Raw genomic sequence first — 72,089 nt, 5'->3', positions numbered from 1 at the left:
TCTTCAAGCGTTGAAACCACTCACGACACGTTCTTTCACTAATAGCCTCACCATAAGTATTTGAGAGCATTCGATGAACCTCAGCCGCAGATTTCTTCATATTGAAGCAAATTAAAACCTCCCGCAAATGACGAGAATTTGGCTCGTAAACTGACATTTTCAATCGAGAATAACTTTATGATGCAGACACAAATCGACTAATATTTCTATGGGGTTATGTTGACAGATGCCCAAGTTTATTATATGACGTCTATGATCTATTTATTTCGACCACCACTTACCGCTAAAGCCATCTATAGGAAAACGGCGGAAGCAAAGTTGTACACCTAATATCATCCCCCTCGCCTAGTGACGTCATCCCCCTGAGACGTTACTTTCCTTGCCTAGTGATGTCACTTTCTCCCCTCCTCGCGAATTCTCCCCACGCCGCAGGTACTCCCCTCACACCCCTCAGAGCTCCTGGATTAGTTAGGTTATTTATTATGACTCAATTTTGTCTGAAACATGTTGTGTAAATTCTTATTTTGTAATATAACGATTTGTAAAGTTTTTAAAATAATTGGACTTTTCTTCAATGCACGTAATTCTTATTTTTAATTTTATAATTTTTTACTCTGATTGCTCTGTCGATATATTAACTCCGTAAAATATATTACGTTTTTCGTCACAAGGGTCGGAAAACTCGACCGAATAGCGCAACTCTGGCGTTCTGAGTCCTTCCACGTTTTAGAAGGCGGACTCTTGTAGCGTTATTTCATCGATTTCGTGTTTGCTCCGTGTTATTATTACGTCTCGCAGATTTTCTCATCGATTTGTCGTTTTTTTTAATAGTACTGCGAGTTTTGCAGGCTAATTGGCGACCTCCTTACGATCTTAAGAATTCTGCGTCGTCTCATCGAACCATAGAAGAGAGAAGACGAGGACCAGGATCGAGAGAGTCGGAAGAGGAGATGAAGGATGGATTGGCCGGGGTGCCCAACATCCTACAAAACGGGTAGGGCAAGACGCAAGTGCTCTGCATTTCGATGCAATTTGCTTTGGTTCGAAACATGTTCTACATATTACATGTTCGCCACATATTACAGACACATAGCGGCGGGACCGCAAGGACAGCAGCCGGGGATGGCCATCTTACGCCAAAGTGTCGGCGAGAGACCCCATGACGGAGCTTGTGGAGTTCTTCTAAAAGGTTGACTCTCAAGGTCGAAAGCGGAGGCACCGATTACCGGAGGGAACGCCGACATCGAGATGCGAATCTCCCGCAAAACCGAGATCCAGGAGAGTCTCCGAGGCGGCCGAAGGAAATGCTGCAACTCAATTGAATTCCGTGCGCTAGGATGCGTGGATGATGCATGATTGATGGCTCCCCTGCCATTCCCGAGGCTGAGCTATCGGTTACGAGAGCCATCGATATTCGCAGTTTTGCAGAATATAATATTGCGTGGAGAATATCCCGATAAAGAGTGGCACACTCACTCGAGCCTGGCGTTCAACTATGGTTTTCGATCTTACATCGCCCCTAGAAGTGGTCGCGTAAAGACACACTTTCTGTCGCGTTTCTTTTAAGGTCAGACGAATCCTCGTTACAAAAAAAGAAACTCTACCGAGTCCAGAGAAAATTAACTGCGAACGCGCGACAATGTTGCACTAGGCTCTTGAGTGCGGTTGCAATGTTTAATCATTAACAGAGAATAAAAAGCATTAATGAAAATTTTATTTAAGCAGTTTAGAAGGTTAGTTATGGGATATTGGGTTCAATAGGCCCGGTGTTGACTGAAATATTTTTACAATTGAAAAATCATAAATAAAATAACAATTTGAACATTAAAATTAAAAAAATACGTTAATAACTTGTATCTAAAAAATACATTTGTTTGTTATTAATCATTTTAATTATCACGTACACTAAACAAAATACTCACTTAATAATTTTCCATTTGATGTACGAAAACAAATCAGCGCACGTGTTTGGCTGTTAAGCCAAACAGCTGGACACTTATTATTTAAGTGCGCAATAATCTCTGTTTTTGTGCTACCTTACATAGAACATAAAAATATCTATATATATTTTGTTCATTTAGATATTTGTCCAACTTGCGCAACTAGTTCTGCTCTACCCTATTATCTTCGTTGTTTACTTATTATAATATATGATATAGTTGCAATATACATGATGAATATTTTTATTTTCATGAGAATTTTTCTCATTCTAAATATTACATTCCTGTTTTTAGTACTATATTATACTGTGATTTCTAGCAGCGCCAAATGTTTACTTCTTCAATTTTTTGTGGTAACATTTAAATGGATAACTCAACTAACTAACTTTTGTCATCGTTTTGGATAATGTTTTGAAGGAGAATTAAATAACTACTATTTTGTTGATTGGAAGGAAAAACGTCTTTGAATGAGCGATATAAAAATTACAATTATAAGAAATATTAAAGTCATTTGGATCGGAATAGAAAAATTGAATAAACAAAATTTATGTCATAAATATGTTCAAAATACAAAAAGTAACGGTAAAAGTAACTGTAGAATTTGTTGCCGTTACCATAAAAATGTATCTATATTACAAAAAAAAGATAGTAATGTATTCTAGTATGTTACTAAAACTGTAACTAGTATGTTACTAAAAAAGTAATAGTAACTTTGTTGTAACAAATATTTCCATTCCCTAATATACTGAAATATGACATGTATAATATTTTTGATGCTTCCATAAAAACTTTCTTATATAGAAATTACAAGTTTCTTGGATTGCTTATGTCCATTCTTAGAATTCTTAGAATGTTTCGTAAAGTGGTTCAGCAATCTGTTACTGAGCTTTTTTGAATGATTCCCTGTATATACGCTGTGTTTTGAAGTAGGGATGAAGCGTGAAAAGAAAGAGAATGGGGTAGATAACAGGAGTGAAGAATGGAGAGGTGATTAATCTTTGAACGATTTTCTATATAACGATTTTCTATTTTTTACTTATGTTGTAGCCATTATTTCTATTTAGATTATTAGGATATTTAGATTATTAGATTATTAGGATTTGTATCTCTTTATATTTTCTTGGAGTATGATCTAATGTTGACTATTGTAGTCGCTTTATCGAGCATGTGATGTCCTGTCTCAATGTTGTGTTATGACAATGCATTGGATGACGTGTTTAACTTAATTGGATAACTAAATATGTTCTCATTCGCTCACTCGATTCTACAGGATCAAAGATTCAAAAGTAGCCAGAGGAGAAGTCGCAATGCAACTTACAATAATGGCAATGGATAAAACATCACAGCAACAAATTAGACACGTCTGTATCGCCTTCGCAGAGCGAACCACAAGACGAGAGTTCTCATTCACAGATGAGTTTGCGATGCATGACAACGACACACCAGCTACTTAGCATACAGCGAATACCCAGAGCGAGACAAGCTAATCGCTCATGATAATTCACAGTTAGCCCAGATAGTTACTATTATTACAGAGGATGTGGCGTTGCCAGACACAACCTGGCTAAACTGAACATTTAACTAAATGCCTATACATATCATATTTATGTGCTAATTCATTTACTCTATTATTTCCTTTCATATATTCTTTATAACATGCTAATATTTTATATGATACATTTAAATTTCTATATAACCACATATTTAGTATACTAAATACAGTTTATTCATGTGATAGAGTCCGTTCAATATATTTTTTGCATTTTGATAACGTATTCATTTATAATTTTATATGATAATCATTTAGATTTTTATAATTTATGATAACCAGATAATAAGGCAAAGATAAGTTCACTATGTTTGTGATAATCGTTCAACTACGAGTTTATGTAATAATAAAGTTTATTTTATGAATACATGTAATCACATTACCGTTAAAATTTATTTATTTAATTTAAAACTAAAGGTAAGAGGTATCTCTTTGATAGATGAGATTATGTTCCCCATGATAAGAACTTAAGATCACTATACAAATAATCTGTTCACAATTTGAATAAATTAATAAAGTAAAAACAAGATATTTTCTTCAAATATCCTATCCTTAAAATATAAACAGAGCAAGTTAAGGCAGTTTTACAATCTTTCTAGAAGTTATGTAAACATTGGAAATTAGAGAAAGTCATTCTCTAAAAGTGCATGTCATAACATATCTAATTTTGAAAAAAATTACAAAGATTACGTTTCATTTCATATAACTACTTATTTCTTTCATATAGATTGATTTCACTAAAGATTGTCTTAATAGAAAGGGAAAGAGTAAACGTAATGTTAATTTGTGATGTATAATGTGATGTATTTCCTTTATGCAAAAAATATATCAGATTTCTGATAATTTGGGCTAGATCGCAGATCGAACAACCATTTGTACAGCAGTAAGAAGATTTAGACCAGAGCGCTGGCAGACCGAGCAGTCGTCTGCACAGTGGTCTGGATATCTCAATGGCGCTGCAAGATACGTGGACACGCCGCAGCCAATTCCAGCAATGAAAGAGACGGGAAAACGGACCATTATAATGAATCGACGAATCTCTCACCAACAATCGTTCGGGACACATCGTTGCGCATAAAAAGAGAGGATTGCGAATTAAAATTTTCGCAATTATCGAGTCCCACATTAACGAATAAAGCGCTATTAAAATGCGAGTACGCAAAACGCGTGTGTAAGCGAATATTAGCTTACGAGCCGGAAATTAAATATAACATCACAACGATGATTGCGTCATCATGTGTAATCGAATCGCGTGCGCGCGGATACACGCCGAGCCCAGTTTATTAGTTAGTGTAACTCATAAACAATTGTACGACGGAAGCATATTATAGGATGTTATAAAACGAGTAATTACTGCGAGCCCTTAAAGTCAATCGACAGCCTCTATCGCGAACATGAACGCAGAATTGTAACGTGCAATCCAATTCTTCGTAGGATTCTTCGTAGAATATGAGTGATTATTCGTATCTTAATCACATTTTTGTAATTTTGAAGTGCTATAATAAACACATATCTCTATTCTTGTAATCTAGTTCAACATTTTCCAGTTTTCAATCTCCTTAAAGACAAAATATCTGGGAATTCCTTACGAAGTTTGATTCAGTACTTGAGTGCCATATCATGTGGGTGGACGAGAGGCCAGTTTGATCCGTTTCTGATAAATCTGGACCAACATCAGGATTTAAGCAGTACCTTAATTTTTGCAGTACTTTAAACCACATCTGATCTGGCGGACGGCAATTTCCTCTGGACGAAGAATCTTCCCAAGACACACGGAGTTTACAACCTTTCGGAGCTTAGGTTAAACGAGGTGGCAACTGTTACTATCCAGCCAAGCTGATATAGTAAAATTTAGACTCAAAGTTCAGCTACAACGTCACGTTGATGTTCTTTTATACATAGGTTGATCATTCTTTCAGTCTTTCCAATATTTACTTCTCTATAATGGTAAGGTAATTTTATATATTCCTGTGGAATTGAATGGAGATCTTTGATCTTTAGAATTTCTTTAGATTTGCCCTATATTTTTGAGCAATTTAAAGATAGTTCGGATATTGTACTTATTTGATATCTTGCCGATCCAATCTGTTCCTTTTAATATATGAGAAAATGGATAGAAGTCTTTTGGTTGTGTCAGGAACCATTGTCTTACTTGTATGTTTATTGATTATTTCTTTTTTGTCGTGACTGTTTTGCTATAAGGCTCATTTTCCATGATTGAGTTCAGTCTATTGGTTCATTGTCAGAGATGATAAATGCACAAATGAGTTGATTGCTGACTATTTTTGTGCTGGATGGCGATATGACTTAGAATATCTACATATTTGTGCTGATTTTCTGTACTTAATGATCTAAAGTACCAACCTTTTAGTAAATATTTAACAAGAGGAGTCGTCCATTTTTCTCTATTTTCATAGTAAAGCGGATATTGGGATATTGATTGTTAAGGAAAATAAGGAATTTGAATTTGGGAGAGACTTATGATTGATCAACTTACGATTGATAAAGAAACACCAACATAATTAAGAGGACGTATATAAAGGGATTCATTTGGAACAACTCAATATCAGGTTACTCCATTCTGAACTATTAATGTTCACGAAACTTTGATATTCTAAGAATAGATTTAGACATGGAAATAATTTCGCGCGGAAATTTCTGTATAATATTATATGTATAAATTAAAAGTAACCAATGAGGCGTAATCTTTTCGCAATAATTATCTTCCAAATAGATACATAGTGCAATATTCATATCTATTCAAACACTAGTATATCTAAACATTCTTAAAAAATATTTCCCTTAAAACACTTTTTTATATAAAGACTTAAGTCGATAAAGGAAAAAAATCGATGATTAAATTGCTTACCTTAATATTTCAACATGAAGTTTGATGCATGAATCTAATTCATTCTCGTTTCTGACATTGCGGATTTTCTGGTCTAACAATTCTAATCTTGCTACAGAATAAAATAAAAGAATTGCAATATTGCAATCAGTACACATTCCAGCAGCAGCTTGTAAACCAACTAATGATTGATGTAAATAAATAATATATTTTATTGGCTGTATAGAAAATGGATATTTTGCATTAGTTGGAAACTCTTGTGGAAGGAATAATGGCCCGCAAATAACACCAATAGCAGTTATATAGACCCATAAAATATAAATACTGTAAATACGCTTGTAATTGTCAACATAATATTGTAATATAATATTTGTCTTTTCATTTGCTTGTTTACAGAACGTTTCCACTTCATGATAAAGCATCTGCAACAATTATTCTATAATGCCTAATCAATGATTTGAAAATCATTTCTTTCTTAGTGAATTTTCATAAATATAAGAACTTGATTCAAACAAGACATAAAACAATTTTGCTATTTATATAAGTTGACATGTTTATGTTCACATTTTTTTATTGTTCCGTATTCATATTATTTTATAATAAAATTAGTGATTAAATAAAATTAACACCATTAAAATATTCCTATTTTTGTGAATGCAATGATGATGTAATAAGTATATTATAATACATGTTATAATACATGTTATAATACAAATATTAATAAGTATTAAGAATGCAACGGATAATGATTTGTCGGATAATGATAACCGAATACTTATCCAGCAAATCGGATAATCGGATTTTATCCAGAAATTGTACAGAGATTGAAAAATTAGAAACGTTTCGATATCGTTTAATTAATTATGACTGTTAAATTTTATTGTTTTTTTTTCTATTCTTTGTGAGATTTCTTTTTGTAAAATCGGGTAATAGTGTTGTTGATAGGACATATCACAGAATCGCTACGTGAAAAAGAAGAGCTCCGTGCGAAGATTGGATAGTGAGCGACAGCTCATTAAAAGCGCCTATCCTAGAAGATATAAGGAAAATTAATCGCGTTCAGTAAACTTAATTGTTGCGGAACAGATCCGTGAGCGGTTGCTGCTATTGGATGATAAAAAGAATATATTAATTGTAGCGAGCGTACACGAATCTGCTCCGCAATAGTTAAGTTTGCTGAACGCAACCATTATAAGTACTCCGCAAACCGCATTTACGGGGAATAATGAGATGAGGAAGAGTGAGGCTTGCTTCTTGAAGCGCCAGAGCTCGCAAGGTGCGAAATGAGTCCTTGACTATAAATAATGAATTTAGAAAGATAAATTTATATTTAAACTACTAATACGATTTATTCAGAAGAAAACTATATGAACTAGTAACAATGTGAAATTTATAATTAGAATTAAAATTTTAAGATAGCAGATCTTTAATATTGATCGGATACAATATATCGATAAGAGAAATTAATTATCGTGATTTAGCAAGAACTTATCAAAAAATAAACGTTATCATAAAATAAATAAAAATCAAAATGTTTCAAGTACCTTTAATCGAATTCTAAAAAATATAATACGCGGACTGATAGTGATTCTATATATTATTAGCTAAAGACAGCACTTAATATTGGGATCTGACATGAGAGCGGAGCCAATATATATAGCTAACAAAGTGACTTATCATTTACATTATATACTTATAGGGAAATAACTTGTTTTTAATTATAACTTTTTAATTATAACTTGTTAACTATATTAGTCAAATTTGTGAAGGAGCAAGTACAAATCATGCAGAAAGGAAGTTTATAGAAAAAGAAAGAATTTAAAGGACATATAATTAAATATGGAATCAGATAAGAAGATCTCACTTACAGAGCACTGTGTTGACAAACATCAAATATAAAACTTATTCCGCATGAAATTAAAGTTGTTAAATTCTAAACAATAAGATTTTATTAAGACTGATATAAAATTAAATATTAAGTATAAGCATATTCAAGCCTAAAACGGTCAAAACTACATGTTCTCAACTAACTTATTTGTTCCTAATCATAATTTCTAATTTCTAATTTCATTAGAAACTGTAACTATTTTTATTACAATCTTATTATTATATTATTTATGCGTTCATATGAATAACAGCAACGATGACGATAATAATAAATATTCCATAAATGTTTAATTATCTACAATAATAATATTAGGTGTACAACTTTGCTTCCGCCGTTTTCCTATAGATGGCTTTAGCGGTAAGTGGTGGTCGAAATAAATAGATCATAGACGTCATACAATAAACTTGGGCATCTGTCAACATAACCCCATAGAAACATTAGTCGATTTGTGTCTGCATCATAAAGTTATTCTCGATTGAAAATGTCAGTTTACGAGCCAAATTCTCATCATTTGCGGGAGGTTTTAATTTTTTGCTTCAATATGAAGAAATCTGCGGCTGAGGCTCATCGAATGCTCTCAAATACTTATGGTGAGGCCGCTATTAGTGAAAGAATGTGTCGTGAGTGGTTTCAACGCTTCAAGAACGGTGATTTTGACGTCGAAGACCAGCATAGCGGTGGAAGAGAGAAGGTTTTCGAAGATGCAGAATTGGAGGATTACTTGAGCAAGTGTCAAAATCAAGAAGAATTGGCACGATCATTGGGAGTGACTCAACAAGTCATTTCAAAACGCCTCAAAGCCATGGGAATGATTCAGAAGCAAGGAAATTGGGTGCCGTACGAATTGAAGCCGAGAGATGTTGAACGGCGTTTGTTTGCTTGTGAACAGCTGCTTGAAAGGCAAAGACGGAAGAGATTTCTGCATCGCATTGTGACTGGGGACGAAAAATGGGTTCATTACGATAATCCCAAGCGCAGAAAATCATGGGGAGTTCCCGGCCATGCTTCCACGTCGACGGCCAAACCGAATATTCACGGCTCCAAGGTCATGCTCTGTATTTGGTGGGACCAGCTCGGCGTAGTGTATTATGAACTGTTAAAACCGACTGAAACAATCACAGGCGATCGGTATCGAACGCAATTGATGCGTTTGAGCCGAGCATTGAAAGACAAACGGCCGCAATACAACGAGAGACACGATAAAGTGATTTTGCAGCATGACAATGCTCGACCCCATGTTGCGAAAGTGGTCAAGACATACTTGGAAACGTTGAAATAGGAAGTCCTACCCCACCCGCCGTATTTTCCAGACGTTGCTCCCTCTGACTATCACTTGTTTCGATCAATGGCACACGACCTGGCTGATCAGCACTTCCGATCTTATGAAGAAGTAAAAAATTGGATCGATTCGTGGATAGCCTCAAAAGATGACCAGTTTTTTCGACGCGGGATTCGTACGCTACCCGAAAGATGGGAGAAAGTAGTGGCTAGCGATGGACAATACTTTGAATCATAAATGTGTAACCAGTTTTTTAGAATAAAGCCTCGAATTTCGGAAAAAAACGGCGGAAGCAAAGTTGTACACCTAATATGTTACTATTATGTATTACTTATTGTAATTTACACTTTTTTCACATTTATACAAGTATTATTAATATGTTTTTATGTAATAGCATTTATTATTAATATTATGATTATTATACTTTCATATAATATATATCGTATGTTTTTAACATTTATATACTACTAGTTTGTTTGTAACTTAATATTTAACAAAAGGAGATCAAATAAAAATGAAATTATACACTATATTTGTTAACTAAGCCAGAAGATAGTGACAGAACGATTTATTCGATCTCAATCTCCATTTGGTTATAACTTATTTATAATGTTTATAATGTTTATAATGTTTAACAAAAGAAAATCAAATGAAAACAAAATTATTCGTTGGTAATTGTAAACTAAGCTAGGAAATAATAATGAAAAAAACGATTTATCTCTATTTATTTATAATTATTATTTAAAAAAAAAGATCAAACGGAAATGGAATTACCCAAATAGAATAATAAGTCATTATGATATCAAAATGATATCAAAATGATTCCAAAAGGATCATTAAAAATAATTTTTCAATCATTTTCGATTCATTTTGATGTCATTTTGATGTTATTTTGAAGCTATTTGACTTGCTTCTTGAGTATACACTAGTATTTATTAACTAAGTTAGGAAATGACAACAATTAATAAATGTATAATTTTCTTTTCGTTCTTCTTTTGTTAAATAATAAGTTATGAATAAATAGAGATCGAATAAATCGAGATCGAATAAATCGCTTTGTCATTATCATTTCCTAACTTATGTAACAATATAGTATTTATTGCGTTGGTGATATATTTTTATTTATTATATATTGGTTACTGGCACTGACATTGTTTTTAATTTCTATATTCAAAATTTATTTAATTTAAGACATAAATTGTCTTCTATATCTCTGCACTTTATAAACCCTTTCCTCCTGAATAATCATTTTCTTGATACTCTACCTTTTTTCTTTTATTCCTCTAACTCTTATATTCACCTTCTTTTCTTCTCTTCTCATGTTTCCTCGACCTTCAATTTTATTCCAATCACTTCCAGCAATCTCTACAATATTTTTAAACGCATTCGCCTGGACCTCTCGATCTCTCCGGTCGCATGCTCTTATTGTGCCTTCTTCAATGTCTTGATCCCCTTCTTTATATGTTAAATTTCTCCCTTTCTCACAATACCTTTCCCTCTTCCTGAAAACACTTAATTATTCTTCCCATTCCTAAAACTAACTCCTAATAACTCTTCTTCTCCTTCATCTTTTCGCCCTATCTCGCTCCCCCCTTTCTTCTCAAAACTACTTGAGTGTATCAGCTTTTCATATCTTAATGCGTTTGTCTCACATTTTAATATCCTTCCCTCCTGTCAGTCTGATTTTCATCAATCTCACAAATTTTAATATCCTTCCCTCCTGTCAGTCTAATTTTCGTCAATCTCACAGTATGACGACAGAATTGCTTCACATCTCTAACTCGTATTTTATAATTTCGACAATTGTCGCCTTCCATCGTTGCGTTCACAAAGGCTTTCAATATCGTCAATCATGACCCTACTTTTAGTCAGACTCAAGTTATGCGGTCTTCCTCCTGCTCTCTCGCTAATCTGCTCGTTCCTTACAACCGCACAAGTCCTCGTATTTAATCTTTTTTTCTTTTCTCCTCTACTCATGCTCTCTGTTCCCCAGGATTCCAATCTCGGACCTTTACTCTTTAATATTTTTATCTCTGATTTGTCTAATGTTTCTCTGTCCTCCGAGCTCTTCATGTATGTAGATGATGTAATTCTTCTCAAATCCTTTCACTTTCGATGCTTTACCAACCTGTTCTGCTTTAAATACAGACTTAAAATCTATTACCGAATGGTCCACTAATAATGCCTGCATCTAAATCCTTTTTTAAATCATTCTTGTCTGATTGTCGGTTCCTCAACATTGTTATCCCGTATTCAGTCCTTCGACATTTCTCGTAATTCCAATTCCTCGCTCTTCCTCTATTCTCTATCCTCTAAGATTCTTGATGTCCATGTTGATTCTTCATGATCATTCGAGTCATACGTGGCCGTGTTGGGCTGCTTGTGCTCGTTTATGTCTTGTTTATCCTCTTCACCACATCTTTTCCTGCTCTCCAAAATTTCTCACTTCTCAATTACTTGTTATTTCTTTATTTGATTACGTTGATGTCATCTACATTTCGGCTCTTAACCAACATTTGCTAAATCGTGTAAAGCGTATCCAAAATTCTTATCTCCACTTCTCCTATTGTGTTCATAAATGCAATCATATATCTCCGTATTACTAGAGATCTAGCTGGCTTAAGATTTGGCAATGTTTTATTCTCCTGTGCTGTCTTGTATTTTCTCTCCTTCATTCCAATACTCTTCTATATCTACGACGTCTCCTTCAGTTAAACTCTGAATATTATTCCTCTTTTAATCCTCTTGACATCAGATACCAAAATTATTTATCCTTCTCTATATATCAGTCCACTTTTATGCCGCTTTTTTCTACACCTTTGTCAAATAGTTTTAATTCCCCTCCTGATTCAATAAAAACCTCTCCCTCTCTATCCTCTTTTCATTTCACTGCCTCGCATTTCATCGTATCACTCACAATATTTAAACGAGATTGATGTAATTGGTGTGTATGCGCATATGCGTATGCGTGTGTGTGCGCATGATTTCAGCTATTAGTACCTCTTATTGTTGTTTTATTCTAGTTTTGTTACTGGTAGTCTTTGTAACAGCAATTTTGTTAACGCCTAACCATTTGTAAGCTACTATTGTCTATTTATGTTTATGTTAACTATAGTCTATTGTATTATACTTTATGTATTGTATATTGCTCTTAATATATAGTCTTTTTCATAGCTTTACAATAAACTAAATTAAATTAAATTAAATTAAATTATGAAAGTTAGAAAGAAAAAGATACATTATAAAGTATATCAGACAAAGAAAGATTGAGCCAATTTCTCGACACGAAATATATCTCGCGTTTCACAGTTAGCAGTCTTTGTTTCTTATGTGACATTTATAAAAATTTATCTTTTCATGCTGTCACGTGATCAAAATTGACGGTTGATTCGTCAATTTTCATTACGTGACTTACCATATTTTGATGCCGAAAATGAGCGTTGAACATTGACATGAAAAGACCTCAAGCCCGATGTCTATGATGCTAAAAATCGGTCCGAGATCTCGGACAGAGAAAGAATTAACAAATCACATTTGAATAATTTGATCATCTGACCATTGTGATTGGTCAAGTCTTTCTTCGCATCAATTATCGCGTTTTAATTAAGGCTCTTAATTGCCCGTTTTTTACTCTATTTTTTATTTGTTTTAATTTTTCCAAAGCAATTATCCAATTTGAATTATCCAATTTGAATTATTTGCTTTTGTTTAAGTTTAATGTATTATGGTCTAATTCAAATAATATTAATACTAATAATGCAATATTAACAACAATATTGAAAAAACATAGAATTTATTCTTTCTAAGAATAAAATATCTTCTTATGATATCAATTCGTCTTTGAAGAAAAATTTAAATTAGAGAATATTAATAATGAATGGATTATTTAAGTAATATTGACATATCAGAAATTGTTAAAATTATTTTACAACTTGGACAAGGGTTTTACTTATCTAATAAAATTATTGATACAGAAAAAATGACCATAGAATTTGTTAAATTTCTTAAAAACAAAACATTAATAAATTATACGACAACATATAAAACTCCATTAGAAATGATTATATATAAGTTCTAGAAAAAATCGAACACAGTAATTAAGTCAATAATGTTGATTATAAATTATTGAAGAAAGGAATAAATATTGTAAAACAATTCATTTTAAAAAAACCATGATATTTTAATTACTCATACAGATAAAGACAATTCGATGGTAAAAATTAATTTATCGGACTATAACAAAAAAAGTGAACAAAATTTTATTCAGATAAAATTACATATTTATAAGTATTAATAAAAAAAAAAGATTCTACAAATAGAATGACAAACTACAAACGCGTACACTTTTAACTAGATGGAAGGACAAGAAGTACATAGATCATTCTACTTATGGGTTGCCAAAGATCCATAAAATAAATAATTATTTAAGGGGATGCTGAACGACGGCAGAACTTAATCAAGGTCGATATTACAGGTTTTCATTTTCAATATCGTATTATGATCTTCTTATTCTTATATGGAACTCATAGGAGATTGTGGCGTCATTACGGTCTCACACGAGACCATTATGACCCCACAAGAAACCATTATGGTCCCACACGAGAACATTATGGTCCCACAGGAGACTATTACGGTCCCACACGAGACCATTATGATCCTAAATAGGGGATCCTATTTGCTATAATTTGCCTATAATTTGCAGCAGGGTAGTATGTAAGAAGGTTATTATAAAGAAAAATCACCAATTTATTAAAATGACTAAGAGTTTTATCAAAAGCAATCAAAGAATATGGTATTATTACGAGAGCAGATAAGGTAATGTGACTGTTATATTATGGACCAGGACGAATACAAACAAAAATTGGTCAACATGTTAGAACAGTAGCACATACACGGCGATTAATAGGCATCCAATAAAAAAGATCACTAAATCAATAAGAATCTTATTGACGAAATGGAAGAATTTGGATTTTATCAATTCGATAATGTATGGTATAAAAACTATATTGCAGTGATATTCCAGATCCTATGAATTCCCAAAGAGTAAGGAAGGTTGAGAATGATAATTTCATCAATTGATAGCCCTTTGTATGCATTAGCTCCGTTTTTGCATAACATTATTAAAGATAACGTTCCGAAACCCGCATACTTACATTGATAATAACTTTAAATTAGTGGAAAAATTAGATGGTCGTTCTTTAAATAATAAATACTCAATAATAAATACGTCCACTTGATGCAATATCACTTTTTACAAACATTCCGCTGGATTTAGCTGTGAAAAATGTATCAGATAGATGGCCTTTCATTTCTTGCAAAGGATGAATTCATTAAAGCTTTATAGTTAATATTAGAGTCTAGTTTTTTTTTGACGATAAAAGTTACATTCAGAAATTTGGAACACCCATGGGATTGTCTCCCATCATTGCAGATTTGCTTATGAAAGAACTAGGGAACGAAACTTTGAGAAGGTTTGGAACTGAGCTATTATATATACCATTTTATTATATATATGGATGACATCGCGACTACTGTCTCTATTTAGTTGATGAATTTTTGGAGATATTTAACTCGTTATATCCAAAATTACAGTTCACGTAATTATTTAAATTATAATTATATATTTCTTGGATGTGACTATAATTAACGCGAGCGAAAAATTGAAATTCAATTTGTATGTACAAACCGAGCAGATACTTCAGCAGTTTCTCCATCCGTTCTCACAAAAGAGAGGTGTTCTAATGAGCATGATTGACAAAGTTCTTTACTTTCTCATCCGAGATATCATATGGAAAATTTCAATTTTATTATTAAACAATAGACAATATTTTTGGACAATATTTACGATCAAGTTTATCTTTGACACTATCAATTTAAAATTAAGATTTCTTTTAAAATGCAAGACGTTAAAATAAATAGATAAATCTGACAATAGTGAATGAAAACAAAATAATCTCTAGATTTATTATATCCTTTTTACGATATTTATGATAAATTTAAGAATATTACTAAGAATCTTAATGTCAGATTATCTTTTTTTAGTTTAAATAAACTTGAATCATCAAAACTCAGAAAGACATTTTACCACACGATTCTAAGAAAAATGTTGCATACAAGATTGTAAAAATTATAACGCTTCCTATGTGGATCGTAAATTAAAGACCAAAATTAATGAACACAAAAATTAATTAAAAAAGTGGTAATTTTTCTGTTGTTTCAGAACATAGATTTGAATTTGATTGGAATAACACAAAAATTTTAGATAATTTTTTGGTAAAAAGTTGATGTCAGAAATGCTCAATTAATATGCAAGAGAATGGATTAAATTTGAAAAATCAGAATTCTTGTACCATGCTTATACAATCATAATAAATTTTAACTCAGTTTTGGAATCATTTGACTATACTTAATTTTCTATTTATGTATTTTCTTTTATTCGACGACATTTACTTTCTTGATATTGTTGTTTATGTAATACTTAATCTTTCATGTTAATTCATATACGTGACTTTGCTTTGATACTGTGAATATATCGCTAAAGATGCTTGGCGTTGTGATATTCTTTTTACCCATCATTATTTAATTTATAATATTTTATTGTACAGTTATGGAATGCAGTAAGTGAATTTTCATATAATAATAAATTGGTGATCTTTCTTTATGGTAACTGTCCTTCTTATATATATTATTATTTTTTTTATTTCTCGCACTTAATCTAACAACTAAATGACGGTTACATACTTCTGATTTCGTAATCTGGGAGACTCCCTTGCACTCGATCACTTTGATTTGCGACAACTTGAATTGTATTAAGGAAGTTGTATTATACGAGACTACCAAGATGTTTGGAATTATTCATCAAAAGATTTTATTATACTAGACTGCTGAAGATGGCGTGAATTAAGCCGAAACGTTCGATATTTGCTATATACAGTACTGAGAATATGTTGATATAATCGCTTGAATTATTGCGAATTTAGGCTCTTAATTGCTCGTTTTTCATTTATTGTTTAATTTTTATCTTAAAAGCCCAACTTTAATTATTCTTTGTAAAATACAAAAAAGTAAAAAATACAAATAAAAAGTAAAATACAAATGGTACCATCTTTTGTTATTTACTTAACTCTAATGATATGTACCATTCGTATAAAAGATTTAATATGAAAATTGATGCCAAGTTAAATTTCTCAAAATTTTATGTATTATTCGTAAAAAAAGATATGATACAATATCAACAATTGGCGCCAAGTTAAATTTTATGTAATTCGAATACCAAAATAAATAAATAATATTAATTTTAATGATATGTATTATTCCAATAAAGAATTTGATATCAAGAACTGGCATCAAGTTAAATCTCATATCAAATTAAGAAAGAATACAATCCGTAATTTCGTTATGACCATTCACAAAAAGTTAAAAATTGTAAACACTTGACGCTGCTAGACCACGGTATAACATAGGGCTAAAAATATAAATGTAAAATAAGAAAAATGAGATTTTTCCATAACAGTAAAAGTATCCAGCGTAAGTAGATATATTGGGTGTGGAAAAAAGTTCGTGGCGTTTTTCTCGCTAGATGGCATTAAATGCTCGGCAACTAATCGCATCGGCAATACTAGACGGGCGTTTAAAAAAATGACATTTTAACCTTTGTTTTGAGCCGAAAAAAATTGAAATCGGTGAAGTGAATCAAAAGTTACTTTATTTTGAAAATGGAAATAAATAAGGAAAAAATTCGCTACATTTTGCAGTATCACTACGATAAAGGCAAGAATGTTGCACAGACTTGTGAAAAAATTTGTGCTATTTACGGTGAAGATACTCTATCAAAATCAGTAGCACGGAAATGGTTCGCTCGCTTTCGTGCTGGAAATTTCGATGTGAAAGATGAACCTCGCTCCGGTCGATCAATCACTAAAAAGTCCGATGACTGGTAAAAGTCGAACGTGATAAGCATGTGAGCACTGTGGAGATTGTCAGGGAACTAGACATCGATCACAAAACAGTTTTAAATCATTTATACAAAGCTGAATACAAAAAGAAGCTTGATGTTTGAGTTCCTCATAAGTTGAGTGTTAGGAATATGATGGACCGAATTAACATTTGTAATACGCTATTAAAACGGAATGAAATTGAGTCATTTCTGAAGAGAATGATAACTGGTGATGAAAAATGGATCACCTACGACAATCCAACTAGAAAAAGATCGTGGATAAAGAAAGGAGAGAAGGCGCAAGCAATCTCAAAACCTGGATTGACGAGGAAGAAGATGATGTTGTGTGTGTGTGGTGGGACTGGAAGGGAATCGTTCACTATGAGCTATTATCGTTCAATTAAACAATTAATTCCGAACTCTACTGTGAACAACTACAGAGATTACAACAAGCAATTGAGAGGAAGCGGCCAGAATTAATCAATAGGAGAAGTGTCGTCTTCCATCATGACAACGCTCGACCACACACATCTTTGATAACTCGGCAAAAATTGCGAGAGCTTGGCTGGGAAGTTTTAATGCACCGTATAGTTCTGACATAGCACCCTCAGACTATCATTTGTTTAGGTCTCTGCAGAATTCTCTTAATGGTGTAAAGCTAGCTTCAAAAAAGGCCTGTGAAAATCACTTGAGTTTTTCGATCAGAAACCACAGAAGTTCTTCGCGATGAAATTATGGCTCTGCCCCAAAAATGGCAAAATATTATAGAAAATAATGGAGCATATTTGGTTTAAATAAATTGATTTTAATACTCTCAGAAAAACACTAATACTAAAAAATCGCCACGAACTTTTTCCCACATCCAATAATATATAGATAAATATATAGGTAGATAGTATATATAAGTTTAAGATAAATTTATAAGACTTATGTTATAAAAACTTATTGTTATAAGAAAAAAAGAAAAAAACAGTAAACTCTATTTTTATTTATTGTAACATTCAGATTAAGTTCATTATTACATTAAAATTGTAATAATCATTTATTATTTATTTTTTTAACTGCTATTATAATTTTTTAATTGCTTTTATAGTTTTTATTATTTGCTCTAGCAGCACCAAGTATTTACTTCTTTTATTTTTTGTAATAACACTTGAATGGACAAGGTCCGCAATTACAGATTGTATTTTTTACTTAATTTGATATTTGGGATTTGGCGCCAATTCTTGACATCAAATCTTTTATAGAAATAACATTTATCGTTAAAGTTATTTATTAATTTGGTATCCGAATTATATGGAATTTAACTTGGCACCAATTGACAGCAAATCTTTTATACGAATGATACATATTATTAAAATAAAGTAAATAACAAAGGATAGTACTGTTTGTGTCTTACTTTCTAATTTGATAGAATTTAACTTGATTAGTTAAGACTATAGCATCTGGGTTTTAATTTTTCATTTGATATATTAATTTTTTTTTGAAGAATAATAATTTTGGACAGAGAATTAAAATGTCATTACTTGGATTGAAATAAGAAGACCTTCAAAAAAAATATTCTTGAAGAAAAATTAGAACTACTATTAATTGGGTTGGATATTTAGGTCTTATTAGAGAAATATGTATTCTTAGCGTCTTCTTTACTTTTTTTAGGAAAGTAAGTAGGTTTAATATCATATTTTGTATTGAATATCTTCATAAACAATTTATTAGGTGTACAACTTTGCTTCCGCTGTTTTTTTTCCGAAATTCGCTTTATTAAAAAACTGGTTATACATTTATGATTCAAAGTATTGTCCATCGTTGGCCACTACTTTTTCCCATCTTTCGGGTAGCGTACGAATCCCGCGTCGAAAAAACTGGTCATCTTTTGAGGCTATCTACGAATCGATCCAATTTTTTACTTCTTCATAAGACCGGAAGTGCTGGTCAGCCAGGCCGTGTGCCATTGATCGAAACAAGTGATAGTCAGAGGGAGCAACGTCTGGAGAATACGGCGGGTGGGGTAGGACTTCCCATTTCAACGTTTCCAAGTATGTCTTGACCACTTTCGCAACATGGAGTCGAGCATTGTCATGCTGCAAAATCACTTTATGGTGTCTCTCGTTGTATTGCGGCCGTTTATCTTTCAATGCTCGGTTCAAACGCATCAATTGCGTTCGATACCGATCGCCTGTGTTTTGTTTCAATCGGTTTTAACAGTTCATAATACACTATGCCGAGCTGGTCCTACCAAATACAGAACATGACCTTGGAGCCGTGAATATTCGGTTTGGCCGTCAACGTGGAAGCATGGCCGGGAACTCCCCATGATTTTCTGCGCTTGGGATTATCGTAATGAACCCATTTTTCGTCCCCAGTCACAATGCGATGCAGAAATCCCTTCCGTCTTTGCCTTTCAAGCAGCTGTTCATAAGCAAACAAACGCCGTTCAACATCTCTCGGCTTCAATTCGTACGGCACCCAATTTCCTTGCTTCTGAATCATTCCCATGGCTTTGAGGCGTTTTGAAATGACTTGTTGAGTCACTCCCAATGATTGTGCCAATTCTTCTTGATTTTGACACGAGCATTGCTCAAGTAATGCCTCCAATTCTGCATCTTCGAAAACCTTCTCTCTTCCACCGCTATGCTGACGTCTTCGACGTCAAAATCACCGTTCTTCAAGCGTTGAAACCACTCACGACACGTTCTTTCACTAATAGCGGCCTCACCATAAGTATTTGAGAGCATTCGATGAGCCTCAGCCGCAGATTTCTTCATATTGAAGCAAAAAATTAAAACCTCCCGCAAATGACGAGAATTTGGCTCGTAAACTGACATTTTCAATCGAGAATAACTTTATGATGCAGACACAAATCGACTAATGTTTCTATGGGGTTATATTGACAGATGCCCAAGTTTATTGTATGATCTATTTATTTCGACCATCACTTACCGCTAAAGCCATCTATAGGAAAACGGCGGAAGCAAAGTTGTAGTTTTCATGTGTTTTTACGATAATTGGAGAAGACTAAAATTAACTCCTATTTAGTCTTTTCCTTTGTGAAATAATTTTTATATAATAAGCTTTAAAGAAGAATTAAAGATATTGTTACGTCCAAACTCCGCATGTATGAAGCTGAGGGGGTGAACGCAACAGGAATCGAATTATTAGACTGATTTGGTCGTGTCCAGATTCCGAACTGCAAGGGAACTGTGGGAAAGGACCGACGCGGAAATCGAGAGACATTTCGCTTCATCCGATCGAGGCTCCTAATGAACCGGAAGGGGGGGGGGTCGAATGGAGGATGAAGTACAAACTCATGCTCCGCTAAACGGACACACGGATCGGATGTACTTTTAATTTAAAAGGCCCAAATTGGGTCAGTGTGCCGCGAGGGCGCTTTTTAACGCCAGTATGTCTGTATGTCCTGGCTTTCGATCATGGAACTTAATCCAAATGATCGGGGAGAGGACGAAGCGCAACCGCGGAATAGCTTACAAGAATAGGTTTTTCAAATTAACAAACGAGGGTTAGATTTAATAGCATTATAATAAAAGAAATATTTAGGAATACATTTTTCTTAAATAAAATACAAAATTTTTCTTTGGTTCTTTATTTTGAAATATATTACCATACGGATGTGTATGTGGGAGTGTGTGTGTGTGTGTGTGTGTGTGTGTGTGTGTGTGTGTGTATGTGTGGTGTGTAGTGTGTGTGTGGAAAAAGAGTTGTGTGTAATACTGGCATTATTTTGATTACGGAGAATTTAAAAAGAAAGGGGAAAATTAAATTTATGTGAACTTATATGATTGGAGGGAAAAAGGACCAATGAGAATGAGGGATGGTATGGGGACTGAAAAAAGCAAATGGATCCAGCAACCATGCTGGCTACCATCCAATCGTTAATGAAAGAAATAAAGTAGGACATGTATTCCAACAATTGATGGGCGTTATGAAAGAGAAGAGGAAGGTGACTAGCGGGAGAATAAGCGTCAGGTTGAACAGGAGAAATTGAGGGGGCGGTTGCGAGACAGGAAATTCCTCAATTTCCTGTCTCGCAACCGCCCCCTCAATGGGGATAGTGATATCGGATGTAAAACAGGGGGACTGGACGGGAAGAGATCATCGAAGAAGTCTAGATTCTAGACAGGGAAGTAAGAAATTTCTAATAACGATGATAGAGTCGAGGCTGGAGACTGAAAGACCGAAGTTTGTTCTTGGGCCGATGCCTGAATTAGCGGAGATTGTTCTCGAGAGTTTTCCGACTGTTCGTGTCCGCGAGTTAGAGCGGACATAGACAATGAATCGGCGCACATTGTTAGTCCCCGCTAAGTGATGAGGGGTGGAAGAACGCACTAAAAATTTAATCGTCTTTAAAGAGGGAGTACACAAGAAGAAGAAGGACCACCTAGTGTTCTGCAGCGAAATCAAAGACTTACTACTTGGCGATAGCGATGTATAAGATAACCGTCGGAGAAGGTGCCGTCAGCTGTAGGATGCTGGGTGCCAGATCCACTTCGTCAATTTCTCCGATCAGCCAGCTGCTGTTGGTCTTAAATTGATGAAGTATAGTTTTACTAAGTTGCACTGACTCTACTGGAGAAAAAGGCTTCGAGAATCAGATGAAGCCTTTTTCAAAGATCCCGACACAACTATAGCTTCTAAAACTCAAAGAAAAATCACATTGAAGACTGCGGAACTGCAGTTTTTATACTAATCACTCCCGATTACTCAAGGATTGGTGGAATAGATTTCGTTAATTAGTATTAGGATTTTTCTTTGCTCTCGGATTGGTTAAGATTTTGGAAAAAGAAGGATGTTAACCGGAGTCTAGTGTGGGAAAGAATTAATCTTAATATTTATGAGAAAACGCATGTGCAGTGCGTCAAGAAAGTGCACGTGCAGCGTCGGCACAAGATTACCCAGAATCTATCTCTGAACGTTGCGTGTCGCTTCTTAGGTTTTATGATCACGGACTCGTGAGAATCGTTCGCAACTTGACCATTAAAAAGTATTTTGGCGGTCTTATGCTTCCAATGACATATTTATTGTTATTTTAGTCGTAGTGTTCGAGGGACACAAACTCGATGTCCTTTTGGTGTTCCGCTGCTCGTGCATGTGCCTCGATTTTTAGTTTATCTCGGAGGGACATTTATGAGAAGAACTGAATTCTTCGTTTTAATTTTTGGTGTAGGAAAAGAAAATTTTTGGTCTTCTCTAGGCTATAATGCTCAATTTATTCTTCTTTATTCGTTATTCTTAGTTGTTTCTTTATTTCAACGAATTCCAGATTTCCAGGAAAAAAAAGAGTCGTGGGAGTCCGCTGGATGTAACAATATAATAATATTGTTTCTATCTAATCTCTTTTTATACAATACTAAGTTAGAAATGAATGAAGATCCAGGTCGGAAAATTGCTTTGTCATTTTCTGGATTGGTAACAAATGTAATGTATAATTTCGTCTCTCTTCGATTTCCTTTCATTGTGTATTAATTTATAAACGAATATAGATTGATGACGAATAAATCACTTTTTCATTATTAGTTCCTATTATTTCCTTACAGTTAACAATTACCAGGGTGTAATTTTTTGTTTACATCCGATTTCATTTGTTAAATATTAAGTTATAAACAAATGGAGATCGAATAAATCGCTTTGTCATCATCTTCTGAATTAGATAATAAATATAGTGCATAATTTTGTTTTCATTTGATGTCTTTTTGTTAAATAATAAATTATAAATGGAATTCTCGAGATCAAATAAATTACTTTTTCATTATCATTTCCTAGTTTTTAACAATTACCAGCGTGTTTTATTATTACCGACTTTACCGATTTTATTGTTTTGACAAAACTGACCGAGACACTATCGTAGTACAGATCGCAGATTATGTATATCATTATCGTTCCCCAGCAAACACATTTGATATCACTTTGACATCAACTTCTGGTCATTGATACGAATGATATCAAGTGACCAAAAATTAACCAACCGATGTTTCCATCACGTCATTATTTTGGTACTGCTTTTCAGTTAGCAAATACATAATTTTGATTTTATGCTTTGATTTCTCATTGATTTATACTGATGCAAATCAAAATATCATTTGTATAATAGTTTTTTCTATGTCAATCATTCATAATTTTAATTAATACTAAGGTATTTAAAGCTTATGCTTCTGCTGACAATTTAATATTATTAATATTTGAAGAAATTACAAGGAAATGAAATAATATGCTGGTATTTATTATCTTAGTTAGATAATGACAAAGATATTATCCTCAATCTCGAGAGATCGTTCGATCCATGGTTGAAAGAATATAAGGTGAAACATTGCGCATAATGATAGCAATACTAGAAATAACCAATTAAATAAATATTCCCTATTATGCACTTTCCTGCGTATAATAACGCTGGTTGTACAGGAACAGCCAATCAAATCTAAATTCATTCTCCTACTGCGCATCCACGGGAGTATTTCACTTTATATTTTTTCCATTATGGTTTGATCGTGGCGGACGTGTTTCTCACTGCGATCTGAGTGTTGTGATATGAATGTTTTATTTTTAAGCGTAAATGTTTGACTGTGTTGTTTGTGTTCTAGTGTTTTCCTTTCCCAGTCTAACGCATTCTTGTTGCCATTCTTCTTTGAGAAGCAATTGTGCTCGACTGCGGCACAATACTTACCAGCACCCAGACAGTGACAGATTTTTTAACCTGAATAGTCGTAAGTTTAATATCTCAGGTTTGCGAAGCAGAATGATGCTTTTTCCTGCCAGATTCTAATTTTATTGATTTTTCGTGTAAAAATGAAGATTTCATAAGAAAAAAAGATAATAATTTAATTTGCCACTGCTCACAAATCAATAAAATTAGGCTTACTTGATCTGATTTTGTATAAAACGAAGGAATTTGGCAGAAAAAAGCGTTACTCTGCCCTGCGAACATGAGATATTAATCTTTAAAATTTACGACTATTCAGAATAGAAAATCACCGTCACAGCCACGAAATACTGTGATGCGAATAAACGCTGCGGTAATATTTTCATATGAGGCGCGAGCCAAGGTCCGGACATGGGCTACGTTAGATTATTTAATAAATTTTATTAAAATGCGAGTGCTAAGCTATTTCCATACCAGATCTGTATCAATCACAAGACTAGGCTTTGAACTATTAGGTATACAACTTTGCCTCTGCCGTTTTCCTATAGATGGCTTTAGCGGTGGTCGAAATAAATAGATCATAGACGTCATACAATAAACTTGGGCATCTGTCAACATAACCCCATAGAAACATTAGTCGATTTGTGTCTGCATCATAAAGTTTCGATTGAAAATATCAGTTTACGAGCCAAATTCTCGTCATTTGCGGGAGGTTTTAATTTTTTGCTTCAATATGAAAAAAATCTGCGGCTGAGGCTCATCGATTGCTCTCAAATACTTATGGTGAGGCCGCTATTAGTGAAAGAACGTGTCGTGAGTGGTTTCAACGCTTCAAGAACGGTGATTTTGACAGCCAAGGTCATGCTCTGTATTTGGTGGGACCAGCTCGGCGTAATGTATTATGAACTGTTAAAACCGACTGAAACAATCACAGGCGATCGGTATCGAACGCAATTGATGCGTTTGAGCCGAGCATTGAAAGACAAACGGCCGCAATACAACGAGAGACACGATAAAGTGATTTTGCAGCATGACAATGCTCGACCCCATGTTGCGAAAGTGGTCAAGACATACTTGGAAACGTTGAAATGGGAAGTCCTACCCCACCCGCCGTATTCTCCAGACGTTGCTCCCTCTGACTATCACTTGTTTCGATCAATGGCACACGGCCTGGCTGACCAGCACTTCCGGTCTTATGAAGAAGTAAAAAATTGGATCGATTCGTGGATAGTCTCAAAAGATGACCAGTTTTTTCGACGCGGGATTCGTACGCTACCCGAAAGATGGGAGAAAGTAGTGGCCAGCGATGGACAATACTTTGAATCATAAATGTATAACCAGTTTTTTACAATAAAGCCTTGAATTTCGGAAAAAAAACGGCGGAAGCAAAGTTGTACACCTATGTCAGATTTTTTTATGAGATTATGGCGTGGCAAAGCAGTGGCAAAGTATCGTTGGTCAGTATCATGGCATTTGTGGTACTGACGAGGAAGTTTCTACCAGGGCACACACATGCAATTTATGCATGTAACTGTTATAAAATCCTTCTGACTGTTATAAAGTTCTTCAATAAATTTCGGCTGTAAATTATTATTTTTATATATTTGTCTTAATTAATACGTTATATAATCACAGGTAGTGATAGCATTTATTATTTTTACGTTAAAATGATAATTAATAACATCAGCATAGCTATATTGATATTTGAGGCTAAGCTTCAATACAATGATAGGTCATAACTGAATCGTAAAACGCCAGTTATAAGGATCTTTTACATAGAAGTCGTAGATAGTCGTAAAGTCTTAAGTAGAAAACCAACCAATCACAATCAAATATAGGAAGAATACTCGATTAAAAATGAAAATTTCCTATGATTTAGACTTTACATCTATCTACGACTTCTATGTAAAGAACTCTTATAATTGGCATTTTATGATTCAGTTACCGTTATCTATGGTCAGTAAATGACCAAAATTTGACGTCAAAATAATATGTGTTTGATATCTGAGTCTTTGCGTAAAGAATGTCAGGACACTAAAGGAATGCATGGAATGTGGATCGACAATGACGACTGAGTCTGAAAAGATACAGATCTGGACTTTGCGTCGTAATATTTCTGCTTATAGGGTGCATAGAAAACAAATAAAAGCACGTACAATACAATCGAAGTGTAAGCTATCGATTAAGTGAATTTAAAATTCGGAACAGCCGTTATTGAGATCCGATAATCTTGATCCGGCGCAACTCACTAGCTCGTAAAGAAGGCACGGCAATATCTCACGCTATGCTTAGCGCCGAGACACGTGTCTCCAAATTACAAAATAAGAAACAGACATGATGGATCATTATTTAATGTCGTAATCGCAGTAATATTGGTTTATTGTAAAATAAATGGATTCTCCTGTGCGCCAATATTATCTACTGCACGAACTACAAACCGTATTTTGCGTATACTGTATACTGTAGGAAACAAGGCGTTACACGAGTCAATCAGCTGCAACAAGTATGACCCGCGTTCACAACGCGTTCGTTGCCGCGCAACAGTATTATTATTGTCAGTATAGTGTAGTTCTACATCCTCATGTATGTATACATATATACATATATACATATATACAAGGTGTCTCAATATAATCGCCAAATATTTCATGAGCAGGTAGAGCAAATTAAACTGAATTGAAAAGTTCTGTATCATTTTACAAGTTTTCTCAATAGTTAATGAGATATTAATCCTTAAAGAGAGCCGAATATGCGCGCCCGCCCAATCTATTACTGTGAAATGTATACGCCTAGCAATCACTTGGCTCTCTGTGGGGAGCGGGGATTGCCTGCCAAAAGCCCCGCGCCGCGCACATCGCCGTCGTGAAGTTAGCCCCTAACATTAAAAAAATTAAGTTTTTATAGCTTATTCGATTGCTCATTGTATGCACATTTTGAATTTTCGTTTGCACACTTTCAATTTAAAAGTTATTCAAAAAACAATTTGAGGAGGCTTCACACTAGCCCCCCCCCCAACTTCGAACAATTTGGTTTAAAAAGGTCTTAATCGAAAGATTTTCGTTTGCACATTCCTAAATAAATCGATTTTTCATTTGCACACCTTTAAAAAAGTTATTAATAAATGAGAGTTGGAGATTACCTTTATATAACAAAAAGTATGTTCGGTTCCAATTTTAAAAATAGATCCAGAATAAAGTTTCTTCGATTCTATTTCTTTGAATCGGAATAAGTTGTGCATTGTTATTTCTGTGCTCAATGAAAAATTTCTTTGATTTAATCGTTATTTTTTGAAATCAAATATATTTTTATTTTTCTCTGAGATACTATTATTTCAGTTTAAAATAATTATTTCTTCAATTTAAATGTAACTTTTACACGAGTATAAATAGTTTCATTAAATTTATTTATCTACCTGAGCGACAGATTTTTATTCTTATATCTCTGATTAATATGCATTCTACAATATGAACAGAAATTAATATCAATCTTGGTTTCTAATTCTTAGAACTAGAAAAAAATGAAGAGTTGAATCAAGATTAAAATTAAACTGTATTGGTAGAAATAGGCATCAAAAGTTATAAATGAATTTTAATAATCAACTTCACAAGTGCTACATTTAGATAAAATCTTTTTATTACAAATTACAAAATAGTACCATATTGTATCAACTATTTAGAACAATATATTCAACTGTCATATGTGATCACAGAGTAAGTAAAAGAATGTTGAGACATAATGACAAATATTATTTTAGGAATTATCTATTGAGAAATAAATTGATTTTTAAATACATTTATCAAACCAAGCATCATAAGTTACGTTAAATTAACAGATTAGAGAGAATAATTTCCATTATATGAGATATATAATATAAGAATAAATATAGAAAACGAATAAAAAAGTTAATAACGAATTATTGTATCATGAAAATGATGATTCCTGATAAAAGATTGTTTCGCTAAGTTATTGCAAAAAGTGAGATTTGTACTTTTTAAATTTTTTGTTTTGAGATATCTCTATCGTACATAATGACAATTAATATCTATATTTATTCTTATATATCTCTTATATATATATATATATATATCTCTTATATATATCTTATATATCTCATATAATAGAAAATAGTTTCTACCAATCTGTTAATTTAATGTAACTTATGATGCTTGGTTTGACAAATGTATTTAAAGATTGCAATTTTATACATTTATTCTTGAGGCTATCATATTCTTCTCAATGCCTATAATTCTTTGACAATAAGCGATGTCTTATTTCTTGCTCTGCGCTGCCATTATATGAGATGACTCCTATTAGCCGATATTCCTCATTTTTAATTTGTAAATGTGTAGGTAGATTGTAAATAAATTTAATGAAACTATCTACACCCAGTGTAAAAGTGTACGTTTAAATTGAAGAAATAATTAGTTATTTTAAACCGAAATAAGAGTATCTTGGAGAAAAATAAAAATATATTTGATTTCAAAAAATAACGATCAAATCAAAGAAATTTTTCATTAAGTGCAGAAATAACAATGCACAACTTATTTTGATTCAAAGAAATAGTCTATGAATCGAAGAAACTTTATTTTGAATCTATCTTTAAAATTCGAACCGAATATGTATTTTGAATAAAGTTAACCCCCAACTTTCATTTGTTAATAACTTTTTAACTAAAGGTGTGCAAAGAAAAAATCGACTTGTTTAGGAATGTGCAAACGAAAATCTTTTGATTAAGATTTTTTTAACCAAATTGCTCGAAGTTGGGGAGCTAGTGTGTAGTTGGCCTTCCCAAATTTGTTTTTTGAATAACTTTTAAACTGAAAGTGTGCAAACGAAAATTTAAAATGTGCATACATGTGCAAACGATGAGCAATTGAATGAGTTATAGAAATTTTATTTTTTTTAATGTTGAGGGGTTAATTGTCGATTATTTTGGGATATGATATATGTACTATATGTGTACATACAGGGTGTCTGGAAATAATCGCCAAATATTTCATGAGCAGGTAGAGCGGATTAAACTGAGTCGAAAAGTCCTCTACTAATTTGTAAATTCCCAATAGTTAATGAGATATTAATCCTTAAAGATAGCCGAACGCGCTCTTGCCTGGCCTACTACTGCAAAGTGTATATGCCTCGATCGTTTGGCGCGCGGGCCTTGGGAGTTGGGGATTGGCTGACAAGCACCCCGCGCCGCGCACACCGCCGCAAACCATCATAGCTCGGACAGCGCGCTTGCCAGGCTATCTCCGCTCTTCACGGCCTACGCGCCAAGCGATCGATAAGATATTATACACTTTGCAGTAGAATTTGATTATTTTTAAGGATTAATATCTCGTTAACTATTGGGAAACTATTGGGGAATTATTGGGAAAATTTACAAAATGGTAGAGGACTTTTCGATTCAATTTAGTCCACTCTACCTGCATGAAATATTTGGCGATTATTACTAGATACCTTTTTTTAATGTTAACAATATATATATATATATATATTGTTAACATAAAAAATTAAAAAAACGGAATAAATAATGAAGGATACTGAGCTGTTGGATCGATTTTATTTTAACATACTTAACGACATTCGCTTAAGATTGTAACATTTTCGAACATACTTGTTTACGTCACTATTTAACAATACATACTTAACTTATAATATCAGTCCATTTTAAAACGTCTGACAAGCAAGAGCTGTTTCATTTTACACAGTTATTGAGTTTTATTTTAATTCAATAGACTATTCTATATAAATTAATGTAAGTTTGAATATAATTTCTCATTATTATTCAATTAATTTATATTAATCATTTAATTATAAATTAACATTACACAGAATATATTAGGATAGTCGTTGAAGGAAATCTTGATCGGACCGTATATTTTTTATTAAATTAACGTTAACTGAACTGGATTCTCGATAACAATCGAGGATTAGTAAAACACACTTTTATAATTCGGATTTCAAACTTCTGACTATATATTTATTTCGATCTGTAACATCTAAAGGAAGATATATGTATGTAAGATTAGTCTAGGACGTCAATTTTTATTATTGTATTATTGTAAATTCATTGACTTTGTAAGAGGTTATTTAAAAATGTATTTCACTGAGGAAGACTTTGTAAGTCGAAACGTTTGAAAAACGTTATAGCATTGTACTTATTTAATAAAAAAACGATTTTTATTTTATGATAACTAATATATAATAATAATTGTTCGTTTAAAAAATCTTTGACTTATTAATTATATGTATAAAGTATTTTGTATCCACAAAATGGAAAAAATATAATAGCAGAAAATTGTCCTTCTTTGATAAAAGAAAAGTTATGAGTGCTTTCTAACAAGTGACTCATTCAGTACAACATAATGATCATCTTATCCTTGTATATTGCGAACAACAAGAATGTAACGATGTATTGTATCACACTGTGTTATGTGTTAAAATTCTATAAAACCAAAATGAGTTAAAAGTTACTGTCTGTTGTGCATTTCTTGTTAAAAGGCACTTTATAAACCTAAAATGGAAAAGATTAATATCTTTACGTCATTCATGAAAATGTTTTATAACATTTTTATTTATCATACAAATAATGTAGTAAAATCACAATCGTAAATTATGCTTTGCCTAATTATGATCTAATGTCAGAAGTGTTAATGGGCTGGCGAACTATAACAAAATACCACAGTTGTAAATCGTTTTAGCTAGTTATAGATAAAGGTATTTATTATGGGCTGATTATTTTTAATTTACTTTACTGCCAGAAGCATTTCGATTATCTGATGAAATACGATGCGGAACCAATTCCGTAGAATTTTGCGTCTGTAGTTAAAGAAATGTGAGTGGATGCATTGTAGAAACATTATGATAGAAAAATTGTGATTGCTTGATATGACTGAAATAAAAAAATGAATAATGAATACATCTGTCTGAAATTTTAACAGTAATCTTGTGAAAGATCAAACTTTTCTAAAATTGTAACAGTTTAATATTTGTGGGGTCATTTCAAGCCGAGAACTTTTCGAAGTTATATCCTCGTCTAATATATATAATAATATATCAATATCTATGTATTACCTTTTTATTTCTTTTTATTAGATAGAACAAAAAGAGTTATATGTATGTACATGTACAATGTCGTATTAATTTATTGATAATATTATACATTATGTCCTAAAATGTCATTAAACGTAAGAAAAAAGCACTAATACGTTTTTGTATTGATATAACTGTTAATTAAAAATCTGTACTTTATGTATATTACAGATTTTTAGTATTGGTGATATATATTGAAACGCGGCCTACATTGCATGTGTGCATAACTTTATTCCTAAAATCTGATTATCACACAAATGTAAGATTAACTTTAATCCCGGTTCATTTTTTTTCAATTCTAAAATCAGAAAATTTTTCAAAATTAAAATAAATCTTATATTTGTGGGATCGAGCCTAATATATGTTTTCGTCCCTGAACTGAGATGGTTATATAGGAAACGGAATAAAATGTCGACAATTAATCAAATTTCCTGCATGATCATATTAACTCAGAGATCTTATACATTGGAAATGAAAATCTATAAAATCGACCTCGATTAAGTTCGGCCGTCACTCCAACATTTCCTTAAACTATAACAAAAATTTTATTTTATTTTAATCTGTAGATACGGTCATTGACAATGCAAATTTTATTATAATAAAGGCACGTCTTCGCGACGTCTTATATAATAAAGTTTTTACTCTCAATAACAACATAGATAAAAATAAAATAAAATTCTTGTTATAGTTTAAGATTAACTGAATATATTCGTTTTCTATTTATACTGATTGGATGACCAGTTTCTGAGAAAAAAAGATAATAAAGGTAATAATTTTTCAAGTTTAGACATTTTTTTACCTCAAAAACTGATTGATTTAAACAAAAAAATTTCAGAAATAAAAAAATGTCCATTTTGATTTAATTAATCTTACAGAATTTTTTTGAAATTTTTCTGAGTTCAGATTTTTTTAAACAAAAAATTGTTTAACGATGACATAAAAAAAAATAAAATGTATATAGATCTTTTTCCGCAGAATAATATAAGAAATCAAATTAAATCGTTCAGCCTAGAACGTTGATTAGTCGGTTAGTGAATTGAAAACGAGGATCGCTCACCTTTATTAGCCTTGTTGTGCTTAAAAAGTGCGAATCAAAAACGATTAAAATGTAACATCTTATTTCTGCCACATTATTAAAAACTATTCCACTCTCCTTTGTATACATAATAGCTTTTTTGTGAAATGAATTTCTCCTCTATGTAGGAAGGCATGGGAAGCGAGTTTCACACCATCTTCCCTCTGCCAAGGGGCGTACGACTTCCACGTGAAGCTAGTTCCATCCCATCTCCCCTCTGTCTAGAGACGCACGATATTCTACATGGAGTTCCACCTTATCTCCCTCTCTATCAAGGAGTGTAACGATTTTTCATGCGGATGAATCTTCGCGTAAAAAGTCGTAGAACATATTTTAAAGTAGAAAATTTTGTTTTATGTAGAAAGGAACATCATTTTTTAAACTTTTTTGTTAATAATTTTTTAATAACGAGCGATGGCTAAAATATTTTGCAAGTCATTCAGGATCATAACTTTGACAACATATGTCAAAGACAAGGTCATCGGGGCGAGCTTCCTGTATCGGCATATTTACTAATTTAAATTTTAAATATGTATAATTATTTCTATATAATGGAAAACAACTTCTTCACAATTCGGCCAGATTATAAAAAACCAATCAGAGAGGTCAGATATACTGGATAGTTGATAGATATCCATTGCATCCCTAATAATAATTGATAAAGTTATAAATATACTATATATTCTGCTCTATATAGAATTATAGAATTATTTGTATGTATTATTCTATAAATATATGATATAATATTGTTATACATACATAAGTACATAGTTAGATATAAATTGCATTTAAAAATTAATCTTTTTTAAAATAGGACATCCAGGTTTATTAATAAAATTAAATTTTATATGCATACCTGAAAGCAATTTTGCCTGATGTAGCATACCATCATTTTGATTGTGACTTGAAGAACTGCACAACAAAGACAAACTGATTTTGCTAAGATCACGGGATCATCAAGGTATTCATAAATTGAACTTAGCAATGGAAGCAACAATAAGATATTGCTCAAGTAACACATGTACCACAAAATTTTGAATGAAATGATGTCAAATTTCGTTGCATTCGGTGGTGGTGGCCAAACACATGTTAAGGCCACACTAATTTTCGTAAAATTTATAACTTTAACTGGTGTTATCATTATAATAGTACAATTATTATACACATCGTCTTCATAGAAACATCGGATGTCTATTCTGTTATCAATTTTTCTTATATCTTTTACTATTATCTGTTTGTATAATCTTTTACTTAATGTGTATACGTGTTATGGAAGCGAAAGGAACAGTTTAATTCAATCAATCGCAAGGAATTAATAATGAACTACAAGTGGATTCATATAAACTTATTTTATTTTTCATTTGATGTTTATTATTCTTAATGACTATACTATATAGAAATTGAAATAAATGTCAATTTTCGATTTTTTAATTTAAATTTTTAAAATAAGATTTTACATTTCTATTTTTTATTTAATTTTCTAATTTTTAAACGTTCTAAATTTCTTAGTGACAAGAATATAAATACAGTTACATAAAAGTTGATTTTGATACATGCTATAATCAAATATAGAAGTTACGAAGTAAACGAACGACGAACTTATTATTAAATTAAATATCTCATTGTATATAATGATACCTTTGGTTAGCGTTACACCTATGTATGAAAATAATGATTGGTTCTACATCGAATTGATTAAAATAATAATAAGACAAAGGGGCGATGTCCGACTACTATAGAACATACTATGAACTTAGTTCATTTGTTAAACATTATGTACAGCGTTAACAGCTATAAATTGTGAGGAATACTAATATAATGTATATGTATGTACATATATATGTATATGTATTATGACGTGACAATTTTTGTCAGTCACTGTCGAAGATCGTCAGAGGAATAGCGCGTCTTTACGGCTCGGAGAGCGAGCGTGCATGCGAACGTGCGCTACTTACTTAATTGAATTTTTGAGAAAAAAACAACATGTTTTTGCTTAATTTCTTTTTCATTAAAGACTTAATTCTGTCAGCCTCACACTTAGACTTAGTATCGCCCTCAGTAGCTGCAATTTCATTCTATAACTGTGCCGTCTTATTCATTTGGGTGAAGGAAGACTGCAACGCCAACAAGAGAGAAGAAGTGACGCTACGCGGGGAGTCACCTATCCGGGAGCCCGACGCGCAAGTCGTATCATTTCATTTATATTTGTTTTATAATCCGTTGCCGCCTTGAATCTCTATTCTATATCGCATCTTACAAAGTGCAACGGAAGGAGAGAACTCCCGGCTACCGAAGAAACATTACAGACACTAGTCGGGGGCATATGTCTCCGACACAGCCAGTGGAAGAGCGGACATCCCGCATCAACCGAGAAATTTAGGGGCTTTAGGTGAAAAAGGAATCCCGGAAAAATTATATTGCGCGTTCTAAGACGCAAGGATTCGTGACTGAGTCGCAATATTGTAAGAGGATGTGCGAAGAGGACACTGGCGACGAGTATTCCGAGAATCGCTGCCGTATGAAGAGTTGACAAGGAGGATAGTGGAAGGATCTTATACCAAAACGTAAGATGAACATCGCCGTCATTGCTGTAAAGCTGCCGATCCATGTTCGTAGCTTTGAATCGCACGTGGAAAACTCGCGTGGCGATAAGCGGTTTAATAGCCGCCATCTAAATCCGTGAAATTGAGACTCACCTCTCTTGTCACAATCGAGTCATTTTAAGCTTTCATTTTATCTTGTATCGTTTGTGCCGTGTCGAAATGATTATTATGATCGTGCCGCGCTTTCGAGTTAACGAGCTAAACGTTTAGCTTCGTGTCGACGTTACTCTCCCGGGTGACGTGTATTCTTTAGAGTTTTTGCACGTTATCGAGAGATTTTGCGAGTAGTCATAATATTTCATTATTACTTGGTGTATGATTCTTGTAGCCTATCTCTCTCGCCCCCCGATAATTTTTCCACCTTCGACCCATCACTGTCCTCGCGGATTAATTGTGAGTAGAGTAGAAAAGATTATTGAAAAAGTGGCGTCCCTCTCTCGTGCCTAGTGCCCAACTTTAGCGAGAAGCTCTGATAGTCTGTGGAAAATCTATCTGACTGTCAAGATCTTCCATTTTTTTTGGAGCTAGAGTACTTTTAAGTAAGAGAAGATCTAAGAGCACGAGACCAAGTTGTGCCGTCGCTCGCGAGCATGGTTACAGTATATGCATATATACGTATATATGTAAATGTTCAATATATGTAATTAAAATGCTTTTGCTTTTATTGTAGTTCAAACGACCATACATATGATATATAAATTCACATGTAAATTATTTATCTAAAATCCAGCTTTGACTGTTTCTTTAGGCTCTTATTTGTTGTGTATTCACATAAAATCTTTCTTAATAAAATCGTTTATTATTGTTAATCTTGTTTATTTATGTCGTCTGAAATAGTAAGAACGTTCCTACATGTGCCAATTATTGCGAAGAATATTACTAAGATCTCGGTGGTGTAACGACTTACGACGCTCGCACGAAATGTGTTCGACTCCTAGTTGAGGTAATATTTTTTGCAATAAATTTATTTGCAGATTTTCATCATATTAACATCTCTCTAATAGGATTGCCTGATTGAGAATCAAATTATTAAGTTGCTTGAATTCTGAGGCACAGTGATTATATCTTTCTCATAATTGATTAAGATACATAATATCTGTTTTAGGAGTAGTGACTACTGTATTATTTCTATAGTTTGACACATAATTTATCATAATAGCTTAATCATTATTTTATAGAACTAGTGTTATACACATTGGTTAATCTGCCAACTGATCACTGTTATATCTGAACTTACTCTTGTAATTACTTACTCCATTGCGCTAACAAAATGATCCAAGATATATATTTCGTATTTTTGTATTTTAAACTGTGACAAATCGATTCTAATTTTATAATTTAAAGTATATAATTTATTTAATTAATTAATGTTCTTTCATTGAAAAGGATCGAAAATGTTGGTTGCAAACTTATTTGATGAGTAAATAAATAATTTTCAACAACCGCGTAGGCTCTTAATTAGCTTTTTTATCTCCCTTCAGTTGATTTATTCTCAAACCCCTATATATTTTTAAGTTATGTTGTTAAATTGCTTGTCAACTTAATTTGTCATATTGGTACAGTAGTTCAGTTGCGCTTCTAAATTCGAAAATGTATTGGGAGTACAAATAAATTTCCGCCGTTTTTTTATCAAAAATTAAGTATTTATTGTGAAAGAACGGTACATAATGTTTTATTCAAAGTAATGGCCACTACTTTTTCCCATCTTTCTGGTAGCATGTGGATCCTACGTCGCTTCATCTTTTGAGGCTATCCAATCATCAATTTTTGGTATCTTCATATGATGTGAAGTGCTGCTCAGACAGGCCATGCATCATCAATCGGAACAAGTGATAATCGGAAGGAGCAATGTCTGGAGAATACGGCGGGTGGAGAACTTCCCATTTGAGTGTTTCTAAGTAGTTTTTGACCGGCGCCGCAACATGTGGTCGAGCATTATCATGCAGGAGAATAATTTTGTCATGCCTGGAGTAATAGTGGGCGCGTTTTTCCTTGAGTGCTCGGCTCAATCTCATCAATTGTGTTCGGTAGAGAGCCCCAGTAATGGTTTCGTTCGGTTGAGCAACTTATAATACACGACACCAAGTTGATCCCACCAAATACACAACATGAGTTTTTTTCCATAAATATTCGACTTGGCTGTCGATGTTGAAGCATGGCCAGATGGTCCCCATGATTTCCTCTTCTTTGGGTTATCGTAGTGGATCCATTTTTCATCACTAGTGTCTATACGATGCAAAAAACCCTTTCGTTTATGCCTGGCAAGCAGCATTTCACATATGAAAAATCGGCGTTCAACGTTTCTCGGCTTCAGTTCATATGGAACCCAATTCCCTTTTGAATCATTCCCAATGATTTCAAACGATATGAAATTGTTTGTTGAGTCACCTCCTAATGTAAGTGCAAGTTCTTTTTGCATTTGGCACGAATCTTCATCCAATAATCCTTCCAATTCCGCGTACACTTTCGACCTTCCGCTACGTTCTTTGTCTTCGACGTCAAATTCACCGTTCTTAAACTTGAAACACTCACGACAACTTCTCTCACTTAAGGCAGCATCACCATATACTTCTACAAGCAATCTATGAGCCTCAGCTGCAGATTTTTCAAATTAAAGAAATAAATCAAAAGTTCCCGCAAATGACGCTTATTCGGCTCAAAACTCGACATTTTCGTACAAAAAAAAATATATGATGCTGATACAAAATCGCTAATATTTCAAGGTTATGGTGTTGCCGGATGTCCAATCTTACGATATGTCGTTTTACATCAAACAATTTTAACTATAGTTTATTATTTATTTTATTATTTATGGTGCCGTCTTTTGCAAACGGCGGAAACTTATTTGTACTCCCAATAATTCAGCGCACAGTTCAAATTGTTACATATGTGATATATAAATTTACAAGTAATTATTTAAGTAATTATTTCTAAAATTCAGCTTCGACCATTACAGGTTTTAGATTGTTATTTGTTGTTTATTCATAAAATCATTTATTTTTGTTGATATTCTTTTTTAATTCTATTGCATATTAATTCCCGAGCAGAAATTTTGATCAGGCTTTGATATACACATGATAAGCATGTCCTGGCGCCTGATCAAACGCTTATCAGGTACTTCAGTAAAATCGTAACCGTAAATGTAACATCAAGAATTAAGATTGTTTGATTAGGATTTTCCTTATCAGAACCTTATCAGAACAATACCTGATGATTCTTTATTAGGCTCCTTCCTTAACAGGAATATATTGGGTGTACAACTTTGCTTCCGCCGTTTTTTTTCCAAAATTCGAGGCTTGTAAAAAACTGGTTATACATTTATGATTCAAAGTATTGTCCAAAGTATTGTCACTGGTCACTACTTTCTCCCATCTTTCGGGTAGCGTACGAATCCCGCTTCGAAAAAACTGGTCATCTTTTGAGGCTATCCACGAATCGATCCAATTTTTTACTTCTTCATAAGATCGGAAGTGCTGGTCAGCCAGGCCGTGCCATTGATCGAAACAAGTGATAGTCAGAGGGAGGAGACGTCTGGAGAATACGGCGGGTGGGATAGGACTTCCCATTTCAACGTTTCCAAGTATGTCTTGACCACTTTCGCAATATGGGGTCGAGCATTGTCATGCTGCAAAATCATCGTGTCTCTCGTTGTATTGCGGCCGTTTGTCTTTCAATGCTCGGCTCAAACGCATCAATTGCGTTCGATACCGATCACCTGTGATTGTTTCAGTTGGTTTTAACAGTTCATAATACACTACGCCGAGCTGGTCCCACCAAATACAGAGCATGACCTTGGATGTCAAAATCACCGTTCTTGAAGCGTTGAAACCACTCACGACACATTCTTTCACTAATAATAGCGGCCTCACCATAAGTATTTGAGAGCATTCGATGAGCCTCAGCCGCAGATTTCTTCATATTGAAGCAAAAAATTAAAACCTCCCGCAAATGACGAGAATTTGGCTCGTAAACTGACATTTTCAATCGAGAATAACTTTATGATGCAGACACAAATCGACTAATGTTTCTATGGGGTTATGTTGACAGATGCCCAAGTTTATTGTATGACGTCTATGATCTATTTATTTCGACTATCACTTACCGCTAAAGCCATCTATAGGAAAACGGCGGAAGCAAAGTTGTACACCTAATATATTATATGACATCTTGCGTATCATCTTATCTTCATATTGATCTTCATATTGACTGTGATCATCATCTCAAACTCTAGTAAACTGAGATTAATACAATAATATCTTTCAGAATATAATTTCGTTTTCTTTCGCACGCATATAATTTCAAATTTGACCTAATACGAAATACTGCGTGCGTATAATTTCAGGTCTGTTACATATCTCAAATATGGATACAGTACGAATATGCGCAATTCCTTTTCCTCTTTTCCTATTTGTATGTTGCATCGAAGCAAAGAGAACAGTTTCTCTGTCACAATGAATTAAATGGGCGACTATAATGCAGCGAATTTATCGTGTAATATTGAAGAATTAGCTGACATGAAAGACCATCAACTGCTAGATTCCAGTAAATAATATATCGTCGGAAAATTCATCGAGATAATAACAGATATACGTCGTTGACCCTCCCGAATAGATTCCGGTATGATATATAGAGTGTGCAACATTGCAGATCTACAATAGGATGATTTCTAGACATAATCATAGTTAGGTTGCAGGTTATATTCGGGAGGATCCACAACGTTGTACATTGCATATAATACGAAATATTTGTTTTAGATTCATATATCTGTGATCGGTGCGTGCTTTTGTAATGAAAATTATAATAAAAATCAATTAATAAAAAATTAATGATATAATCCATCTTATCCTATGCGACACGTGAGCGCGCATGCCTTACGGTTGAGTGTATGTGTGCGCATATAAGTAATTTACTGTAATCTTTCTATTTTCATTATACTGTTCTGAAACTGTAGACATTCGTGAGAAATTCTATAGGAGATAGTATCCTGGACATTCGATCATTTTCAAAACGTACCACGTCAATCATAGTAAGTTTGAAATTGTTCCAAGGTTATCGCAATTATATTTTTGCGGATTATTCTCAGATTATTCTTAGTATCTCAACGTACTGTTAGGATTATTGCGCCAAAGAAGATTATATTCATGAAAAAAATTATTAAATTATTAAATTTAGTTTTATTATTAAAATAAGTATTATTGATTAGCATTATTCATTGTTTAACTTTATATTATATTATGCATGTAGTGGTCATACTGCGTGTTCGGTGTAATTACAGGAGATGACGTTTGAGAGAGTAGTGGCGCCACGACAATAACGTAATTAGCGACTCTGTATGACGAAACGTAGCATTATAATGAAACAAGTGTGAGCACACGCAAAAGTAATTGTATGATAAATATATTTCCTTTGAGACCAAACGTGTCGACTCTTTTCGCTTTCTATGGCAAGTTCAGTCTAGTTGAGCTCTAATATTGATCCTTCAAGGATATTACGGAAGTGCGAAGTGCGAAAAGTCTTAAGCACTGTTTAATGATAAAGATGAAACTTCTCGACCATAATCGATTGAAACATGAGTAAGCCTCATATTTTGACCTTGCTCAATAACGAAAATTTAGTTTGTAAATAAAAACAAGTTATAGCAACTTGTCCGCACATGTAGTTGTAGAATCACTCTAGTCGAGTACGTCCCAGATTTGACGGAATCGTCGTGAGGACGAGAGACATAAAACGTTGGATTGCGCGAATATTTCTATTGTTTGCGCGTGAGATGAGGAGGGGATGTGGAAATCGGGGTCGAGCGGTAAACCAGGATTTCCGTTAGTGGGGAGTCGTCTTTTGTGCGACAGGGAATGTTCACGGAGAAATAAAAAGAAAATTTTAAATAAAACGATGTATCTATTGTATTATTGAGGCTTCCACGGGTGCTTTCTATATAAAAATTCTATATAAAGAAAACAGTCAGAAATTAACTCACTAGTATATAGAGCTTTCACCATCTCTGACAAAGAATATCTACAGACAGAATTCAACCATCTAAAACTAGCCTTACAAAAAAACAAACACGACAAAAAAGACACAATCAAAATAATCAATAAACATGCAAACAAAGACAACAGTTTCTGATATATAATCAGACGAAAGGATTCTATTCATTCTCTCATATGTCAAAGGAACAACAAATCAGATTGGCAGGATATTAAACAAACATAATATCCGAACTATCTTCAAATCACTTAAAAAGATAGGACAAATCTTAAGAAATCCTAAAGATCGAAGATCTTTATTTAGCTCCGAAAGAGTATATAAAATACCTTGTTCCTGCGGGTAAATATACATTGAAGAACTTGGGAGAATGGTCAACGGATAAAAGAACATCAACGTGTCAGGTTAAAATAGTCATTATCAGAACACAACATCGAAACAGGACATCAAATACTTTGATAAAATGACCTCAATAACCAATATTATGTCATATTTTTCAAGAAAGTAGAGAAGCAATAGAGAAGCAATAAAGATATAAAAATATTCTAACAATTCAAATAGAAACAATGGCTACAGCATAAATAAAATATGGAAGACCAATCTCCAGGTTATGGAAGACCGACCAATTTCCCTCATCTCTCCTCTCTCTCACTCACAAATTCTCTTCTCCCCCTCCAATAAGTAGCATAATATAAAAACGGAACGACTCAAAAGAACAACTCAGTATCAGGCTGCTCCTCAAGTAGACTGCAAGGTTCACGAAACGTTGGCATTCCAATGGATTAGAGTACCCTTTTATTACATTACAAAAAAAATAAGAAGAAAAAGAAAAAAGAAGGAGATTAAGATCAAAACTTTGTCGGAACGGCATCATCCTCACAATGCGCGTCACAGTCTCGACTTTGATAACCCGCGGAAGAACTTGGGAGGCAGGGCGCGACGTATCCAGGTGATTCCCCGATAATATTCAGGCCTCTCTTGTATTCACCGGGAGTCAGTAAAAATTTGTAGATCGAATGCCACGACGCAGTAGTATTTTTTGATTAAAGCCCGAAGAGCCTGTTCTCGGCCGGCCCCTCTAGACGGCCTATGTCGTGTTTTTGCGAACATTTTTTTATCTCTAATCGCTCAGTTTATAGAAACGGGGCGTGTACTGACAATGGCTGTCAAGCTTTGACCCGGAGACTCCATCGCTTTCCCTGCCCTACGTAATACGGTGCTGCAAGGGGAGATAAGAGTAGAAAACATCAGAGCCACCTCGGGTTTCTTTCTTTTATGGATCTGGTCAGAAAAGGACAGAACGTGCGATGGGGCGAGGGCAGAGCGGCAGGGGACAAGATTGAGCGGTGGATGGGAGCGCATGTTCGCCGCTCGGAAGGCGGCTGCGTGCTCGTAATCGAGTCCGCGACGACCAAGGGTAGGAAAGCCCGGAATCACTGAGAAGCATTTACGTACCGGCAATAGTTAAAGAGTAGGTTGAGGGGATGGTTTGTATTGAAATGCAAACCCTGTGAACACGGAGACGTCGCACGGGGGAAAGGAAAAACTTCAGGAACACCGCAAGATTTCTTACGACTAGTCTAAGTCTTTGCGTTGCATTCCCGCGCACTGACACTTAGTGGACGTCACAGACAACATACACGAAAGGCACTTCGCGATAACGACAAATGCTACAGCAACGATACTCGCGTCGTGACTAGTGACATTCATTCGTTATTGCGTCTTTTGATAACGGCGAACGTTATACGTGACACAAAACTGGAAGAATGCCATGTTTATTTTTATTGAAAACGGTCAATTTTATTTTTCTTTAATAAATGACTTACTCTCGGAAAAATAAGAAGGGGATATAACCAAAATTAGATTGGCGATAATTATTTTAAGATAATGAACTCAAATCGAAGCGAAAAAACGTCCGCTCATCATTTTGACAAACATAGTACTATATCTATAAAAATTGCCCTCATCTATTTACTTACATTCACTAATATATTAACAAACTGAAATATGGCGGCATCAATCACGAAGAAGACTGCTTATGTCTCGACTCTTACTAATGACTTTAACGCAGTTGACATGCGGTACAGCTAGGTTAAAATTGTCACCTCACCACCCTCCATATTGCCAAAACGGCCTCCCAAGAAACGACACCGGGTTTACAGACATATCAGAAGATAGCTATCTCACAATCAGTTTGTGCGCATATAAACGGACACGTAGTATCTTTCGCATGAACTCGCAACATCATCAATATCCCTCACTCTGTCAAGAAAAATAGCCTTCCATATAGATGATGACATTAGGGTTCGTCGTCACGTTGAAACAAACCATTGCGAATTATCTGCTCATATTCAATGTTACGAACGGGCTCATATGTTTTTCGCGCGAAAGCGCTAAACCAACCCATTATCAGCAACAGCCTTTTAAACGAAAGACAGAACAATAATCGTTCAGTATCTGGTTTATTGCTAACGAATTTATTATTGTATATCTAGTTTATTTGTTCTAGCTCCTATTCCCATATATAAACGGAACACGGCTCTTACAGCATGTGCGCATGTGCAATAACAAACATTTTTACATCGCAATCTCGGACGAGAATGCTACATTATACAGTATAAAAAATTCGACAATTCTCTTAGCCAATTTATTTAAATATTAAGTGACATTACGCACACTAGAAGATTCTCCCACCAGCAAATTGGCATTTACTCTCGATAAATACGATGAACAATTTTTGTATTGGCTACGTGGATAGTGCTTACGAAAATTGCGATTTTTATTACTCGTATTTATCGTTCATTGTTGTATATTGCTTGTGTCATATAGCTTCGTGTCGTATATTGTTTGCGTCGAAAGCGAATATTAATAAAGATAGCGTTTGATTAAACAATTTTTTTATAAATACAGGTATTTCGGATCACTCATTATGGCCGAACTCGCAAACATGATTAAATCCAGAGAAAGAATTAAAGCTAAACTAAACTCATCATGGCCTTTGGGAATTTTTTCAAGAAACACGGCAGTGTCTCGCGCTAAATATTCACGCGTATTGGGCGCAGAAGGCACTACAGTGTATCTTTATCCGATTCCGTCGAGTTGACTGAGAACATTATGTTCATATTTAAAAGACGACTAGGCGAACGAAATTTTTAATAGGTGTTACGTCCTGCCCTCCGTAGAAATATAATTTCACTTTCTTTTTTTTATCTTTTCGTTTTGCACTGAATTATTTTCCATTATTTAATCTTACGTCGTCTATCTAAAAATATTTTTATTAATTAATTGCAGATATAGCGAGAAACTTACTCGACATAGTATAATTTTGTCGACATCGCGTGAACCCACAATCGAAGCGTGATGCGCGTACCGTATGTCGATGTATTGCGACGGAATTCCAGGATAACTCCACGCGGAGTTAAGGAATCATTCCCATATGTTAGGATTGTCATGTTATTATCATCCTGCATGAGATTTAAGAAAAATTAATCCGATCGAAACACCTTGACGCCTAATCTCTCAGAATAAGCTATCGCATACGACCCATACCAATCACGACCCGCGACGCCGCTCGTCGCTCCGAATCCTCAATGGGATTTCAGCCGCTCTGGCCGAGATACTGTTAATTTTGAAGTTATATTTAATATGATTTACTATCTTTTGGCCATTGTGACCGCCTTAATTAGCCTGATAAGTAAATTTGTCGCGCTAGCGAACGCCGATCAATCGGGCGAAGGAGCAGCACGGAGAAAAGCCCAAAACTTTAATTTGTTAATTACTTTAAAATTCCATCAATTAGCGCGAACCTAATTGACCGAACCTTCAGTTCTAAATTGAACCGTGCCGAATTTCAGCCTGATGTGATTAATATTTCTATATGAAAAATCATTTTTTAAATTCGGAACGTCTTATCAATTCGAAGCTCCCCTTCTTCCCGATTCGCGAGCGCCATCGACTGGCGCCTACATAAACGGGGTGAAAATCGAGCTTGGAATCTTCTTGATCGATCATTCTGATCGATGAATCAGATCAAAATGCTGGTAGAATATCTATCAGTATTCGCAATATATACAAAGAAAAGAAGAAAGTACGCATGTATTAATTTCTTTCAAGTTTCCTTTTTCCTGTACACCTCGGGCTAATTGCGCTTGTAGGAGCTGCTCAATTCTTCCCTTCACTACTATTTATCTCTTCTACAATTACTTTCTAATTCTGTTTTTCTAATGCTATTATTCAACCAACCGCGTCAGTAATTTAAACAAAAACATTTTAGACCTTAGCTTATGAATGGAGAAGTTTGCCAACAGAATTTAACGATACGGAAAAAACATTTTTGACTAATTTAGAAATTGATGAAATGTGGAAGAATATTTTAGAGAAAAAAGATTTTAATGATGAATCATCTTTTCCAAATTTAAAAGAATTTATGAATTTAAGAGAATTATGCCGCTTTGTCACTTTCACATTCTAATAATGCCGAAGCAGAAAGAATATTTTCTATTATCTCTGACATCAAGAATAAAAAGAGAAATTGTATTAATGTCACTTGTTTAAATTCAATTTGTAAATTACGATCAAGTTTTCAGGCCCATAATTTAAATTGTTACAATTTCCAAGTTGATTCTAGACACTTGGAACTGCACAAAACTCAAAATCTTTATTGCCAAAATAACGACAAAGTTAAATGGGATAGCTATTTTTTCTATTAATTTTTATTAATTTTTTATTTAAATTCATAGTACATTATACTACAACAATTGTCATAGAATTAAAATGTTTTTGGGATTTTCGTCACGTATGTTTTTGCCATTGCTTTTCGTGTTGGAACATCGGTATTCTCTCTTTTTATTTAATATTTTTACTTTTTCATTTTTTGTTGTAAAAATATATTGCTGTCAGATTAATATTTTATTTTGGATTAATTGTAATTAATAATATTTTTCGTAATCTAATATGCATTTATATTTTCATTTATATTTACACTTTCTACTAAATTAATTTCTTTTTATATAGTAATTTTTTTATTGACTTGGTGTGACAGCATATATTCATGCAATATATAAAATGTGATATAATGCTATTATGTGTAAGAAATTTTATTTTTATTGTTATTTATTTATTTTATTTTAATTTTTGACTTTTAATTTTAGACATTATACATACATGCATAAACACGCGCGCATGTATGTACATACCATATATTAATCACATTTTTCTTTTTAGAAGGCTCATAGGAACATCAGACATTTTTATTTATGTTCAAAGCGCGTTTTTAAAATTATAATATAAATTAAAATGTAATATAATTTGTATTTATACATGTTATAGTTACATATAGATGTTTATATTGTATTGTATATTAACGTTATTATGTACATATGTTTTATTTTTATTGTATTATATTATTGTATTATTTATTATATTAATTCAATTGTAATTATTTTTTATTACATATATTTTTTTCTGTAAGAATACTGGTAAGATTTTCTGCAGTTTCCCTTATCCTTTGCAACAAATATTGGTATTCATATGATAAATCGGCTGCAGACATAATAAAAGACAAAATTTATTATTATTCATAAACACACTATGTTTTCACACTATGTTCTTTAATAAAAAATCTTTCTTTTCTCCCTACAACTTTCCGGAAAAATTTCAATTTAAATTTTCCTATATTGTGCCTCCGCCAGATGTTGTTGTTGGTATCCAAGAAAGCCTGATGTTTCTAGTAAATAGTCATATTCTCAAAATGACAGCGATGTTGGAATCAAGTGTGAGTATAGTCGAAGAGTCTTCGCACTGAACGCTCAGCAATGGAAATAATTCGGTTTTCTGGATACCCGATATCGTTTATGACGTTGTAACAAAATATACGGCTTTACGGTTCAACAAAGGTTCTAGTATGCCAGCGAGAAAGAATCACTCGAAAGAACACATCGCGAAGATCCCGCGTTGAAAGGGCTCAAGCGCTGATTTCGGATGACCCAGAGCAATCACTGCGAAAATTAGCATCGAGTTGGAGTAAGCGAGCCAACAATGCGTCAAATTGTCAAGGAGAATCTTTGATAGACATTAAATATCTTCGTACACATTGAAGATACAACAAATGCTCTCTGAGGCTACCAGGAAGCCGAGCTGCATGCTGCTATTGTGTTCTTTGAAGAACGAAACATCGAGATGAATCAGGTTCTTTTCTAATGAAAGAAATTTTACTGTTGATGCTAAAATCAACCGGAGGAATGAGGCCTCGCCTCGGACAATCCCGAGGATGTTCCTGTTGCCAGAACGAAATTTCCGGCAAATGTTCACGTGTTGTGTGAGGGTGACGTCATGCCACATTTTTTTAAAAAAGGAGAAATTATCACAAAAGAAATGCATTTGTGCGTTCTGATGGATGTAGTGAAGCCGTGGATGGAAACTCTGTTGTCCGGAAGGCCATATGTTTTTCAGCAGGACGGTGCATCGACTCATACGAATCATTTGATTCAAAATTAACTTCTATTAACAGATAACGTCGATATGTTTTGGTCCAAGGAATTCTGGCCCCCCAACAGCTCCCAAATTTAAATCCCTTGTACTACATAACTCCATACTCCATAGAGCGTAGTTGAAAGGGTCACAAACAAGTCTCGGCATCCCAATATGACATCGTTAAGGACCTATTCAGGCAGCATTCGTCGGCATACTACATTACAGCGTGCGTGCGAATTCTTCAGACCAAGAATAGAGACCGTCATTCAAGTTAATGGGAGATATATTGAATAATTGTGCTCTATAGGGATCCTCCATGTAAAAGGATTTTTTGTAATATTTAATTTTTCATTAAAAATATTTTGTTTAAAGAAATTGTTCAATTTGTCTGGATTTTGGTGACCGTATACACATTCATCCAAATCCTCCCCCTTTATCTTACCACCCTTCATTTACTACAGAGACCTCGATACACTGATAGATCCTGGTATAATTTATCACACTCTTACTTACATATATCCCCTCTACCTTTCCCCATCCTATCCTTCATCTTATCTCCATTTCCACTTCATTTTGGATACCTTAATACTTCTTAAAAACATCTCGAATACTTTTCATAGTTTGCTACTCAATCCCACTTCCACTATTATCTCACTTTGAATACCTCTATACACCCTGAAACGTTCCGAATATTTTTCAATCAAGCTCAACGCATTCTTACGCACTCCCCAGGTAGCACATATTCGTTTAAAAAATGTTTTACAAATGTGTTTTTGAAACATTTCATAACTAGCATAATCAATGCACATAAATATGTATATATTTAATAATTACTTATTTAATATTTGTATATATGTATACATATGTATTGTCACACCTTTCGTGCGAGCTCGCGCGGATAAAAAAAACGTCCTCTTTAACTTCGTCCTCGCACAGATGGGCAAATTATCAAATGCGAAGTTGAGTGTCAGACGCACTCGAGGTTGCATCAATTCACCAAATCGCTTAGACACTAACAATTCCTCACGAGAGAACCTATTTCTCGAACGTGAAGGACTGTGCGAGGAGGTTTGTGAAGGTTTGTGCGAGGATCAGCCAGCTCAATTCTTTGTAGAGGGACGGGGATCCAAAACTGCCGTCAAACTAACCGTCAATCGATGGAATTAACACTAAATAAAAGAGAATGAATAACATGTATTTCATAGCAGTAGCAATATTGTAAGGATTCTAGATCAATGGACGCGGAGGCGCGGATATGACGTCACGGGTGCGACCCGATCGAAGACATTGACTGTTTACATAAACATCAAATATTAATGATACGTGCCGTCGCTGCGGACTTTATGTCCTCCCCAAAAATGCGTCACGGACAAAATATTTTAAACAAAATATATAATAAATAATTCTTACCTTCTCCTCATTCTTCTCGATGGAATAATTTAATTTCGCCATGTAGTTGAGTGATATCAATTGCAAGTATCATTCAGTTGAAGGGATCTGAGGAGGAGAAAGCAGTCGCCACAACTTTACCTTTTTTGTTGTTTATCATTCATTATTTACAGATAATAACTGCATTATAAAAATTACTTTTACTTATTTATGTACATGTGCAAAAATATTCCACCATTATAGATAAATGGTATATACTATGGTGGATACTCTTGCACGTTTTTCATAAAAAATCCTAAAAAAAAATGAATTTCGCACAAGGCTTGAAAAAACTGCCTGAGAATCATCCTTCGCTGTGGCGAAGCTGCTCGGGATATTAATTATGAGCGGTCGTTGTATATTAAACACTTTAGATTATAAATATTGGCTGACTGTAGAACTCTAGATACGTTAAAAGAAACGCTGGCAGGTGTTTATATAAACTAAATGCGACGGCGCATCGAGGCATAAGATAAGATGGATAGATGGATGGATAGGGAGCAAAAACAGTACATATACAATATATAGTGATGTGAATGAAAAAAATTTTTATTCACATTATTGTTTTTCATATGTATTAAAAATTAAAGTTAATAACTCGCAATCGATGAGCTGATACTTGTATATATTGTTATCGCGTATAGAGTTCTCGTTTTAGCTGCTAAACAAAGTGTTGCAAATGTGCATACGAAAACGAAATCGCTCGCGAATTTGTTCTGGGAAAAACACAAGATCAGTGACATGTAGCGACGTGATAAAAAAGCATCGATAACGATATTTTTTCTAGGCAAAGATCGGTAACAAATGCCATTGATACTGCGATCTCAATAGAGTTGAAGAAAGGGACAAAGAAATCACAAAGGAAATATATAATGGACCATAAGTGTGCGGTACCTCAGTTGATGCCTTGGAAGATTACCGAATTAGTCGCAATAAGAGTAACGTGAAAAAGTATGGCTAATCATCGTGCGAACATCGAGGACATGAACGAAAGTAAATGTAGACAAGTTGTTTTGAAGCAATGGAAGTAGAATTTGAGAATATAGTGGACCAAGAATCGTCCAACGAAGAAGTACAATCCAACAATACTGAATATCTTATTGGTTTAAGCGATGACAGTACAGATCGAAGCGAAATTTGTGCCTTCGGAAATTCGTGCGTCGAACTGGCGTACTAAGCACTGCAAAATCAGCTGTTATTATACAACGGATGATGATACCATATCTTCAGCCTTATATTTGATATAGCATATATGATTGATTGTCGGACATTGGCATTAAAGGAATGTATCTCATCAGGAAGCACAAAGACGAAGTTTTTCTATACACTAGACAGGCGGTCATGTTCGGAATGCGGAGAATCGATGTACATTGTATTCCCATGCAAACTAAATCCTATGCAGCATGTGCCCACTCTGCACACATTGAAAATTAATTAAGTGCAACGTGCACGAGTGCAACATGAAAAATCACAAAAACATAGAAAATCACGCGAGTAAATAACGCAAACTGTTGGAGCAAAGCGGCCAGATCGCTACTCTAGTGGAGTGTTTCGCGTGGCTGCAACGATGCGACGAATGCATTGAAGGGCACGAAGAACTTTGCCGTGCCAAGCGTCCGCGCCTCGTTGGACATAGACAATCCGCGATGGCGAGTGCGATCGCGCGACTCGCGGATGCAAAAGCGACAATTCGTGCACATTGGTGGCGAGTATGTGAGTGGCAACGAAAGATCACCCATCTGGCGAGAGATTGACGCTGCATTCGAGTCGTATTCTGACTGGTGCGATAATCAACGCGGACTATATCGGGCTTTTTGGAAGATGCGGGCAATGTAGTGCTCAAGCGAGTACAAGATGACGTAGAAAGACAGTAGTGTGAAAATAAATACCGTGTTCAATGATGAGTTTGCGGCAAACGATAAACGTGCCATCAAGAGAATAAACACAAAAAACAGTGAAATATATTGAGATTTGCGTGAATGGACGAGCAGCGCGTCATCAAGCCCACAGCGTCATTTAAAGAATTCCAGGAACGCAACAGCGGATGGGCATTGTCGTGAATTTGATTGTTAACGTGAACAAATTAAATTCCTTGTATGCAGGATGCCACATCGAAGTGCCGCGAGAAATTATGCTGAAGAAGGTAGTTAATATGAAATTTATGTATCTGTAAGATCCACTCAACGTTGGTATCGCCCACTTTATGTGGATCAAGAATCTGTCCTGTTTCGTGTCGAGATCACATATTACTAGGGACAAGTAGAAGAAATTTTTCTGTGATCGGTAAGTATAATAAAAAAATTACAATTTTCTTGAAATAATAATAATAGTATAATAATATCTGTTTTTCAGATATTTTCATTACTTAAGTACGAATGAAAAATTACAGTCACACGTAGTGGATTGTGGCAAAATGAACGACTGCGCTATCCGATTGCTGAGCGAGGACGACAAGTGGCTCGAGTTTGGGAACTACTTCAATAAGGAACGAGTAACGTTCATTGTCTATGCCGAGCTGGAGTGCGTTCTACATAAGATAGAACCCAATAAGGAAGACGCATGTCAACAGCATGAGGATATTATGTTCTCATACGATGACGTGTTATCATCATTCCGTCATGATGAAGACCGTATAGTGTGATTTGCGCGACAACTCCAAGACTTGGCACATTGCGTGAAAGATATTGTATCTGCTAATGTGCCCATAGTAGCGTTGCCAAAAGAACAATGGCATTTAACGAAATTCGACAGATCGCTTTTCACAGGTATATGTCGCGTTCAGCAGATTCAACTATTGCGGAGCAGATCCGTAAGTCATCCAATAGCGCTCGCTGCTACTAGATAACTAGAAGAATACACCAATAGCTGTGAGCGCTCACGAATTCGCTCCGCAACAGTTGAGTTTGCTGATCAACTTTCAACAATTAATGGAGTTTGCTTCTGGTTATAATCTAGATAATCGAGAATAAAATTGAGTAGATGATTGCGGCACTTTTGCGGCCCATACAGAAGATTGAAACAATATTGCTGCAATGTTACAATATAGCAGATTGCAATGTAACATTGCAGAGATATTACAGAAATGTAAATTAACAATGCCTGCAATGTGTCAGTAATATGCATGTAATATTCCAGAAAACTGTAATTCTTTAATATTAATTAATGTCAACTTAATTTCATTATCTTGAACAAAAAAAATTTTTTTTAAATCTTATTAAGTCTTATCTAATTATCTTATCTAATTATAATAATTAATTATCTAATTAATTATCTTATTAATTATCTTAAGTATCTTATCTTTAAAATTATTCTTAAAATTATAAGTAGTAACTAGCATACAACAATCGTGGTAATTTAAAAAGAAATCCTGAAGTTGAGGTCAATGAGTGTACAGGATGTTTCCTGCAACATACACATCAGTAAATCGGATTGCCTATCTGCTCATGGGCAGAGATATGCTTTACTAGTAATGCAGAATAAGATTAGATGACAAGTACAGCGGAGAATGATTACTCCTACCCATAGGCAACCCGACTTACTGATGTGTAGATTGCGGAAGCACACTGTATATTACACATATTTATACACAAAAAAATATAATACAGTATATAAAAATATACAGTATGTAAGCACTAAAGTATGCACAACAATACTAGCCTGCGACAAGATACAATTAAAGATTAATCTGAAATGTTAGTGACATTTGAATAATTAGCTCATTAGATAAATGTACACACATTTATGATGCAATAATATTCAAACTGCATTTTGCTGTTCGACCAACCAAATAACAAATTAATTTTGCACGAATATTGTTCGGTATCGTTTACGGCGTCTAGTCATATCATCTAATCACATCGATAAAGAATCAATCAATCCACGAAATGTCAATTGTTAAGCTACGTGCGATTGCAAGCGACATGCGTCACTTGTAATCGATAAAAAAAAAAACACTCAGATCATTATTATGGCCGCTCTAACTCTTTCGTCGACTGCACGCATCTCATCTCGTGGAAAGGTATTACCGCGCTATCGCTAAGATCCTTTCCATTGTAAAACACGTTCGCCCGCGTTTGAGGTCTATTCAATAAAAATTTGGAAAGTAGAGAAAATCTCATTTTTCTCGATCAAGTGCCCTCGAAGCAATCATACTGCGGGAAACGCTTGGACAGTGGCCACGTCATTACAAATCCAACGTGAACGCCGCAAGATCGCCAACAAATATTATATCATAAATCCAAAGTAATTTGCTCAAATTATATTTAACAGTATCTTCTCGATAATATTACGAAAGCGATAAACGAGTAAGTTGTAATTAGCATACAACAATCATGATTTAAAAAGAAATTCTTAGTCGAGGTCAATGAGTGTACAGGATGCTTCCGCAACCTACATATCAATAAATCAGATTGCCTGTCTGCCCATGGGCAGAAGCATGCTTTATTAGTAATGCAGAATAAGATTAAATGACAAGTCCAACGAGGAATGAGACAAGGTAAATTGAATTTTACATACTAATATGAAGTTCAATAACAAGATATAAAATATATTTAACATCAATGATATTTAAAAAATATAATTACAAATATTTATAGTTACATATTTTTAAATAATATGTATTAAATGTCATTAATATTATATTAAATTTTACATTATATCAGAATAAAATTCAATTTCTCTTGTCTCATTCCTCGCCGGATTTGCGATCTAATCATATTCTGCATTACCAGTAACGCCTGCTCATAGGCAGATAGGCAATCTAATTTACTGAGTAATATCATAGACCAATCAGAAAGGAGTTGAGTATAGTATTGTAAGTCCTAAGATAGTCCCCAATTTCTCTTGAATCCGCATTTTTGAAAATTGCATAGCCGCATATCGTTCTCAACTGATTAGTCTACAACTTAATCTAAATTGCTACTTGTTGTGATCGTATCACTGAACGCCAATGAGAATAGTAACAAGTGTAATCTCTTTTTTAAAACTGCTCCTAGTCCAAGTCGTATCTACGCTATCTATAAAATTAAATATTATAGAATTACTTTTTCAATGCTCTTTTTTGCGGATATCCATTTCTATGCAGAAACATAACACTAGCATCCACGACAGTATCGTATAGCAACTTTAAAGCTTTGAATCAATACTGTGACCTATCAAAATCGTTTTATCCGAGAATATTGTGAGAACTTGTACATCTAAAATATTTGTCATCACGTCCTTCATGTTCTTCCATAATTCCTGAAAACCTATTATAGCATAGATAATTTCTATCGTATACATAAATATATATTCAATACAATAGAAATCGTAGTGATCGTCGTAGAGTCATAGAAAAATAAGACTCTACGACTGATACGATTTCTATATTGTAGACCCCGCATTATAATTCTTTTATTTTACAATTTACAATTTATCTCGTATTGTAATTAATTGGATTTTGCAGACCAAGAGATTTTCGTATAGTACCTTACAATCTTCATCAATAATCATCACTCTGGTTGATCTAAGTCTTCTGTGATACATATTTTACGAATGCGTAAACCTTGCTCGATCATAGGAACATCTTTGCACACGGAAAAAGAAATTAATATATTTGAATACATCTATAGAAAAAGTATAAGAGAATCTGAAAATATCTTACCTTCCGATCTTACCGAAGTCATAATATAACTACGATGATTCTCATAATAATCTGTGTTTAATTTCACACGTGCATCTTTATTCGCAACAAGAGCAGAATCGTATTACTGACAGTTGTATTTGCCTTCGCCTCTAACTAAAAATGCTATTTATAATATTTTCTATATTGTATAATTTTTGTTTTTACAGTAAAACATTTGTTTTTAAAGCAGAGAATTTGTGTTTTATAGAAAATAATTTGTATTTTTAAAGTAAACAAATATATCTAACCAGGATAAATTCTCTGCTGTAAAAACAAAAATGATATAGAAAATAATTTGTATTCTTCAAGCAGAAAATGTGTTTTACGACAGAGAATTTAGATAATTGCAGAAGCAGAAAATACTTATTTTAGCGTTACTTACGTGTTCCTCTATGCCATCGATGTGACGGATTTTCTAATCTAAACTATCTCGCTTCCAAACACTAGTTCATCATTAGCCACGGAAAACAGACATGTGACCATATTTGCCTCTTACGCCAAAAATTCCAAAAGAACATTTTTCCCACTCCATAACGATGACAACGATGATGACGACGATGACGACGACGATGACGACAACGTTTCTTAATATCAAAGTTTCAGATTCGTATTTTGCGTCATAATATCTTCGTTCGTAGAGCACGTAAAAAAAATAAAAACATTTTCATTATATATCTCGGTCGCAATCGATTGAGCACACTTGATCGGTTCAGCTCTTTTTGAGATCCGATAATCTCAATCTGGCGCAACTCGCCGATTCGCGTAAAGAAGCCACGGCAGTGTCGCTGCGCGTAGCTTAGCGCCGAGACATTATCAGTGTCTCCAGATTTCGATATCTTTGACAGAAATAAAAACAGTCGACGTTCGCGTGATCTATCGAGAAATATTCTCTCAGTTCATTCTACTTGACGTACGACATCAAAGATAAAAATAGAATATGACCACCCGGAATGACGACAATCGCTGTTGTTGAAGAAAGTAAAATAACCGATTTCATCGATATAAATAAACAAATTTTCAAGATTTCGAACTTTGGCTGTTGCAGTGATTTCGAGTAGACATACTCAATCTCGAAACGTACATCGTTCGGGCTCTCGAGCTTAGAGAACGTTAGTTTTACCGCAATTCGATGAGCTGCAAATGATTGCGCGTATGGTACTCTGCAGCATTTGGCCGTGCTTGCGCTTCTCCGCACAGCCTTCAATTATTTATGAATTCACATCGCACATCGCAGTTCGTGACGTGTATCGTCAGTTACTGCACAAATCTCATGTTCGCACTATAGATTATACATTTTCAAACATCTATTTAAAGGCATGCGAATTCCGCAGTATACAAAATATATCTCGCACTGTGTCATCCTTTCGACATTCAGGACTTGAGCGCTGATCGATTGCAATAAATACCGAAGGTCGTACTCTTACGCGTGTATGGTAACTATATCGACCGTGTGATGGATGGGACAAGCTTTCGGAACACGTGAAGACCGATCCAGAACCTATCGTAGTAGGTATACTAGGCCGATTCTAACCTAAGCGGCTAGAGGAAGGCGTGGGGCGCAGAGGGTACTCGTAGCGCGGGGGGTACTCGTAGCGCGGAGGATATTCGTAGACGTGGGGGGGAAGGCGCAGAGAAGGAGAGGGAAGATTCGGGAAGTCCCCGGCGCTATCGATGTTTAGAATGATACGTGATGTCATCATGTTGTGACATCATGTATCATTAGGGATCACCGCCGCCGCGTCCACTCCAAAAATGCGTCGCGGCACTATACGCGAATAAATTTTTAAAGAAAAAAAGAAAATATATATATATATATATATAATAAAATATTTTTACCTTCTCCACAGCCTCCAAATCAATTGTTATTGCTTCTTTTTCTCCTCCTCCTCTTCCTCTTCTTCCAGCCCGATTGTCAGAGCGTTCTCCTCTTTTACTTTTTCTTCCACTTCTTCTTCCTCCATCACATCATCGAGATTGCCGATGAGATGCTTGAATTCAATTTTATTTACACGCACTCATGTAAGGTCATCCACATCATCGACAATTTCGATGATGCGATGGAATAAATGTAATTGATTCACGTGTAACTGAGTAATATCTATAATATCTATAATATCTATAATAACTGTATCACTTTCCTTCTGGACTGAGGAAGAGGAGGAGGAGGAGGAGAAGGAAGAGGCAGTCTCCTCAACTTTTTTTATTTTTTTATCACATATTTGTCCCCATTTTATCCCATATTTGTTTTAGGTAATAACAATGTAAAAAAATATTATCACTACACTTAATCACAGAAAAGTATTCTACCATTTAGTATTAATGGTAGAATATTTTTGCACATTGGGAAAAAAATCACTCATATCTCGCGCGCGGACAAAGGACAAACTTCTTCTTTGTGTGAATGGCCCTGACTCTAACACAGAGACGATACAACGCGGTTGTTCTTCTTCGCGTACGCTATGTCAGTGAGTACCAGTCCCATCGCATCGTCCAGATTCACGATACCGCTTTCGTTTTGGTGTGCGCCACTCGTCGATAACGTGTTACGCATGAAAACGCCTCTAAAGTATGATACATACTTTAAATACATACTCTAAAGTATGATACATACGTCTCGCGAATACGTTCAATTGCATATTGATAGTTGCGTCAGATGGCATTATCTTTTTGGCGTTTTTTTCTTTTTTGCAGCTACATCCTGTCCATGTTTGTACGGGCCGAGACACAGTCCGCGATTCTGTTACATCGTGCGATCGTGATGTTGCAATTCTTCGAACTGACGTTGCGCAGCTTTGTTGTCGTTTACCGCTTTCGCTGTGCTATCCGCTCAAAGACCTGAGCGCGCCCAAGAAACGATAATGCCTCGTTTCATTGTTGGAATCCGCTTTTCCATTGCCTTTTTTTTTGTCATCTTCTTCTTCGGTTTCATACCCATGCCGATCTTGGTCTTGATTTTCATCATCGCTGCCCAGACGGCAGCTGCGGCGGCTCTCTTGCTCAGAGCCGAATCTCTCGCGACGACGCGTCCTAATGTTTTATCAGTGAGTACGTTATCCGCTGCGTGTCTATCGGTGAGATCATTGCTCCAAGAATACGCAATGTCGTCCTCGGCACGCCGCGTTCAACGGATTTATGTCCTCATGCTAGTTGCTTCCTAAGCCAAGTGCCCGGGCCGCAAAACTGATAACCTGAAATATGTAACTCGAAAGGAAGCGTGTCTATCATTCGATTCAACAGACCGCGCGAAGAGCTGACATTCGCTACAGTCCTTTATCTTCGATGCGAGACAGTCGATGTGCGTCCGCTGCCATGGTTAATTGTAGTGCTTGTCGCAGGTTCGATAGGTTCGAACCTCCGAATCTTAGTGTTTCGGAAGCTTGTCCCAGACGTAGTCTGAATAGAGTTTCGATGTAGTCGCCGTGAGAGTACGACCTTTGCTATATATTGCAGCCGCTCTAGTCTCGAATATCGAAAGGATGACACAGCGCGAGATACATTTTGCTACTGTGCGATTCGCGGATTCGCGAGCCTTTAAATAGTTTAATTCGAGAACGCACAGCCTTTAGTGTGAGCATGAAATTCGTGCTGCAACCGCTAACGATACACGTCAAACTGTGATGCGAAATCGCGAATGATGGGAGGCAGCGCGGAAAAGCGCAAGAACGGCGAAATGCTGCCGAGTACTATATGCGCGATCATTTGCGGTCCGTCGAATATAGTGGTAAAACCAATGTTCTCATAAGTTTGCTCGAGAGTCCAAACGGCGTACGTTTCGAGAATGTGTACGCCTACTCGAATGTGTACGTCTACTCGAAATCGCTGCAACAGCCAAAGTATCGATATTTCGAAAATCTATTTACGTCTATCGATTAAATCGGATATTTTACGTTCTCCAACAACAGCGATGTCGTTCCACCAAGCGAGGCGCGCCCAAACTCTATTTTTATCTTTGATGACGTAGCATGCGACAAGCAGGATGGGGTGAGAGAATACTTCTCGATGGGCCGCCACGCGAACGTTGACTGCTTCTATCTCTGTCAGACGTACGCGAGGATACCTAAACATCTGATACGCGACAACATGATTTTGCTGATCCTGTTTAAACAGGATTGTACTTGAAACACGTTTACAACGATCACCGACATGTCGTACGATGAATTTTGTTTGTTGTGTCGTGATTATTGGCAAAAAAATATGGATTTTTAGTGATAGACAAGGACAGTGCGCTTAAGGACGAGAGATAGGGATTTAACAAGTTCGCGAAACTGTAACGTGACTAGTCGTTGTCGATACTTCGCCAGAGACGAACATGGCTGATGTGTGCGAGTGTAAAAAAATTGCGAGGAATATCGAAAAGGCGAGCGAATCAATCCGCAAGAAACATCGTGCTTTGAAGAAACGGTAGAATCAAGAAGAAAGAGGAGGGAGAGAAAGCGAGCGAGTCGTGCGTTCCGCGACCCCGCGTAAATCCGATGATCGATCGCATGATCGTGTACAGCCAATAATCTCCACTTCGTACGACGATCATACGATAGAATCGTTGAAGGACGTTTTCGGAAGGACAGACGATTCGCTAGCAACGAAGGTTCAAAATCGGTTGCAAACGTCGGAAGATCGAGAGACGTTGCAAGCCGGCTTGGGCCCGCTGGGTCAAAAGTACGTCGGGGCTGTCCTGAGGGGAACGCGAGATAAACAGAAGAACGGTATAGATTATGTGTACGGCGTTTACCTACACAAGGATGGATTGATGTTTGGCAATAAACGTTTCGACGTGGATGATACGGACAACATAATTATCGATGGTGTGCAATACGCTGATACACCTGGTCTTTACGAGTTAATTTTCAAGAGAATTCCCGACGATCTTCTCTACACGGAAAACGATATGAACAAGTAAAAGAGCATGCTGCTGGCGACGAACGCGCACAAACACAAGCATCAATCGCAAGGCCAATTATTGAGCAATAGGGGATACAAATACGTAATCGCGTTGATGTCGATCACATCCAAGAAACAGAAGAAGAAATCCTGAAAGGGATTACTTCATTCAATGATATTGAACAACAATGCCATCGATTACGTGCATTGGGACGATCCCAACGAGCTGGTGGATTATCTACGATTGCTTGACGCTTCGCACCAAGCGAGCAACAACGCTAACGACAACGAGATGCTGTTGATCATCGAGGAACTTTGCGAAGCCGTTCTTATTATAAATTAAATCGCGTATAGATGAAACGAGTTAGTCGAGTGTCAGCGAGAAAAAAATATTTTTGCTCTGTGTTTGCGCGTTGAATCATGAAAAAGCGATTCAGCAAAAAGAAAGTAGCTCCGAGAGACATCGATTCGTCGAGGAATTGCTCCGGCGAGAAGAAACTTTCCGCGAAAGCGCGTCATAGTTCAAGGATACGATCTGTGGCAGGCAGCAGATATCGTCGAGATGCGTACGTACTCGAACTTCAACAGAGGCTATCATTACATACTCACCGTCATCGATGTGCTGAGTATGTACGCGTGAACCGTACCGCTCAAGAGCAAGGATGGAAACGAGACGGCTGATGATAATTCAAGCGAGTGGAAGAAGTCCGAAAAATTTACAAACGGATAAGAGGAAGGAATTTTACAACGCCGATGTGTAGAAAATCTTGAAAGAATACGATGTTAATCATTATTCCACGTATTCGACGTTAAAAGCGTCAGTAGTCGAGTAGTTCAATCGCACGCTCAAAAACGACAAAATGTGGAAAATGTATTATATATATAATTTACATTCAACGGCAATTATAAGTGGATCGACGAACTGTCTCGTGTCAGATTACAATCGCAAGCGCGCAAGCATTGAACTATCGGCATGCGATTCGCCGACATAACTCCTGCGGTCGCCGAAAGATTCTTGAACACGGTGTACAAAGCGATAAAGATCACTAGTCCGGCAAAATTTAAAGTGGGCGATTCGGACGCATGAGCAAGTACAAGGCTTTTGAGAAGGATTACACGCCATATTGGACTACCGAGGTGTTTACAATCGTTAAGATGCAGCGTTCCAATCCCGTAAGCTATCTACTCGAGGACTATCACGGAAAATCCGTCGCTGGAGCGTTTTACGAGCACGAGTTACATCGCGCTATTCATCCGGACGTGTATCTTGTGGAGAAAGTACTGCGCCGAAAAAGAGATAAGGTGTACGTCAAGTGGCTGGGATTCGATGGATTGCACAATTCATGGATACATACAAACAATGTTATTCGATAAAATTTTGATTCGTGTATTTTTTTCTACACATAAAAAATATATATCATTATATAAACGTATATTTTTTATTACTTCCTATTATCTTCCCTTTGGAGTACATAATTATTTGTAACATCTTATGTATAGAGCAGAATACATACATAGGTAATAATGCAAAAATAGTAATAATACTTGTATAAATGTAAAAACATACATAAAGTATAAATTAAAATAATAGTAATACATAATAGTAATACGCATAAATGATAAAAAAATATGGGATACATAAAATGTAAATTGAAATAGTAGTATTGTAGTATATAATATTTATGTAAATGTTAAAAACATACGATATGTATTATATGAAAGTACAATAATCGTAATACATAATAAATGCTATTACAATTAGTAATACATAATAGTAACATATATTACAAAGGTATCCACCAATGCCCCTAAGGTAATATCTCCGTTGAGTCCGGTACGACGTATCGTTTATCATCGTATGGATCATATCATCGTCAGAGCGATTTTCAATTCGGATATCGTGTAAACTTCGTGTAATTTAGATCGTATACATGGTGAGTCATTTCGATCTCTTCGTTCAAATACTGTTGCGTATAATCATCGAACGTTATCGTTCGCGCTACAACATTATTCTTTATACCTTTCGCCTTTTTGCCATCCACTCTCACCGCGTACATCTTCGCTCTCAGTCCAACGAATTCGATCATTATCACATTATTATTTTCGTTCTTCATCAAGCCGGGTACTTTTTGTTCGCGAGAGGCATACCGTACATGTTGTCTGCCGGATAATCGCTCGTGTCTAGCGATATCGCGTTTCATTCTTATAAACATCGTCATATTCTATATGGTAAATGAGACTGTCCGGTGTACATGGTCTTGCATTTGTCGTGATACATCGGTGACATGTACTCGTGATGAAATTCGTACAAGCAGACTTTCGATATGTCGAGTATGCACATAGTCACGTAAATCGGCTTGTCGAACCTCGAGTTTGCGCATTTCGATGACGATCAAATTTTCTGCAAAGACACTGCGGCTGTGAAAATTCGGTTTCGCGATCATTGCCTCCGTGCCGTACCGTCTGTCCCATTTTGTTATTAATTTTACATCATGTGATTGCACATTCTCCATGGTCGTACTAAATACCACGTTGTTCATTAGTTTATACAAATTTTTTTCGAAATCGTTTTTTGCACGCGTTCTAAATTGTGTATTGAGATGTAATCGCGGAGTTATGGAGATTGAGCGAATTGTAGCACCCGGTGGATCTTTGTTACACGAAGACCGTGACGAGTACATTGCTGCAGATTGCGATAGTGAATGACGTAACGTTGCTTATCGTACAATATCGTTAGAAGTTTATCTTCGCGCTTGCCGGTTTATCGCGCGTTGGACAGAAAGTTAAGTGTCGGTCAGTGTGTGTTAGTCGTGTAGATGCTGCGGATATTCGAGATCGACCTTGAGAATATAATGTGGTGGATGAATCCGGAGCGATCGCGCTCACGTCAAAGTTCGCAGCATCTTCGATCCATCGAAATTCGGCGTATGACAAAGATTGACATCGCCCATCCATACAGATTATTCACATTGTAGTACATCAAGTACGACGATGGATGATTTCGATGGATCGAACGAACGCATGTACTTATTATTAACCTGCACATATCTGTCGGAATATTGACTGATACCGCGCTCGATGAACATGATCATATCAATGTCGATGAGCAACTCGAATCTACACGCGTATGTTTCAGCATGACGTCCCACGTGAAACCTGGCAATATATAATAATGCGCGGGATCGAGACAGTAACTCGCGACGCAACTATTGCGAAAATTTTCAAAAATATCGACTAATAACAAGATATACGTTTTCAAGTATAAATCACTGTACTCGCCGAGCGTTCGGATGGAGAATCGCTGCCATGCATTCACGGCGTGAGTGTAATCGCTCTTGGATACGGTATCGACTGTCAACGAAATGAAAAATAATTCGCGCGGTGGTAAATGCATGTCCTGCAATTTTTCGACGCAATCAATGTATTCGTACGGAAAGACACTTTTTCGTGTGAGAAAATCGAAATCCTCCGCGCTGAGCTTGCAAAATTCGGAACATACAATTTTTAATTTATCTTTGTCGAGATACGACGCCAATTTATCGAGGCTTGCATTTAGAAATTTGAAAAAATCAATGAATTTTAATTTTACACCATTTTTTTTTAAATTCTTTTCATTTTTGTCTTCGGTGCTATCGATATGTTTAGTGAATGAAATATATTTTTCTTTCGTTATCGATAATACATCTACCTGTCCATCGTACGCGGTAGCAATTTCCTTAATTATAAAATGTGTATCATAGTCCAATAAATTGTGAAATACGACCGGAATGTAGAACGAATTTTTATATAATAATTTAAGTTACAATTTGAATGCGCTGGACCGCAGTATCTACTGGTGAGATGATAATGATCACGTATCGTCCGGCGCGAATGGTTTCTCGCAGACAACGCGTCGTGCTATGATACGCCTCCCATTGCTGTTTAGATAATGTTTCCATGGGCACATTGGCGGATACGATATTTTTCACGCGATACGCCAAATCGTTCCGCGAATCACACTATACAATCTTCATCGCGACGGAAGTAGTACGACGATAATGTGTCGTCGTACGTGCATCGTACGTAACTTATGCTGAACGCTTCACGCCGCTGATACGCGTACAACGACGCGTTTTCCTTGTCGGATTCTGTCTACGTAGATCTGATCGGCATAGACGATGAACGGCACTCGTTCCCGATTGCTAGAGTTGCCAAATTCGACCCATCTGTCATCCTCGCTCGATCATCGGATGGCACAGTCGTTGATCGTCTGGCAGTTCGTGTGACTGCAATTTTTCGCACGAATTGAAGTAATGGAGACACCTATAAAGAAAGAAATTTTTTTTGTCGCTATTTCTTTTTCTTGGCTTTTCTTATTATACTTACCGGTCGCAGAAAAACTTCTTGTGCTTCTTTCTGGTGAGTTGCGAACTCACTAGATGCGACAGGTTCTCCAAAGTGTCTAATGCTATTGTTGCGTGAATCAGGAGATTGACGTGCTTCTCCTTCTTGTCATCAATGAGCCATAAAGTAAGGACCTGTCTGACTTTTAATGTCATTGAAAATTCAATATTCGTGAGATTCAACACTGCAGTGTAATGCGGGGATGACTCTCGCTCCGTACATTTTTCAGCCGGATACAAAACGGCGACCACTGATCACACGAAACACGCACTGTCCATTGTACGAACACTGATCATCGCTCGTTTCATCACTATATCCCGCAGTATTTCGATGTGACATCCCGCGCGCAGAGGATTTAATTTGTTCACGTTAACAATCAAATTCGATAGGATTCGCGATAACGTCCATCCGCTGTCACGTTCCTAGAACTCTTCTAGGATAGGCTCGACGACGTGTCACTCGTACCATACGTGCATGTCGGTATTTCGCTATTCTTTGTAATTATGCTCTTATTAGCACGTTTATCCTTCGTCGCGAACTCGCCATTGAACGTGGTGTTCATTTTTACACTATCGTGTCTTTTTACAGCGTCTTACGTTCGCTCTAGAGCTACATTTCCAGCGTCTTCTAAAAACCGCCGCGACTCGATGTGATTAGAGTTTATTACCGCACCTGTCAATATACGATTCTCGAACGCGATCTCTCGCCAGACAAGAGCGTTCATTGCCACTCGCGTACTCGTCACCAATGTACACATCATTCCAATTGCGACTTTGCACCCGCAAGTCGCGCGATCCTCGCCACCCCGGATGTCTGTGTTCAACGGCGAGGCGCTTGGCATGACAAAGTTCTTCGAGTTGATGATTCATCGCATCGTTGCAGTCACGCGAAACACTCCACCAGAGTAGCGACTTGATCTTACTGCTCCAAAAGTTTGCGTTTCACTTGCTCGTGGTTTTCCATGTCTTTAGATCACGTCGCACTCTTCCACGGAGCACTTGCACGTGACTTGTTCACACATATTGCAGCATCGCTTTACATCTAGAATGTCATACTGTTTTATTACCTTGGTATTATATTCGTCTATTAAATTGCATTCTTTACAAGGATAGCATAATTGATTACGCATATACTTATCACACAAGTCACGAAACACTTTTTTAGCAGGATTTTCCTCGCGGTCATAGTATCTCTGGTATCACTAACTTGTCCGTTATCATCACTTCAACGCACTTCTTATCATCTGCGGGAATCTTAATACACCTGCAACTATATTGAATCTTTTCTTCACTATTCATTGAGTGATAACACTGTTCTTTTATTAAACTGAAAGCTTTGTACCAAAATCTCTCTTCGAAATCAATGTGTATCTTCTTTTTTAATGTGTGCAGAGTAGGCATATGCTGCACGGGAATATACTGTACAAAGGCCCTATGCAATTCATGCATGACTTGCCATCCAACCTACCGAAAGAACCAGTCTCATGCTCCCTGACAAGATATACTCCTACATCATTAATGTCAGCTATACGAATCATGCATGCTATGCATATAATTAAAGCACCACCACGTTGTATAATAATTGTGGATTACACAATGCTTAGTACGAGCATTCAACGTACGGATTTCTGGAGCCGATACGAATTTTTCTACACGATCGATTTCATACTCTCTCATATCACTAGCACATCCACTATCGGATAGCATTTCTTCATCAGATAACTCTTGGTCCATTATATTCTCTATTTCCATTTTATCAAGCACTTCGAACACTTCTCGAACATTCGTCTCTAATATTAGCGTTTTCGAATTCTATCATGTCCTCAACGTTTCTGATATTCTCGATTTCTACATCGTCTATTATGTTACCAAATTCTTTTTCCATTGCTTCAAATAACTTGTCTGCATTCACACCATCCATGTCTTCAATGTCCGCACGATGGTCAACCATACTTTTCGCATTATACTTATCGATTCGGTCTTTAAAGGCGTCAACTGAGATGCCGCGCGCTTGATCTATTATATATTCCATTTGTGACTTCTTTGTCCCTTTATCTATCATCCCTATTGGATCGTAGTAGTGAGAACGTGTCACCGACTCTTCTTAAAAAAATAAATCGTTATCAGTGCCTCTCTCTTAACGTATTGCGACGTGTCACTGATCTCATGGTTCTTCCTAGATAAATATCATTATCGACGCTTCTGACTTTGATAGAAAGAACTGTGAGAACATATCAATGATGTGTTACCTAGACAAAACATCTTGTCCATTATAGTATCACATTTTGGGGTGGACGCGGTGTCATCTATTATATAAATGTCCAGTGTAAACGTAGTCAGTGATACACGTCAAGTGGTTGAAATCGCGCGCGCACGTGTGTGTGTGTGTGTGTGTGTGTGTGTGTGTGTGTGTGTGTGTGTGTGAGATCTCGCGCATAATGTGTGAGATCAGAATGTTAGACATCTCACAATTTCTGCTTTTTGTATTTAAAAAAATATTTTTTAAATAAATAAGAAGTTATTAATGAATATATTAGGCGACATATATTTCTATATAATAATTGAAATCGTATGTATAAATTATACATTTTAATATCGTGACTTACAACATATTTTCGTCACACTTGTTATGGAAGTAAAATCACAATTTCATATATGTTTTCGTGTAACAGATGTATTCATTTCAAAGCAATATATGTTAACAATTCACAGTGGCTCAGCTCGTCATCTGATAGACTCGAATTCAAATTTTCGTCAACATTATATTTTCCTAAAATGCTATAATGAAGAAAAAAACTTGAAAATGAGATTGAGAAGTTACAAGATGTTTACCGCATGATGCAAAACAAGAAATAAAAAGAAAGAAACAATTGATAGATCGCCCGCAGAATATATACATTATCAGCATCGTCAATAGAAAAAGGTGGCGAAAACGAAATAATTACTTGGAGCTACTGTGGATTGTTTTATTTTGCAATTATTAAATAATAAAGATTTGAGATGATAAAACGTTGTTAACATCTATTTGGTATTTATATTTTGAAGCATTCGTATACTGCAAAATATGATTACATGTTAATTTTTAACGCATTCTTGATGTATACATTATCGTGTTCAGGAACACTTATGATTTTTCTTGCATTTCTTGAAAAGGTAAGTTTTGCTAATAAATGTAATAAAATATTTAAAAATTAATGCGAATCTAGAGTGTTATAAAAAAGATTATTGTTTTTTTGTAAATTATTCTATTTCAAAGTTAAAAACTATTTTGTAAAAATAAATTAATGCACAAGAAAATCGATCGATTATTATACTAAATAATCACATCATTTATTTTTAATGAATAGCTTTAAAGCAACAAAGAGCCTATTATAAAATATTTTTTCATTATTTTGTATATAAAAATGTTTTATCAAAGTGCAGCACTCCAAAATCAAATAAAACAAAAAGAAAAATAGAAACTAAGACAAAATTTGTGTTGGCGATCTTGTTGCGTTCTGGATTTGTGGTAGCACAGTCATGCGATCCGTCCAAACATTTCTCGTAGTATTGCTTCGAGGGCACTTGGTCGAAAAAAATGAGATTATTTCTGCTTTCCAAAATTTTATTTGAACAAATGCGGGCGAATGTGTTTTACAGTAAATACGGAAAGGATCTCAACGGTACGGTAGTGTGATCTTTAGCACGAGGCGAGACGCGTGTTATCGACGAGATAGTTAGAGCGGCTATGATGATCTGAGTGTTGCTAATCGATTACGTGCGACGCATGCGTCGCTTAACGATCGACATCTTGCGGATTGATCGATTCTTTATCGGGCGACTAGAAGTCGTAAACGACATGGATATTAAACACGCCCGTCTTGAAAGAGGCTAATTTCCAATATGACATACAAGCACAAACTCATTAGCGTAACATAAAATGTGAATTACTTTGATGTGACTCAATATCGCATCTAGTCATTACCCTGAAAAACAATGAGGATTAACATCTAAGAATGCCAATTGAAAAACAATATAACAAATCATTCTTATCCGAAGATAAAGGGAAGCTTGCGCGAGATATGAAAATTAAAGAGTAACAATTGAAGACACTTAAACCTAAATGATTAGTAAAGTATGAACTAGGCTTCAATTGGTAGTACTGATAGCTTAGACAATGGCCTCACATAGGAACCCTTAGCAGTCTTCACAGTTGCGATGCATGCGATGTCGTCGGGACCGGCATGACTCCTCCTGGACCCGTCCCATTGCTCATTGAAGCTTGGGGCTAGGTTCTACTGCTTTATGAGCACGAGTTGATTAGTTGACAATTGAGTTCCTTTATTAGCCATCCATTTGGTTTCGTGCTTGTAGAGAGTGAAGATACTTATTACTCCACCTGCCAAAAATACTGCCGGGTTTGCTCTACACGTTGCCATTGCAGCAGTCTATTTTCGTCGCTCAGGAAGACCATTCAAAGTGCCAATCAAGAAGTATCCCGAGCTTAGATATGCTAGGTCATTAGAGTCGGCGCTTAACGGTAAGAGGGGGCATGAATTGAAAATCGCTTCTATTTCACAGAAAGTCGTATGCATTTCCTCAAAAGTTAAATGAGCCTTGCCCACGATTCGAGTCATGTGATATTTAGCAGATTTTATGGCTGCCTCCCACAACCCTCCCAAACCTCTAAAATGAGATTAGGCGGAATAAAGCTCCATGAAATTTCTAACTCGCGTAGAATATCCTTAATCTATCCTAATCTCGGATTGAACTTGTTGATCATTATATATGTCGTATAATTCTTGAATTTGTCTATGAGCGCCCATGAAGGTGGTCCCGTTATCTAAGTATATGCGCGGGTCTACCTTTACGCGAAATAAATCGCTTAAAAGAGGCAATAAGGCTTCGGACGTAAGATCACTTACTAATTCTAGATGGACCGCCTTCGTGGCGAAGCACACAAAAAGCGAAATGTACGACTTGTGACTCCGCGCGTTTCGACGCTTTCCTTCATGTAACAAGAGTGGCTCGGCATAGTCTACATCGCAGTAACAGAAAGGTCTAGAGACGTTAACTCGGCTGTCAATAAGGCCATTAAGACTTCTGATTGACTAGGTTTAGCCCTAAAATAAGTTATACATTTTTGTATTATTCCATGCACGGTGGATCGCAATGATAGCAGCCAAAAACGCTGACACTCGAAAGCCATCGTGGTTTGCAAACCTGCGTGTAAGTTTCGTGTATATTCACGCTCTATAATACGCTGAGTTAATGTGTGTTTGCGTTGCAAGAGAATTGGATGGCATGCGAGATTCGAATTTTTCAACCTCCCGTCAACTCGCATTAGTCCGCTTTCATCTAAAAAAGGAGATAGCAATAAAATATTACTAGAAGCTCTTTACAATTTCACTCTTAATTAGCACTTGATATTCGCGATAGAACTCGCTGTTGCACTGTTAGATTCTGCAAATACAATTCAAAGCGGCGGATATTTCAGCGGGAAACGAAATCAGACACCGCGTTCACCCGTTGTGCCTTGGATAGTCTCAAACAATACGCTATGATGCGGAATATTTTATTTAAATTGGAATTATTTAGTAAGTCGTCGACGATGCAAGGATGGAAAATGGAAGCGGCTATGCGGATTTTCCTTTGTTCGGGAGAATCATTGTCTAAGCGCGCGAAGACACTAAACGGACAGTTCTCATCACATTTTAGAAATTCGAGGCATTCCGCCACCTCTCAGCATGGATCAAATCGTAGGAATTTAGCCTTCGCAACAATATATCGGCAGGATTGTCGGCGGAGAATGCAGCATGACGCCAGTGTTTGATTTCTGTTAGGCGCTGAATTTCATCCACTCTATTTGTTACAAAAACTGACTATCGCCGCGAGAAAGAGATTATTTAGTTTAATGCGATCATCGAGTCCGAAGATAAGTCGGGCATAGCGAGAGTTCCAAGGACTCTCTAATCTTGTTGATTAAGCGCGCTAATAGTAAGACAGCCAATAATTCTAATCGCGGTAACGAAACGGTCTTGAGCGGTGCGACTTTGAGTATAGTAACTTGGAGTGATAGTCGTTGAGGCCGAGCTTGGTGCGAAGGTATATGCAAGTTCCGAACGCGCGCTGACTGACATCACAAAATCCGTGCACTTCCACGATTGGTTGATGGATATTGAGTTTAACGCATCGAGGAATTCTTAGTTGATTTAAAGCACTCATCTGTGTTCTGAAAGCGATCCACGAGTGTGGAGTCCTGAGGGACAATTATCACAAATCTTGCAAGATGAGTTTTGCGATAACAATGACTGGCCCCAGAAGACACAGAGAATTGAACAATTTAGTGACCTTGAAAAGTATAATCTATTTTGATATATTTGATATAATGTGGATTTCTGATTCAAGTTTGCAGATTGAAACGTATCCTGACACTGATTCCACTGCATGCCTAGAATACACGAGTCCGCAACATTATCTCTAATGATGACTGGCACACGGTTATGATTATCTATTTTATAATTCAAGGCAGTTCGAGGCCCATTTGCTTAACTCGAATGTTCCTAATTTTAACAACTGAATGTTTCATCGCAAATTAGTAATAAGACGAATTAGTTTAATTCGACTGTGTCTGTCCCAGTGAGCATGTCATCGACATAAAAATCCCGAAGAACGCATGCTGAACCACGAATGAATTAATGAGCTACTCAGCTGCTTAAGGCATCTGGTGGCCAGAAATGACAAAAGTTGTACCGTAAGTGACGATAGTGAGTTCGTACGTTAGCAGAGAAATTGTCGCGCCAGAAAATTCTCTGCAGGCGCGTCTGAGATGGATGCACTAAAATCTGCCGATATATTTTTATGATGTCAGCGGTGATGAACATAAGCGAAAAAACGGAAACACATCAAAATTGAGATCAAATCTTGTTGAATGGTCGATCCCATTAGAAGCGTTTAACGATACGCCGGAATTGCTGCGGCAATATACATTGAATACTATATGGATTTTCAATTTTTACTGGACAGTTTTGAAGATGCAATGAGAATGGAGAAGCTGAAAGGATGTTGTTCTTCCGCGGCTCTAAGCGTCGCATATGTCCTAGCAAATATTTTAAGAAACGCCGTATTAAATTTTAAGCGTAGATTCGCGCTTGAAACGCTTCTCGATGCCTCTCAATCGCTTGAGAGCTGCCTCACACGAATCGCCAATGTTATTTAACATTTGCTCTCTGACCGGAAGTTTGTATATCTACCCTGAGAATTTTGAGACACGTTTGTCTAAAAAGTGACGTTCGCAAATATTTTCCTCCTATTGTGTAATTGTCCGATTGCGCAGAAATGTCGTCCATTTGCCAGACACGATTGACATGTTCGTGTAATTCCGCGTGTAATTGGTTACGGACGCGTGAAATGAGTGAACCTTTGAGGCAAGACGGTATGTGCTGTCCAAACAACCCGCCAAAATCCAGCCCAGTCATGTTTTCTGGAGAGCTGGATGCTTGTCTGAGCACTTGACTTGACCAACGCATCAAATCCCAAAACAACTTCGCTCCGATTAAAAGCTCTCAATATCCAACGATATGTGAAATCGGGTCAGCCAAACAAATGTTGCGCGGAAAATCAAATTTGTCTCCGAAGAATTTTAATCTGATCAGTCACGATGTATTCGATAGCCACAGTGTACGAGTTGAGTCGCGATTGTAATTTGATTCTAGCCACGTGATTGGACGTAGTTACCGTGCCGTTGACATCGAGACATTAAATGGACGCGTTTTTAAACCGAGAGCTTCCACAAATTTCTTGGATACGAAGTTCGCTTGCGATTCGCAATCCAACAAAGCTCGGCACGCTCTGCGCGAGCCGTTGCTGTCGCAGACGAGTAACCGCAGTCGAAAGCATGACTTGTTCGCTTTTGAAGGATGCTGAAGCAGGAGTCGCTAGAAAGGAGGAGGGAGGAGTTGCCTTAGATGCAACTTCCTTATCGGTATTGTTAGTCAATGGCTCCGCAGTTGAAGGCATATGAAGCAGCATTGTGCTTCGCTTGGCAGACCTTGCATTGACCGGAAATGCATTTACTTGATGCATGAGAAAAAGAGCGCAAGCAATTGACGCAAAGTTTGCGACTATGAATTTCCGCGACTCTTTGCGATACCGGAAGTGCCACAAAGTTTTTGCAGTAATAATAGACGTGATCGCCTTGACGAAAGTAGCATTTAGGTTTAACGATGGCCGCACACGAAGATAATCGCTTAATATTTGGCTGTGATTTCATCTCGATTTTCTTTGCGAGAGTGGTGCTAGTCCTTGTGGTAGCCTCAAGCACCTGATATCAATGAGATAAAATCTGAACTGTTTAAGCGACGGCAGCTCGTTGCTCGTTAAGGAAGTTTCCTACTCGCGTAACGTGAGTGAATCAAGTTTAGAGGTTAGAATGAGAACGAGAAG

At 35.7% G+C, this 72,089-nt stretch overlaps 2 protein-coding genes across 2 annotated transcripts; one reads left to right on the top strand and one right to left on the bottom strand.

Moving 5' to 3' along the window:
• Positions 1-21,866: 21,866 nt before the first annotated feature.
• Positions 21,867-48,767, bottom strand: LOC108693593. Its single transcript, XM_018202629.1, has 3 exons — positions 48,726-48,767; positions 33,116-33,391; positions 21,867-21,980 (listed from the first exon to the last, which is right to left on the bottom strand). Exons 1-3 carry the CDS (start codon positions 48,765-48,767, stop codon positions 21,867-21,869), a joined length of 432 nt encoding a protein of 143 aa, XP_018058118.1.
• A 9,325-nt stretch (positions 48,768-58,092) lies between these two features.
• LOC108693592 lies at positions 58,093-64,981 on the top strand. The gene is made up of 4 exons (XM_018202628.1): positions 58,093-58,238; positions 58,308-58,386; positions 58,811-59,695; positions 64,969-64,981. The coding sequence occupies exons 1-3, from the start codon at positions 58,093-58,095 to the stop codon at positions 59,300-59,302; spliced, it is 717 nt and encodes a 238-aa protein (XP_018058117.1). The 3' UTR covers positions 59,303-59,695; positions 64,969-64,981.
• Positions 64,982-72,089: the final 7,108 nt, after the last annotated feature.

Source organism: Atta colombica, unplaced genomic scaffold, assembly GCF_001594045.1.
Source record: "Atta colombica isolate Treedump-2 unplaced genomic scaffold, Acol1.0 scaffold94, whole genome shotgun sequence".
In the NCBI taxonomy this organism is placed as follows: domain Eukaryota; kingdom Metazoa; phylum Arthropoda; class Insecta; order Hymenoptera; family Formicidae; genus Atta; species Atta colombica.
This window is presented reverse-complemented; position numbering and strand designations above follow the sequence as displayed.

What these genes read in the sequence shown, in the direction of transcription:
- LOC108693593 (XM_018202629.1), bottom strand. Translation starts at nt 48,767, where the DNA reads ATGGCGAAATTAAATTATTCCATCGAGAAGAATGAGGAGAAG. An exon ending in TCGAGAAGAATGAGGAGAAG is followed by an intron (nt 33,392 to 48,725) that starts GTAAGAATTATT and finishes ATAATGATAACA; the next exon opens with CCAGTTAAAGTTATAAATTT. An exon ending in TCAGGCAAAATTGCTTTCAG is followed by an intron (nt 21,981 to 33,115) that starts GTATGCATATAA and finishes CATCAATTTAAG; the next exon opens with ACCAACAGCAGCTGGCTGAT.
- LOC108693592 (XM_018202628.1), top strand. Translation starts at nt 58,093, where the DNA reads ATGCGCGATCATTTGCGGTCCGTCGAATATAGTGGTAAAACCAATGTT. An exon ending in AAATCGCTGCAACAGCCAAA is followed by an intron (nt 58,239 to 58,307) that starts GTATCGATATTT and finishes CTCCAACAACAG; the next exon opens with CGATGTCGTTCCACCAAGCG. An exon ending in CATGCGACAAGCAGGATGGG is followed by an intron (nt 58,387 to 58,810) that starts GTGAGAGAATAC and finishes AAGAAACGGTAG; the next exon opens with AATCAAGAAGAAAGAGGAGG.